Genomic DNA, 72,089 nt, shown 5'->3' with positions numbered 1-72,089 from the left:
GAGAAGGCCATGTTGGTCTGCATTGTTAGTGCACTACTGTCTATTGTAACTACTTACAATCACTCACTTTTTTGTGAATTTACAGTAGTTCCGTGTTTTACCCTTCTAAGTTAGTCCCCTAACAGGCTTTGATTGACATGCCATTCCTTTTTTCATCCATGTCACTCACGAGCCTTATCCTCAGGGATGCAAACTAGTCACCTTTCGTTTTGAATCCAAAATAGGTGACCTACGTGTAGATCCGATGACAAAAGTTTTGGAGGGGAGGGGTTGGATCACTGCTGACTGTAAGCGAACGAGAGATTCGCGTTTGGAGCAGTACTAGTGTCCGTAGGCTCAGCCAATCTTTCACATAACAATAGAATGCAGCGCAGCACGCGACTAACACGGAACCCAGACCGGCTGCGCGCGTGCGCCATCGTGCATAAATTTATTTTGTCCCCCTACACCAAACGCGATCACGACACGCAGGTTAAAATATCAAAACAAACTCTGAACCAATGACATTAATTTAGGGACAGGTTCGAAAAGCATTAAACATGTATGGCAATTTAGCTAGTTAGCTTGCACTTGCTAGCTAATTTGTTCTATTTAGCTAGCTTGCTGTTGCTAGCTAATTTGTCCTGGGATATAAACATTGAGTTGTTATTTTACCTGAAATGCACAAGGTCTTCTACTCCGACAATTCATCCACACATAAAACGGCCAACCGAATCATTTCTAGTCATCTCTCCTTCCAGGCTTTTTCATCTTTGAACTTATATGGTGATTGGCATCTACACTTTTACCACGACAACCGGCAAAACATTTCGTCTTTCAATCACCCACGTATAACCAATGAGGAAATGGCACGTGGGTACCAATGAGGAGATGCGAGAGGCAGGACTTCCAGCTCGACTCAGGTCCTCCGAGAGAGAAAGAGAGAATTAGAGAGAGCATACTTAAATTCACACAGGACACCGGATAAGACAGGAGAAATACTCCAGATATAAGACTAACCCTAGCCCCCCGACACATAAACTACTGCAGCATAAATACTGGAGGTTGAGACAGGAGGGGTCAGGAGACACTGTGGCATGTTTTGTGCTGCTACCATGACCGAGGTAAAGACAGTTTCAGGTTGGATATTCGCCTGTAGTTTTCCTTACGTCCACCAACAGCAGTTAGGGACCGTCAACATGGTGACAAATCAACATTTTCAAATTTCAATAGCTATCTAACCATTACTCCTAAAACTTTCAAAACTGGTTCTAGCTAACCCGATGGCATAGACACACATTGCACACATTTATTTTTTGTTGATTTACATCTCGCACTATTTTAAATTATTTATTTACATTTTTGAATTTCAATAGCTCATTGGTCACATGACCGACTGGACTCAAACAAGGTTCAGCATGTCCACTGACTACCCTTCTATATTGCACACCCTTTAGTTTGTCCATTTTCATCGCACACGTTTTTACATGAATTTTTTTACATTAAAAATTTCAATAGCTCCTTGGTCATGTGACCTAATGACTTAAAACAAGGTTCAGAATGTCCACTGACTATACCTTCTTATCGCACACTCTGTTTGTCTGCTTTCATATCGTGATATTAGACTTAAATCTGTAAGCTTTGCATGCCTTCATTTCACATGGGTGTTTAAAAAAAATATATATATTCCTACGTCTTTTGAGTAAAATCCTTTTTCCAAAATTGATTTAGGTACATTTTTGTGACGAGGTATAAGGGTTGTGATATGGGTCATTTAATAGTAAAATCATTTAAGGGATCAATACATTTCTATATTGCTTCCCCAGTATCTGCATGAACCATCAGGCCAAGTGTTTTTGGTTGACCCTGCTTGACAGAAAGAGAAGGAGGAATCGGAACACGCTGCATTCAAATTCAGGTCTTAGTTATTCCATTGTACTGGATCTAATATGTATTAGCATTTTACATACATTCATAAGTGTAATACTTTTTTATGACATACTGTGAAAAACTCTCTTGGCTGCTGGCTCTGTCACTTTCAGACATGTGCAGAGCAGACTGAAAGGGGAAGGGTAGCTCTTGACTTGAACCACAGGGGTTCTCTGTAAAGAGAGAGTAATCCAAAAGGCACAGAAGCACCCATTGACTTTCAATTGGCACCCTTGACCTGTATGTATTCTCTCCTGATTGGCTCTGTGGTGCACAGTCTGGCAGTTTGACTAAAGTGCCAGAGGTATGAGGAGAGACATCCTCCTTTGTATTTATGGGAACAAATATTTCCTAACACTTTGGACAGTTAGAAGACACAATGCATCAATGCAACAATTCTTCTTTTTTTTTTTTTTTTACAAATTACTGTCCATGAGTAACCTCAACCTTGTGGGTCTGTGGGTGTTTTGGCCAATAAAGTGCCAACTCAATTCTACCAGTGACGAGTCTCTCATGCCCCTTTGAACGGGGACACAGGGCAATAGTTTTTAATCTAAACCAGCCCTTTTTTACTGGAGTACACTAACCCCTAATTGGGGCTCTTTTCTTGACACATAGTAGCAGTTTACCAGATAAGTAAAGAAGATCAAAAAGTAGATTGTTGTAAGGGTGTATTACATCCTGTGCTGGCCACATTGTCATATCCATTCTGGAATCTGAGTGGTAAAATCATAGCTGAAAAATGCCTCTGTATGTGTATACATTTTCTCCCAAGACAGAACTGCCAAAGGGGGTGGAGTTGCAATCTACTGCAGAGTTCTGTCATACTATCCAGGTCTGAGCCCAAACAGTTCAAACTTCTACTTTTAAAAATCCACCTTTCCAGAAATAAGTCTCTCACTGTTGCCGCTTGTTACAGACCCCAGCTGCACCCTGGACACCATATGTGAATTAATTGCCCCCCATTTATCTTCAGAGTTTGTACTGTTAGGTGACCTAAACTGGGATATGCTTAACACCCCGGCCGTCCTACAATCTCAGCTAGATGCCCTCAATCTCACCCAAATTATCATGGAACCTACCAGGTACAACCCCAAATCCGTAAACTCGGGCACCCTCATAGATATCATCCTGACCAACCTGTCCTCTAAATACACCTCTGCTGTCTTCAATAAGGATCTCAGCCATTACTGCCTCATTGCCTGCGTCAGTAATGGGTCCCCGGTCAAACGACCACCCCTCATCATAGTCAAACGCTCCCTAATACACTTCAGCGAGCAGGCCTTTCTAATCGACCTGGCCCGGGTATCCTGGAAAGATATTGACCTCATTCCGTCAGTAGAGGATGCTTGGTTATTCTTTTAAAAGTGCTTTCCTCACCATCTTAAATAAGCATGCCCCGTTCAAAAAATGTAGAACCAGGAACAGATTTTGCCATTGGTTCACTCCAGACCTGACTGCCCTTGACCAGCACAAAAACATCCTGTGGCGTACTGCATTAGCATCGAATAGCCCCCGCGATATGCAACTTTTCAGTTAGGAACTTATCGGCAGACTCAACAGCCTTGGTTTCTCAAATAACTGCCTCGCCTGGTTTACAAACTACTTCTCAGATAGAGTTCAGTGTGTCAAATCAGAGGGCCTGTGTTCTGGACCTCCGGCAGTCTCTATGGGGGTGCCACAGGGTTCAATTCTCGGGCCGACTCTTTTCTCTGTATACATCAATGATGTCCCTCTTGCGTCTGGTGGTTCTCTGATCCACTTCTACGAAAACAACATCATTCTGTATACTTCTGGCCCTTCTTTGGACACTGTGTTAACTAACCATACAACTCTCCTTCCGTGAATTCCAACTGCTCTTATATGCAAGTAAAACTAAATGCATGCTCTTCAACCGATCGCTGCCCGCACTTGCCCGCCCGCCTAGCATCACTACTCTGGACGGTTCTGACTTAGAATATGTGGACAACTACAAATACCTAGGTGTCTGGTTAGATTGTAAACTCTCCTTCCAGACTCATATTAAGCATCTCCAATCCAAAATTAAATCTAGAATCGGCCTCCTATTTCGCAACAAAGCATCCTTCACTCATGCTGCCAAACATACCCTCGTAAAACTGACTATCCTACCGATCCTCGACTTCGACAATGTCATTTACAAAATAGCCTCCAACACTCTACTCAGACTGCATCCAATTTGCTATCACAGTGCCATCCGTTTCGTCACCAAAGCCCCATATCCTACCCACCACTGCGATCTGTATGCTCTCATAGGCTGGCCCTCGCTTCATATTCGTCGCCAAACCCACTGGCTCCAGGTCATCTATAAGTCCTTGCTAGGTATAGCCCCTCCTTATCTCACCTCACTGGTCACCATAGCAGCACCCACCCGTAGCACGCGCTCCAGCAGGTACATTTCACTGGTCAACTCCAAAGCCAATTCCTCCTTTGGCCGCCTTTCCTTCCAGTTCTCTGCTGCCAATGACTGGAACGAATTGCAAAAATCACTGAAGCTGGAGACTCATATCTCCCTCATTATCTTTAAGCATCAGCTATCAGAGCAGCTTACAGATCATTGCACCTGTACATAGCCCATTTGTAAATAGCCCATCCAACTACCTCATCCCCATATTGTTATTTATTTTATTTATATATATTTTTTAAATTGCTCCTTTGCACCCCAGTATCTCTACTTGCACATTCATCTTCTGCACATCTATCACTCCAGTGTTTATTTGCGAAATTGTCATTTTTTCGCCACTATGGCCTATTTATTGCCTTACCTCCCTTATCTTACTTAATTTGCACACACTGTATATAGACTTTTCTATTGTGTTATTGACTGTACATTTGTTTATTCCATGTGTAACTCTGTGTTGTTGTTTGTGTCACACTGCTTTGCTTTATCTTGGCCACATTGCAGTTGTGAATGAGAACTTGTTCTCAACTGGCTTACCTGGTTGAATAAAGGTGAAATAAAAAATTAAATAAAATTTAAAAATACTGTATGTGGGAATGTCTTATGTCCGTCCTACATGTAGTGTTGGTACATGGAATATTCCTCAACTGCATATATCATAAATTGCTATTACAAATAGAAGTATTATGTTCAACAACTGACATTTTCAGATATTATTTTGACAAACACACTTTGGTGCTTACAATTCATTCTCTATTGTCATAGATTTGGTGGGCACTGTCATCTCTGATCTTTGTGATATGACTTTCTTTAAGCACGTACTGATGAAACTGTCACTTCATATTTTTTTCTTAGTCTACAAACGCTCATTTATTCACTCTGTGATAGGGTTGGATCCTATATGCTACGTTTATTATTGTCCTGTAAATGGTTCAGTGCCTATAATTTAGGCTGTGTGTAGAATGGGGCATAAAGGAAATTACCTCTACTACTAAATTACTACTAGATTATAGTGGTTGATATTAACGATGAAAGGAGATTATCTGTCTCCTATTGTGTACTGCTGTTAAATACTGGGGGGGAGGGGGAAATAAGTACTTAGAACTACCAATTATTATAGATAAATATTAAAGAAAAGGGTAAACACAACACTGGACTGAACCCCCTAATTGTCAAACTAATATTAATGTACAACAATATAGAAGAGACATAACTGGAGGTTATGCAATATGGGTGTATATCCACTGCACGCTTCTTAGGTGTGTAATTGACATGACCAAGGAGCTATTGAAATGTAAAACTATGAAAAATGTATGTTACACCGTGTGATTTTACAGTACACAAACAAGTGTGCAATATAGAAGGGTACATTCTGCACCATGTTTGAAGTCACTAGGTCACATGACCAAGGAGCTATTGAAATTTTACATTTTGAAAAATTCATGTAAAATCTTGTGAGATGAAAATGGACAAACTAAAGGGTGTGCAATATAGAAGGGTAGTCAGTGGACATGCTGAACCTTGTTTGAAGTCACTAGGTCACATGACCAAGGAGCTATTGAAATTCGAATGTAAAAAAAGTTTGTACTTTGTTTACGCTCCCTAACTAATTCAACTAGGAATACAAAATGCTGCTCACATTTCCATATGTTTATTAGCTTTGGAAAGCGAATTAATGTCCAAATCGTGAAAATAAGTCCTGTGCAATGTTGTGCGCAATTTTTCCAACATAATGACACGTATTTGGAGTCTGTGGCTCAAGTGGTTTGAAAGCTATTGAGGTTTGAAAGCGCGAATATCCGTCGAATATCCAACTTGAAACTGTCTTTACCTCGGTGCTACCATGTTGTTATGTTGTTGCTACCATGCTGTGTTATGTGTTGCTGCCTTGGTATGTTGTTGTCTTAGGTCTCTCTTTATGTAGTGTTGTCCTATATTTATATAGTATTTATTTATAGATATTTTTATCCTAGTCCCCGCAGGAGGCCTTTTGCCTATTTGTAGACTGTCATTGTAAATAAGAATTTGTTCTTAACTGACTTGCCTAGAAAAATAAATAAATAAAAAGGAACACCACACTTTCCCTCTTTCTCACTTTTTCAATACGGTGGATAAAAAGGGGTATGCCAGGTGTACACTCTGCCTGAAAGAGATCAATTATGCCTACAAAGGGTATCATGCTCTGCTGGCACATTGTGGAACAGATGTCCACAGGCAGAAAGTGTACAATGTAATAATGTGCAGTGTAACCCAAATATATTGTTTTTGTTGTGTTGAACTTGACAGTAATAGATATGTGAGGGTGATTGTCATTATTTTTACTCATTGAATGTTATTTTTGTACACATGTAGCCTTGTGCACTTGATCGATGTCTACTATAGTGGCCACTATAATAGAGCAAAAATAGAATGCCTGTTTGATTAATTCTATTTCTACTTAAAGATGTTTTTTTCCCCCAAGTGCAATATTTATATTTGTGTGGTCACAAGCATTCTATTATAAATGCTGTCATGGCTAACTGCAATATTAGTGGGGGGTTTTCTCAAGATTTGAGTGTAGTAAAGTCTAGTCAACAATTAACATTGGATTGCTTTCTTTACATTTTTTTGCTTTGAGTTAGGTTCACATGAACCACTTTTTATTTTACACACAGAGACTGATCATATAGATCATATTCTTTTGTTGTTTAATTAGTTAACCTGCATTTTCCCCAGCAAGGATTTTCAGTTTGCATCCCTGCTTCCCTACAAAACTCAATTTCCCATGTTTCACTGTCCCTCCTAGACCACCGGGAAGGGAGTAACGGTGCAGAGACGCCCCTGTTCCAGATGGTGGGAGACGGCGGGTCCACGGCTGAAATCACCATCCCTCTGGTTTTCCTGTTCAGCCAGGAGGGGGCGCTGCTCACTTCTGCTCTGGAGGATCACAGCAATGTAGATGTGCTGATGCTGCCCAAGGAGAGACAGCTAGGTAAGAGAGGGGGCCTGTGCAAAGCCTGTGGTCTAGCGGTCAGTCACATATATAATGCTCCCCACCGAAGACCAGGGTTCAATTACCGCATCTATGCTTCCTGCTGTTGTCCCATTTGCTTGTCTCCCCATCTGTTGCCAACAGTCTAAATAAAGTGTAAAATGTAATAAATACATTTTAAAAAGTGGCAGCCTGGCTATGGGGGTTCATTATGAGGATGAAGGGTTCTAAATTTAGCAATGGTCAAATAGCCCAAAAACCTCACTCATGTTTAATTCTGAACTTTAGTATCGTTTTTTTTTTTAGGTTCAATGAAAAAAACACTTCTGTAACTTAAATGCAAGATGTTTGAGGTGTAACAGATTACATGTTTTCCACTTACACTGTCTTCTTCTCTCCCTCTGTCCCCCTGTCTTTCTCTTTCTTGTTCTCTCTCGGTTTCCCTTCTGATCACTACTCCAGACAAAGCAGATAAGCCCCTGGGGAAGATGAACATCAAGTTCCGCCTGGCAGAAGAGGGGGAGCTAGAGGAGGGGGAGGCCAGAGGCCCCACCCTGAAGTTTGTCCTGGAGAAGGGAGAGGTGGTGTTGGAGGAAGAGGAGTACAGACAGCAAGGAGACAGCTGCTTAACACCTGGAGGCGATCATGTGCCGTGTTCTTATGGACAGACTGCTGCCTCGCCCCCCTCCCACAGCCCCAACGACCCCAATACAGACCCCGGATCTCAGGACAGTCAGGTTCCTCAACCCCCTCCCACTGACCACGGGCCCTGGGCTCCCCAGCACTGATCCCTGGTCAGTGTCTACAGGCATGTTGCTGTGCCAAGAGAGAGCCCTTACTGCCTTGCCGCACACTCGGGACTGGACTGAATTGATCATTTTAACCAAGAGGGGGGCTTAGTGTGACATTCAATCCCACTGACTCACTCACTCTCCCTTCTCTTATAGTTAATAGTTATTGGGACTGCAGTATGTATTCATGTATAGGAAGGGATGGGCATTGGGCAGGGGTAGTGCTACACAAACATAGCTCGTTAGTCTTACCTTGCTACTGTAGCCTCATCCCCAGTTGTATTGTGGTGATGACATAGATTTAGTCAGATGCTTGTAAGAGAATTGATGATGTGCACATTTCAGAGAAATAGCTGAGGTAAGCAGGGGGAGGGGATATTAGGCTGATATAGGGCACCTTTGTCTGAAGCCTTGTGTTTGAGTCTCTGTACTGTAGGCTAGATTGTGTTGAGCTACTGCAATGATGAGGGGATTTCTTTACTGTCCCCTGTACCAAGATGGTGTCCTGTGAATACAGTGATGTGTGTTAATTTCCACATTGTGGCAAGTAGTGCTGTTTGAAGGGATGCGTTATCACTCACAAGAATAACAAACTATAATGCTTTTCGATAAGGGGCCAGTTTCGGTGAACTGATGACTTCAGTCTTATTTATTTTGTACTGGTAAATCAGGGAAATTTAAGAGTGAAAAATACTTGAATGTGTGTGATCGTTACTACACTACCGAATCAAGACCTTGTATCGACCTTAGTCTTGCGTATTCCATTTTTCAAATGTCAGTTGGATATTATTAAAGGTAGACTCGGCGATACACGAAGTAACCATCATATCTGGCCGATATCCGTAACAACTAAGACCGTTTAAGTGCCAAACTAAACTTCTCTGCTGTTTTGGACCCGTAGCTACCATGTTGTAGCAGCGTGAAGCGCACCAGTGCATGATATGCAGATACTGTGTGAGAAGAAAGTCTTGCATTGCAGTTAACTCAATATCTGCGAAGCTGCTCGTTGCAACTTTAAAACGCTGAGTCTACCTTTTTAAGTTAACGCCAATGCCTCTTCTAGGTCTTTATCGGATGGTTTTAGCTCTAGGTTTGTACTCTTCCTGTCTTCACCACTGCCACCAGAGTCTTATAATGCCATGCACTTTGGCACATGGGCATCTTCCTACTAGAGCTATTGTCATGGTGGCGCCACACCCAGGGACTGCTCCTCAAACAGCTCACAGTACACTAAACAGTGTCTGTCTGTGTTTTGTCCGTTTGGTGTCTCTCATTGCAAACAGCCTTTGTATGATTGTCTGTGTGTGGACAGTGTAAAAACATCAGACTGTTCCATTGTTTTCTCTTTCTTTCCATTCATCTTTTTGCAGTGTGAGATGACCTAGGCATGAGTGTGTGTGTGTGTACCAAGAACAGCCATAACATTTATATTTGTATGGTCAAATGCAGTCACTCACATCTGCGTATTTTATCATTCATTCCTGAGTCTCAATTTTATCTGCCAGATGTTGAATAATTTTTGCATGGGTTTTGTGTAATATATAATTTTAAGGTGTAAAAGTGGGTTATATTCCAATGATCGCTGTGGGAACATGGGAATGGTTTGTAAAGAAAAGCAGTGTTTTTTTCATGACAGAGTGTATTCCAAACAGTTAACAGTGTAGTAGACCGGTCATTGTTGCTGCTCACATTTTAAATCTTATTCCAACATTGCCACCTATATACATGTGTATACAAGTCAAAGTCAACCTGTATACATCTATGGCATCTATGACCATTACTGTCCACTCAGAGGAAAGCGCCATGAGACATTTAAACATAAGTTGACTTTTTAGATATTTATTCCGCAAATATTATTTGCCTTTTGGAAATGTTGATGATAGGAATAGCTGAAGCTCCAAAAAGTGCCAAAGTGATTATTGCTGGTAACAGAGTATCAGATTCTAATGTACTTTGTATTTTGTGAAGATTCTTTGAGAGCTGAAGCAACTTGATCTTGTCAATAAATTAAGAATCATGATCTCAGTTTTTTGTGACTAGGTTTTTCTTTTAAGTTCAGTAGCCTACTTGTTTTATTGCTTTATTGTGAGGTTTGGAGACGGATAAAATCCTTTTCTTTCAAGGGAGAGTGGTGACAAACCACAGGCTTATAGCCGGGCCCAGTATACAGACCTGGTCACACGCAAGGACACTGGACATACAGTGAGGGAAAAAAGTATTTGATCCCCTGCTGATTTTGTACGTTTGCCCACTGACAAAGAAATGATCAGTCTATAATTTTAATGGTAGGTTTATTTGAACAGTGAGAGACAGAATAACAGCAAAAGAATCCTGAAAAACACGTCAAAAATGTTATACATTTATTTGCATTTTAATGAGGGAAATATGTATTTGACCCCTCTGCAAAACATGACTTAGTACTTGGTGGCAAAACCCTTGCAATCACAGAGGTCAGACGTTTCTTGTAGTTGGCCACCAGGTTTGCACACATCTCAGGAGGGATTTTGTCCCACTCCTCTTTGAAGATCTTCTCCAAGTCATTAAGGTTTCGAGGCTGACGTTTGGCAACTCGAACCTTCAGCTCCCAATGTGCGGGAGCACTGGTTGGTCGGGCCATTTAGGTAGTATGTACATGAATGTATAGTTAAAGTGACTATGCATATAAGATAAACAGAGGACTATGCAAATAGTCCGGGTAACCATTTGGTTACCTGTTCAGGAGTCTTATGGCTTGGGTGTAAAAACTGTTGAGAGGCCTTTTCGTCCTAGACTTGGCACTCCGGTACCGCTTGCCATGCGGTAGTAGAGAGAACAGTCTATGGCTGGGGTCTTTGACAATTTTCAGGGCCTTCCTCTGACACCGCCTGGTGTAGAGGTCCTGGATGGCAGGCAGATTTGCCCCAGTGATGTACTGGGCCGTACGCACTACCCTCTGAAGTGCCTTGCGGTCGGAGGCCGAGCAATTGCCGTACCAGACAGTGATGCAACCAGTCAGGATGCTCTGGCTGTTGCAGCTGTAGAACCTTTTGAGGAACTCAGGACCCATGCCAAATCTTTTTAGTTTCCTGAGGGGGAATAGGCTTTGTCGTGCCCTCTTCACGTCTGTCTTGGTGTGTTTGGACCATTCTAGTTTGTTGTTGATGTGGACACCAAGGAACTTGAAGCTCTCAATCTACTCCACTACAGCCCCGTCGATGAGAATGGGGACGTGCTCGATGCTCCTTTTCCTGCAGTCCACAATCATCTCCTTAGTCTTGGTTACGTTGAGGGATAGATTGTTATTCTGGCACCACCCGGCCAGGTCTCTAACCTCCTCCCTATAGGCTGTCTCGTCGTTGTCGGTGATCAGGCCTACCATTGTTGTGCCGTCAGCAAACGTAATGATGGTGTTGGAGTCGTGCCTGGCCATGCAGTCGTGGGTGAACAGGGAGTACAGGAGAGGACTGAGCACGCACCCCTGGGGAGCTCCAGTGTTGAGGATCAGCGTGGCAGATGTGTTGCTACCTACCCTCACCACCTGGGGGCGGCCTGTCAGGAAGTCCAGGATCCAGTTGCAGAAGGAGGTGTTTAGTCCCAGGATCCTTAGCTTGGTGATGAGCTTTGAGGGTACTATGGTGTTGAATGCTGAGCTGTAGTCAATGAACAGCATTCTCACATAGGTGTTCCTTTTGTCCAGGTGGGAAAGGGCAGTGTGGAGTGCAATAGAGATTGCATCATCTGTGGATCTGTTTGGGGCGGTATGCAAATTGGAGTGGGTCTAGGGTTTCTGGGATAATGGTGTTGATGTGAGCCATTACCAGCCTTTCAAAGCACTTCATGGCTACGGACGTGAGTGCTACAGGTCTGTAGTCATTTAGGCAGGTTGCCTTTGTGTTCTTGGGCACAGGGACTATGGTGGTCTGCTTGAAGCATGTTGGTATTACAGACTCAATCAGGGACATGTTGAAAATGTCAGTGAAGACACCTGCCAGTTGGTCAGCACATGCCCGGCGCACACGTCCTGGTAATCCGTCTGGCCCCGCTGCCTTGTGTATGTTGACCTGTTTAAAGGTCTTACTCACGTCAGCTACGGAGAGCGTAATCACACAGTCGTCCGGAACAGCTGATGCTCTCATGCATGCCTCAGTGTTGCTTGCCTCGAAGCGAGCATAGAGGTGATTTAGCTCGTCTGGTAGGCTCGTGTCACTGGGCAGCTCGCAGCTGTGCTTCCCTTTGTAGTCTGTAATAGTTTGCAAGCCCTGCCACATCCGACAAGCGTCAGAGCTCCTTGAAAGCGGCAGCTCTAGCTCTAGCCTTTAGCTCGGTGCGGATGTTGCCTGTAATCCATGGCTTCTGGTTGGGAAATATATGTACGGTCACTGTGGGGATGATGTCATCGATGCACTTATTGATGAAGCCGGTGACTGAGGTGGTATACTCCTCAATGCCACTGGATGAATCCCGGAACATATTCCAGTCTGTGCTAGCAAAACAGTCCTATAGCGTAGTATCCGCGTCATCTGACCACTTCGAAATTGAGCGAGTCACTGGTACTTCCTGCTTTAGTTTTTGCTTATAAGCAGGAATCAGGAGGATATAATTATGGTCAGATTTGCCAAATGGATGGCGAGGGAGAGCTTTGTATGCGTCTCTGTGTGTGGAGTAAAGGTGGTCTAGAGTCCGCCCCCCCCCCCCCCCCCCGGTTGCACATTAGGTAAAACGGATTTGTTTGCCTGCATTAAAGTCCCCGGCCACTAGGAGCCCCACTTCTGGATAAGATTTTTCTTGTTTGCTTATGGCTCCCGAGTGGCGCAGCAGTCTAACGCACTGCATCTCAGTGCAAGAGGCGTCACTACAGTCCCTGGTTCGAATCCAGGCTGAATCACATCCGGTCGTGATTGGGAGTCCCATAGGGCGGCACACAGTTGGCCCAGCGTCGCCGGGTTAGGCCGTCATTGTAAATAAGAATTTGTTCTTAACTAACTTTCCTAGTTAAATGGCCTTATACAGCTTGTTGAGTGCGGTCTTACTGCCAGCATCGGTTTGTGGTGGTAAATAGACAGCTGCAAGTAATATAGATGATAACTTTCTTGGTACATAGTGTGGTCTACAGCTTATCATAAGGAATTCTACCTCAGGCGAGCAACACCTCGAGACTTCTTTAATATTAGACATTGCGCACCAGCAGTTATTATCAAATAGACACCCCTTAACAGACGTAGTTACTCTGTCCTGCCGAAGCACGGAGAAGCCAGCCAACACTATATTATCCATGTCGTCGTTCAGCAAAGTCTCTGTGAAACATAAGATATTACCGTTTTTAATGTCCCGTTGATAGGACAATCTTAATCGTAGATCGTCCAGTTTGTTTTCCAATGATTGCACGTCGGCCCAGTCTGAGCGTTCCCGTCACTCCCAGAGGAACCCTACTAAGAAGAAAGCACAGAAACAGCAGAACAGTCCTCCAAGCCATGAGGTAGGCCAATGCTCACTCTATGCTATAGAAAAAAAGGTTTGAAAAGAGTTCTACGGCTGTCCCTATAAGATAACCTTTTTTGGTTCCAGGTATAAACCTTTTTGGTTACAGATAGAACTATTTTGGGTTCCATGTAGAACCCTCTGTGGAAAGGGTTCTACCTGGAACCAAAAGTTATTCAAAGGGTTCTCCTTTTTTTCTAAGAGTGTATGGGGCAGTTTCCCAGACACAGGTAAAACGTAGTCCTGGACTAAAAAGTAAGTTCAGTGGAGAATCTCCATTGAAAATGATTTTAGTCGAGGACTAGGCATAATCTGTGTCTGGGAATCTGCCCCTGTATCAGAAAAGTGTTCTGAGATAAGAGGGGTAATGCTTTGGAGGTCATATGTAGCCATGTGATAGGGGTTATTGTAGTGTTTTGGTAATGGTTCTCACACCCTATGATCCATACAGTTACAGAAACTATGTATGGCTGGCTGAAGTAAAAGTATTCCCATTGGCTGCCATCAGATAGAAGGCCTGAAGCCGTTCAGCTGTATCAGCCCTGACAGTGGAGCTCTAGATGTGCTCCAACTGGGACCCTTACGAGACAGATGTCACCTTCCTCACCGACGTGACACTAACATGCACTGGTGCTGTACTCACTTTCTGGGATTTTGGGCAACACTTTTATAGCACAAAAATAGGCTATTGTTAACAATGTTATTTTCTCAGAAAAAAGAGAGGTTGGGTTATATTGATATTGTGATAGCACTTTAATTTACTTATTAAATAAAGGGGTAATACCAGGGTAATAGTGGAAACAAAGGAGCTGCTTAGGCCTACACGTTGTCTCTGGCATAAACATGGACTTTACATTGCATATATTACCAACAAATATGCATCAGGAAGCTTTGTAAATATTTTCCCTCCTTCTAATACCGATAAGGCTATATATCCTCATAGTTTGCTGTATATATGGTTCCCAGAGCAAATAATTTACAGTGTACAGTGATTACATTGGTGATGTGAAACGAAAAGGAAAACATTTGTTAGCCTACGTTTTTGTGTGACTGGTAGTGGTCAAACCAGAGACAAAGGAACACACCGTCTTTGGTTACACCATAGGCTACACAAGACACACACCTGGCGTTCGCCTACCTGCCTGCGCTGTCTATCAAAGTGCCCTAGCCTGTTTTCTAAACGCGTCATGACGCCGACACCAAGATTTGACGTAGCCTACCTCCACGGTTCACCCGTGCCCCTCCATCTAATCTCGCCTCTCTGTGTATGCTGAATTCCCCGCCTCCCCACTTTTCAACGAGCGCACCGCTATTTTTAGCACTGCCACGGATTAATGTAAAGTGGCGCAGAGACCGTGAACCGGACTGTCCACAAGCATTGTAGGACCTCGCTCGATATCGGTGCATTTGGTGTGTTACTTGTCACGGAAACCACTTGGCACGGATTCGGAAATCGAGTGAGGGAATGATGACAAACGCCATGTCCCCGTTTCTGGCTTTCTTTTCCTAAAGAAGCAGTTTCAAGGATGATGCTTTCGAAGCGGATCGAACGACAACCCCGGCCCTCGGTCCTGCCTGTGGTTCTCCTATGTTTCATTCTCACCACTGTCAGTGCCAGCATGCCAGGTAAGCATATAGTTTAATTCTAGGACAAATTAAACCTTTTTTTTTTTTTAAGGCAGAATTATATTTTGTTTTGTCCCGTATAAAATGAAAATGATTAGCCTGTGCCCTTTTAATGTCTTCTTATTTTAAAAACGGCCCGCATCCAATTTAAAAACAACAAACATAACATTAAAAACATGACATTATTTGGTCATTTTATGGAGAAAATTGTTCAAAGGGCACTGAAATGTAAATGTTTATTTCTAATCGTGAGTTGAATCAATGAATTGTGTTTAACGCTCACTGTGCTTTACTACTTAGTGCGTGACGGTAACATTTTGCTTCACTAAGAGTTGTGACATCTGATATGCAACAGGGTGCTGCTGCTCTCTACCAAGACAACAGTCTACTTTTAGTCTGGTTTACTAAGTCTAGATATGCCTCTGCGCAAACTAAGAAAAAGGGATCGAGAAAAATACATTCTCAAGAATTCCCCACTAATTCCCTAACTCGTAATTTAAGTTACTCAAAGCGTTTCCGCTCTACAGTTGCACAGTGTATTCCCTAGCAAGTCTAAGGCACTGCATCTAGAGGCGCTAGAGGCGTCACTACAGACCCTGGTTCGATTCCAGGCTGTGTCACAAACGGCCGTGATTGGGAGTTCCATAGTGCGGTGCACGATTGGCCCAGCTTCGTCCGGGTTTGGCCGGCCATCATTGTAAATAAGAGTTTGTTCTTAACTTAACTGACTTGCCTAGTTAAATAAAAAGCTAAAAAATGGATGTGGTCTATATTATTTGACATTTTAAGTAAATCATTTTGTAGTTTTAGCCTGTATTGCAGATTATAATTGGTGGGGAAAACACTTAATTTAGTAAATATAATCAAATTAATAAAATAAAATGTAATTGTAATTTCCATGAAAATATTGAACATGTAGGCCTTATTTTACTGATTTAAGTAAATCACCTTTTTATAAGAGACAGATGAGGTTGAAAAGGATGAATTGGAGAATGAATATTATCTGATGATGAGAGGAACTGGCTGACTGACTGGTGATGAGAGCTATCCACACTGAGGCCCTATGAGCAACACAAAAGCTCTTTAACTTGCTGGACTAATCACACACATCCCTCCATTAGCAGTGGCACTCTTTAAATCGTATACACTCATGCTGTTCCCCACAATAACTCAAACGCACTCATACACTTTTTAATATAGTGTAACTCCGGCATATACAGTATAATCCCAAAATGGTGGACCTCTATGTGTGCAATGTATATCTCTACAATACATGTGTACACAGACCTCCTGTATGTTGGCCTGTACTGTTTGTTGAAGCTTCAGAGTAAGGCTTCAGGCATTCGGACAATGTTTACCATTAGGTTTTGTTATGGGTGTATCATCTTCCTGATTGACTATAAGCAGGCTGTTGAATTGCTAACATGTTCATGTTATGTAAGCCGAGTACTGTCAAAGAGAATGAAAGCCAGGATGGAAATGCATCATATAAATCAACCTGTATTTGCATTGGCACCACTTTTGTGTTCTGAGAGCTTCTCCACTGTAAAAATGCCCGCTGTCTTATTCAACTGGCTTCTGTTGATGAACAACACCACATTATAAACATATTCTCTCTCGGGCCCTACTTTTAGCTGATTCTCCCTGTTGTCATCAGTGTTTTATTTTCAAATGTCAGGTTTGTCATTGCAAAGGCAGTGCCTTTGTGTGGTTTTCTGGCAATCTTGTCACTATTCAGTGATCAGTCGCCTGGGGGCTTGCTTCTGTTAGAGGGAGAGTTTACAGTTGAACTGTTATTGCTAGTCACAAATAACATGCACGCACGCACACACACTTTTGTGACCCAGATACTGTCCAGATTTTGCAGCACCTATGGGGCCAGGCAGAGAGAGCAGATGGAAATAGTTAAGGGTCTGAACTGACACTGTGACAGAGGCCCACGTAGACCACTGACTCGCACTACTGAAGGGGTGTCTCTCTCTCTTTCTCTCTAACCATGTTTCCATCGAAGGTTTTATGCGAGTAAAGTCATGCTGTATGAAAAAAAGACCATGACAGGTTTGGTGGAAACATGAAGTGTTGGTACAATTTCAGAAATGTCAACAGACAAGTTGTTCATTCGACATGGTAGGATATTTTTGTGTCGGTATAATCAATTATGCAACAATTGCGGTGGGAACTCTTTCATGTTCAAATATTTATATAATAAACCATCATGTCGAAGTAAACTTGGAGTCACGCAATGATATGCTATACATTGTACTACCACGACGTGGAAAAGCATTATGCGTTTATAGGTAGATGAAACAAGTTATGATGAACTTCATGGTGGTTAAGGGATGGACGGTGATGAGCTTAATGCAAATGTTCTATAAATATTGAGGGTTTTATTTGAATGCTGGTGACATGATGATCGACGCTTGGCTGGCAATATCAAATAAAAATGATATTGCTCTTATTTATATTTCATCATACAACCTACCCTGTCCACTTTGTCAGCAAACTGTTGTCTAGAGAACATGTGCCGAAACCAGATAGGGAAAGTTTGCTTTTAATTCGTTTTTTATGTAAATGGCATGTTATAGAAGTGTCCAGACACGTTTTTTTAAACGATTTTACTTGTTTTTGAGAAACTTAACCACAACCAGGCTTGGATAACACTGGAGGCCCCTTCAGTCTCCACACAGTTGGGTAAAGTTGCTTTTAGTTTTTTTGTGCCCATTATGTGGAACAACTTCCAGACCTCTCTGAAATTAGATGTTCTGGTCCCCCTTGATCAGTTAAGAGTCATGATTGGATACCTCTATGTTGATAAATGTATTTTTCTTATTATATTTTGTATATTGTATGTTGTCCATTTCTAAAAGGACAAGTAAGTTTCTCAAAAACAAGTGAAATTGCTAAAAAAATGTCTATAACACTCCATTTACATAAAAAATTGAGATTTGGTTGAAGAAAAGCTAAATTCTCCTTTAAGTCTGTGAGTTTGACCATGCTGTTCGATTTTTAACAGTGAGGCGGAAACAGCAGTTCTTTACTTTTCTTGCCCCAAGTGAGGCTTTTATTAGCAAAAGTGAAGATAGCCAGGGAACTGTACAAATATTTACATAAGAAAATAACAAACTGGATGTTGCAACAGGAATACAAACTGAACCTAATAGAGCGCTTCAAACAAAACCCAGGCCTCAAATGTACTGTAACCCAGCAGCATGCCAACCAGTTCCCTGTCCAATCCCAAACAATGAACAGGGTTTAGATACACATACATTGTGGGTATCAGCCAATAGGATGAACCGTATCACATCATGATCAATTAACATTAACAATGCAGGAAATTCAATACAACATGTTAAGTTCATAAACATACACTATATGTTTTCATACCAGCACACATATCAATAAAGCTGCTCCACTTGCTTTAAGCATAAATACAACCTGGGATATAAACATGTATGTCCCCCGGGATAAGCTACTACCGCATTACACGTACCATACATTAACTATGTGCTCGACCGCGCCCCTTTTGGCCGTCAATTCTCAGACCAGGAAATAACCAGAACCCTCTTCAATAAACGAGGATAACAAGTTAAGAATCTACATTTAAGCTTAACACTCATGATTTAATCTTCAAACATGATTACATCACAGTTGTACTTCCTAGTCATAAATACATGAGCATTAAGTTATATAGTGGGCGATGCACAACTATAGGTTTTACGCGCACAAACCCATTGACAGCATGCGACCACCAACTCTCACAAGTCTCCTCTCATTTGCAGGTGATCAACAATCAAGACGTCGAAATACATCCCAAATCCCACATTATATTCAATAAATACATGTGCTTCTCATAAACAGTTTCATAAACATTGTCTGGTTATTGATAATCGGGCCTAACTTTAGCTTAGGTGACGAGGACATAATCAGTGGTGTAAAGTACTTTAAGTAAAAATACTTTCAAGTACTACTTAAGTAGTTTTGTTTGGTATCTGTACTTTACTTTACTATTTTTCTTTTTGACTACTTTTGCTCCACTACATTCCTAAAGAAAATAATGTACTTTTTACTCCATACATTTCCCCTGACAACTACAAGAACTCGTTACAGTTTGAATGCTTAGCAGGACAGGAAAATGGTCCAATTCAAATCAAATTTTATTAGGCACATGCGCCGAATACAACAGGTGTAGACCTTACAGTGAAATGTTTACTTACGAGCCCCTAACCGACGTATAAGAGATAAAAGTAACAAGTAATTAAAGAGGAGCAGTAAAAAATGACAATATATACAGGGGGGTGCCAGTACAGAGTCAATGTTCGGGGACACCGGTTAGTTGAGGTAGTATGTAGATAGAGTTAAGGTGACTATGCATAGATGACAACAGAGAGTGGAGGGGAAGGGGGGGTGGCAGTGTGAATAGTCTGGGTAGCCATTTGACTAGATGTTCAGGAGTCTTATGGCTTGGGGGTAGAAGCTGTTTAGAAGCCTCTTGGACCTAGACTTGGTGCTACGGTACCGCTTGCCATGTGGTAGCAGAGAGAACAGTCTATGACTAAGGTGGCTGGAGTCTTTGACAATTTTCAGGGCCTTCCTCTGACACCGCCTGGTATAGAGGTCCTGGATGGCAGGAAGCTTGGCCCCACTGATGTACTGGGCCGTTCGCCCTACCCTCTGTAGTGCTTTGCGGTCGGAGGCCGAGCAGTTGCCATACCAGGCAGTGATGGAACCAGTCAGGATGCTCTCGACGTTGCAGCTGTAGAACCTTTTCAGGATCTCAGGACCCATGCCAAATCTTTTCAGTCTCCTGGGGGGGTATAGGTTTTGTCGTGCCCGCTTCACGACTGTCATGGTGTGCTTGGATCATGATAGTTTGTTGGTGATGTGGACACCAAGGAACTTGAAGCTCTCAACCTGCTCCACTGCAGCCCCGTCAATGAGAATGGAGGCGTGCTCGGTCCTCCTTTTTCCTGTAGTCCACAATCATCTCCTTTGTCTTGATCACGTTGAGGGAGAGGTTGTTGTCCTGGCACCACACGGACAGGTCTCTGACCTCCTCCCTATAGGCTGTCTCGTCGTTGTCGGTGATCCGGCCTACCACTGTTGTGTCATCGACAAATGTAATGATGGTGTTGGAGTCGTGCCTGGCCATGCAGTCATGAGTGAACAGGGAGTACAGGAGGGGGCTGAGCACGCACCCCTGAAGGGCCCCTGTGTTGAGGAACAGTGTGGTGGATGTGTTGTACCTACCCTTACCACCTGGTGGCGGCCTGTCAGGAAGTCCAGGATCCAGTTGCAGAGGGAGGTGTTTAGTCCCAGGTTCCTTAGCTTATTGATGAGCTTTGAGGGCACTATGGTTTTGAACACTGAGCTGTAGTCAATGAATAGCATTCTCACATAGGTGTTCACACTGCCCTTTCCCACCTGGACAGAAGGGAGTGCAATAGAGACTGCATCATCTGTGGATCTGTTGGAGCGGTATGCAAATTGGAGTGGGTCTAGGGTTTCTGGGATGATGGTGTTGATGTGAGCCATGACCCGCCTTTCAAAGCACTTCATGGCTACATGCGTGAGTGCTACGGGTTGGTAGTTATTTAGGCAGGTTACCTTAGTGTTCTTGGGCACAGGCACTACCGTGGTCTGCTTGAAACATGTTGATATTACAGACCCGGACAGGGAGAGGTTGAAAATGTCAGTGAAGACGCTTGCTAGTTGGTCAGTGCATGCTCGCAGTACACGTCCTGGTAATTCGTTTGGCCCTGCAGCCTTGTGAATGTTGACCTGTCTAAGGGTCTTACTCACATCGGCTGCGAAGAGCGTGATCACACAGTCTTCCGGTACAGCTGATGCTATCATGCATGTTTCAGTGTTCTTTGCCTCAAAGCGAGCATAGAAGTAGTTTACCTCATCTGGTAGGCTCGTGTCACTGGGCAGCTCTTGGCTGTGCTTCCCTTTGTAGTCTATAATAGTTTGCAGGTCCTGCCACATCCGACGAGCGTCAGAGCCGGTGTAGTACGACTCGATCTTAGTCCTGTATTGAAGCTTTGCCTGTTTGATGGTTCGTCGGAGGGAATAGCCGGATTTCTTATAAGCTTCTCAGTTAGAGTACTGCTCCTTGAAAGTGGCAGCTTTAGCTCCGTGCGGATGCTGCCTGTAATCCATGGTTTCTGGTTGGGGTATGTACTGTCACTGTGGGGACGACGTCATCGATGCACTTATTGATGAAGCCAATGACAGATGTGGTGTACTCCTCAATGCCATTGGCGGAATCCCGGAACATACTCCAGTCTATGCTAGCAAAACAGTCCGGTAGCTTTGCATCTGCTTCATCTGACCACTTTTTTATTGATCTAGTCACTGGTGCTTCCTGCTTTAATTTTTGCTTGTAAGCAGGAATCAGGAGGATAGAATTATGCTCACATTTGCCAAATGGAGAGCTTTGTATGCATCTCTGTGTGTGGAGTATAGGTGGTCTAGAGTTCTTTTCCCTCTAGTTGCACATTTAACATGTTGATAGAAATTTCCCTGCATTAAGTCCCCAGCTACTAGACGTGCTGCCTCTGGGTGAGTGTTTTCTTGTTTGCTTATGGCGGAATACAGCTCATTCAATGCTATCTTGGTGCCAGCCTCTGACTGTGGTGGTATGTAAACAGCTCACAATCTCTCTCTCGGTAGGTAATGTGGTCTGCAGCTTATCATGAGAAACTCTACCTCAAGACTTCCTTAGATATCGTGCACCAGCTGTTGTTTACAAAAATGTATAGACCGCCGCCCCTTGTCTTACCAGACGCCGCTGTTCTATCCTGCCGGTACAGCGTATAACCAGCCAGCTGTATGTTGATATTGTCGTTGTTCAGCCACGACTCTGTGAAGGATAAGATGTTCGTTTTTAATGTCCCGTTGGTAGTTTAATCTTACCAATAACTCATCCATTTTATTGTCCAAAGATAGCATGTTTGCGAGCAGAATTGAGGGGAGTGGGGGTTCATTCGCTCACCTCTTACTCCTCAGAAGGCAGCCTGCCCTCCGGACTCTCTTTCTCCGCCTCTTCACGCAGATCACTGGGGTCGCGGCCTGTTCCCGATGGAGCCCTATATCCTCACGCTCGTCATAGTCGTGAAAGAAGAAAAAGGATTCTGCTAGTCCGTGGTGAGTAATCACAGTCCTGATGTCTAGAAGTTATTTTCGGTCATAAGAGACGGTAGCGGCAACATTTTGTACAAAAATAGTCAAAAACTAAGTTACAAACAACGCAGATAAACTAACAAAAAAACACAATCGGTTGTAGGCACGTAAAACATCTGTCTTCTGCTCCGGCGCCATTTTAGTTTTATTTCACGCACTTATCAAGAGAACATCCCTGGTCATCCCTACTGCCTCTGATCTGGAGGACTCACTAAACACAAATGCTTCGTTCGTAAATTATGTCTGACTGTTGGAGTGTGCCCCTGGCTATCCGTAAATTTAAAAAACAAGAAAATGGGGACGTCTGGTTTGCTTAATATAAGGAATTAGAAATGATTTGTAATTTTACTTTTACTTTTGTTACTTAAGTACATTTCATCAATTACATTTACTTTTGATACTTAAGTATATTTAGAACCAAATAATTTTAGTTTTACTCAAGTAGTATTTTACTGGGTGACTTTTACTTGAGTCATTTTCTATTAATGTATCTTTACTTTTACTCAAGTATAACAATTATGTACTTTTTCCACCACTGAACATAAGGACAATCGTTACAAAGGTTAAACATTTATTTGATGTGCACTACGTCATCACGCACAGCATTTTACCAACAAAAAGTCAGTTTGATGGAAACACACCTCTGGTGGGAAAATGCGCATTATATATATATATATTTTATACGCATGAAAATCTGTTCCCAGTTGGATGGAAACCTAGATAGATATTTAAGAGTATTTTAGAAGAGTACGGACAATGCAATCTTCTCCAGGGGCCCTGCACTGTGGCTTACCCTGGCTTCCAACCTCTTGGGTGTATGTGTGTGTGTCTCAGGAGGTTGGCTTGAAACCAAATAAGACACATATTGGAAAGGAAAATGGACAATAATGTACTCCTCTTCTTCAGGTCTCTTATCCATGTCCGTTTTTTTTAAGTGCGTCTTGGGGCTTTGACTATTTTTATAAGATTCAGTTATGTGTACTCCATACAGGGACTATAAGTGGTCACATGCTGTTATATGCTCTGAGATCAGTTATGGGTTCAGGAAGGGTCAGAAGAATATGTGATTACAGTAAAAAGATGGAATGAGGAACTTGGCAGTGAAATTACACAAATCCTGGTCTTGAACCCACATGGCAGCTGGCAGCAAACCTATAACGCTTAACTTGAGCCAGTTTGCTACAGCAAGGCAGCTGTTTTTTTTGTTTTTTGTTTATTTAATCTCAATATCAAATCATTTCTGGGTAACAATTAAGTACCTTACTGTGATTGCTTTAAATTAAAATGGTCATAAAGAACAAAAATAGCTTCTTAGCAAAGAGCAATTTCTCAAACAATAATTTTCTAGGTCTGTCTGGGAGTGGTCTGAGTTAATTACTGTTATTGGCAGCTTTGCACAGGCTTGGCATTCTCTCAACCAGCTTCATCTGGAATGCTTTTCCAACAGTCTTGAAGGAGTATCCACATACGCTGAGCACTTGTTGGCTGTTTTCCTTCACTCTGCAATCCAACTGAGAGTTTTGGTACTCTTTCTTATTGGTCTATTAACTAATTTACCACCAGGTGATGTCACCAGGCAGGCCAAAACTCAATATCACCCAAACAGGTTGAAATTTTAGGTGGTCTTTTCAAACAGCTCTTAAACTAAATGGGCATTATCATAATTTTCACAATTTCACAGTATTATTCCAACCTCATTATGTGGAAATATATATAAAATTATTAACCTTATTAAGATCATTATTAACCTGGCCAAATGTGAGCTATAAATGTCATACCTTTTTGAGATTAGGTCTATAGATGCAGAGAGAAATTAAAATGGTCTATAGTATTCAGTGGAGGGTGTTGCTCTCAGAAAGATTCCTTAGAAAAAAGTTTTTCAAAATCTCTTAAGTAACAATCAGAAAGTAGTTAATATTGATTCGCTTTCCTGATTCCAATCCTCCTGAACAAGTGTTGTTTGATAGGTGTAAGGGGCAAGGAGGAAGAAAGGACGTTTTTTTTCACAACACAATTGGTCAGGCAGGGACTTGTTGCCATGACAACTCTGAAGCCTCAGATGAAACAAGCCAGTTTCTCCCAGCCAGCCCAAGGGAAAACAGTAGTGTAGCTGGCAATGGGATGCCTAATATTGATCCAGAGACATTTAACCAGACTCAACCCACTGCATCTTAATTCAATGCTGTCTATATTGTACTGTATGTTTTCTGCTAATTTGAGTGAGTGAGTTATGCAGGAAATGTAAAACTTGTGGTGTATTTGAGGTTTAAAGGCCCAGTGCAGTCAAAATCTTGATTTCCCTGTGTTTTACAGTATATACAGAACCAGTCAAAAGTTTGGACACCTACTCATTCCAGGGTTTTTCTAAATTTTTTACTGTTTTCTACATTGTAGAATAATAGTGAAGACATCAAAACTATGAAATAACACATGGAATCATGTAGTAACCAAAAAAGTGTTAAACAAATCAAAATATATTTTATATTTGAGATTCTTCAAAGTAGCCACCCTTTGCCTTGGTGACAGCTTTGCACACTCTTGGCATTCTCTCAACCAGCTTCATGATGTAGTCACCTGGAATGCATTTCAATTAACAGGTGTGCCGTGTTAAAAGTTAATTTGTGGAATTTCTTTGCTTAATGCGTTTGAGCCAATCAGTTGTGTTGTGACAAGGTAGGGGTGGTATACAGAAGGTAGCCCTATTTGGTAAAATACCATATGGCAAGAACAGCTCAAATAAGAAAAGAGAAATAACAGTCCATCATTGCTTTAAGAAATGACGGTCAGTCAATACTGAAAATGTCAAGAACTTTGAAAGTTTCTTCAGGTGCAGTCGCAAAAACCATCAAGCGCTATGATGAAACTGGCTCTCACGAGGACCACCGCAGGAATGGAAGACCCACAGTTACCTTTGCTGCAGAGAATGAGTTCATTAGAGTTACCAGCCTCAGAAATTGCAGCCCAAATAAATTCTTCAGAGTTCAAGTAACAGACACATCTCAACATCAACTGTTAAGAGGAGAATGCGTGAATTAGGCCTTCATGGTCGAATTGCTGCAAAGAAACCACTACTAAAGGACACCAATAATAAGAAGAGACTTGCTTGGCCCAAGAAACACGAGCAATGAACATTAGACCAGTGTACATCTGTCCTTTGGTCCAAATGTGAGATTTTTGGTTCTAACCGCCATGTCTTCGTGAGAGGCAGAGTAGGTGAATGGATGATCTCCGCATGTGTGGTTCCCACCATGAAGCATGGAGGAGGAGGTGTAATGGTTTTGGGGTGCTTTTCTGGTGACCTTGTCAGTTTTTATTTAGAATTCAAGGGACACTTAACCAGCATGGGTACCACAGCATTCTGTAGCGATACACCATCCCATCTGGGTTGTGCTTAGTGGGACTATCATTTGTTTTTAAAAAGGACAATGACCCAACATACCTCCAGGCTGTGTAAGGGCTATTTGACCAAGAAAGAGAGTGATGGAGTACTGCATCAGATGACCTGGCCTCCATAATAACCCAACCTCAACCAATGTGTTATTTCATAAATTCAGCAAAAAAGAAATGTCCTATCACTGTCAACTGAGTTTATTTTCAGCAAACTTAACAGGTTCATACAAATATTTACACATAACAAGATTCAACAACTGAGACATAAACTGATCAAGTTCCACAGACATGTGACTAAAAGAAATGGAATAATGTGTCCCTGAACAAAGGGGGGAGGTCAAGATCAAAAGTAACAGTCAGTATCTGGTGTGGCCACCAGCTGCATCCTCCTCATGGACTGCACCAGATTTGCCAGTTCTTGCTGTGAGATGTTACCCCACTCTTCCACCAAGGCACCTGCAAGTTCCCGGACATTTCTGGGGGAATGGCCTAGCCCTCACCATCCGATCCAAAAAGGTCCCAGGCGTGCTCAATGGGATTGAGATCCAGACTCTTCGCTGGCCATGGCAGAACACTGACATTCCTGTCTTGCAGGAAATGACGCACAGAACGAGCAGCATGGCTGGTGGCATTGTCATGCTGGAGGGTCATGTCAGGATGAGCCTGCAGGAAGGGTAACACATGAGGGAGGAGGATGTCTTCCCTGTAACGCACAGCGTTGAGATTGCCTACAATGACAACAAACTCAGTCCGATGATGCTGTGACACACCGCCCCAGACCATGACGAACCCTCCACCTCCAAATCGATCCCGCTCCAGAGTACATGCCTCGGTGTAACGCTCATTCCTTCGACGATAAACGCGAATCCGACCATCACCCCTGGTGTGACAAAACCGCGACTCGTCAGTGAAGAGCACTTTTTGCCAATCCTGTCTGGTCCAGCAACGGTGGTTTTGTTCCCATAGGCGACGTTGTTACCGGTGATGTCTGGTGAGGACCTGCCTTACAACAGGCCTACAAGCCCTCAGTCCAGCCTCTCTCAGCCTATTGCGGACAGTCTGCGCACTGATGGAGGGATTGTGCATTCCTGGTATAACTCGGGCAGTTGTTGTTGCCATCCTGTACCTCTCCTGCAGGTGTAATGTTCGGATGTACCGATCCAGTGCAGGTGTTACAACTGGTCTGCCACTGCGAGGACGATCAGCTGTCCATCCTGTCTCCCTGTTGCGCTGTCTTAGGTGTCTCACAGTACGGACATTGGAATGTATTGCCCTGGCCACATCTACAATCCTCATTACTCCTTGCAGCATGCCTAAGGCACATTCACACAGATGAGCAGGGACCCTGGGCATCTTTCTTTTGGTGTTTTTCAGAGTCAGTAGAAAGGCCTCTTTAGTGTCCTAAGATTTCATAACTGTGACCTTAATTGCCTACCGTCTATAAGCTGTTAGTGTCTTAACGACCGTTCCACAGGTGCATGTTCATTAATTGTTTATGGGTCATTGAACAAGCATGGAAAACAGTGTTTAAACCCTTTACAATGAAATTTTGATTTTTACGAATTATCTTTGAAAGACAGGGTCCAGAAAAAGGGACGTTTATTTTTTTGATGAGTTTTAGTTTTGATGTCTTTACTATTATTCTACAATGTAAAAAAAATAAAAATAGAAAAAACCTTGAATGAGTAGGTGTGTCCAATCTTCTGACTGGTACTGTATATTTCCACACTGAGGTTGGAATAAAATTGTGAAAAGACCACTATTCAGGAACAAATTCTTTCACTTGTCTGAATTCACTTTCTTGTCGTTTTTTTGTCGTGTTGTGAGGTTATGTGTGACTGTGAGTGTATGTGCTTGCACGTGCTTGCACTGTAAATGTATTTAAACAGGTGCTGTGTGAGCCTCAAGGGCTATCTTTGCTTCTTTGACACATTTGAAGGACTTATTAACAAGAAAGTGCCATTGCTACAGACTCTTGTCAGGCCTTCTCAGGGTCATGGTTGAATCACCAGACTGAACCTGAATCATGAAAATAGGAACAGCTTGGTCTGATAGGGACTTTCTTGCACTGAGTTTTGAAAACCCCCAGTAAACCAAGCGAAATTGTCCGGCCTTCTAGGACTATAATGCGTAATGACGGTCAGCTTTAACAAATACAGTTAGGCCTACCTACATGAAAAAATACTATAGTATGCAAGGGTATAAATACTGTAGTAATAGTATATTTATATACTACAGTATTCATTGTAGTGTTTTGTAGACTTTACTGTAGTATGCTTGTGTAACGGATGTGAAATGGCTAGCTAGTTAGCGGGTACGCGCTAGTAGCGTTTCAATCAGTTACGTCACTTGCTCTGAAACCTATTAGTAGTGTTGCCCCTTGCTCTGCAAGGGCCGCGGCTTTTGTGGAGCGATGGGTAACGACGCTTCGTGGGTGTCAGTTGTTGATGTGTGCAGAGGGTCCCTGGTTCGCGCCCGTGTCGGGGCGAGGGGACGTACTAAAGTTATACTGTTACACTTGGCATGTAGGTTTCTCACTCATAGGTGACACAAATTGAGATATGGGGAGGGGAATGGGCAGTGTTTATGCAAATGTATAAGTACTATAGTATTCTATACTAAACTAGTATTTTTATGTGGGTAGTTCTTATGTTCTATTTCATAGCATTTTTTTTTATCTCTTTGTGGTTGAAACATGTCTTTGTGACATGACCATTGTTATAGAATAAAACCAAATAAATAATACTCTGAGTATTGGCTGTTTGTTACATGGACTATCTATATTTTCTTAATTATTTTTAATTGGGCTGCGATCAATGACTTGATCGTCCTTGCTGTGTAAAATATTTGACACTTCATATACAGACGTAGGCATACAGTGTATATCCAAGAGACTGTCTGAAACAGACATAATCATATCCATTTCAAAGGTATCTTCAGTCCTTCATGATGCTGCTGGCTGTAGCCACTTGACTTGGAGTGCATGGCTCAGTTCCTGTTTAACTAGAGACAGGAAGTCCACACAATGGGACAGCATAACCCTGCTGCCCTTTCAGCTTCCTGCACCCCCCCTCACGCCACTGCACCACTCTATACTCTACCAGTGGAGGGGGGGTTAAGTACATAATAATACGTGCTCTGAGACCAGGTGGGGGAGAAAGTACAGTTACAGTAGGCGTCTGTCCAAAATATGTCCCTGTATAGCGCAATACTTTTGAACAGGGCACATAGAGTTCTGGACATTTCTTACTGGGAAAGGCTATACGGGCACCCCTGGTGCCCAAATTGATGACGTATGTCGCGCAACTGAGAGTCGAGTGGAGACGAATGGATTCGGTTCTGTTAGTCGTCCTGAAGAGCCCTCCCAGCTGCATAGCTAGTTTATGCTTGCTAACTGGCAACAACATTAGCATGGCATTAGTTAAAACGGGTAAAAAAGTTGTTTATTTCAATGGACAAGAGAGAAATAACTTGTAGTTACATGCCAACCGTGACATGTCAATTAGCTAATGTAATGACAAGTGCAACGGTGTTGTATAGAGGTGCTTCCCAATGTTGCGTTCCACTCGGTAGCAGTTGCTTCACCGGGCAGTCGTATGTCGCTGTAGGTAGCTAATGTGGAAATGTTGTTCCATCCCACTTGATTTTATTTCAAGTAAGATTGCAGCCTACAATATAAATAACTTGTAATATTGGTAGTAACCACCTTGGTAGTAACCACAACACGGAACAATGTGCACATCAGTCCCGCTTGCCGGGCACTGCTGCACTGCAGTAACTTACTGTAGAGGGAAGTAGCTAGATATTGTAGATAATATCAGGCCAGGGTGACAGCTAAAGCATATATATTGCTTTTGTAGTCTGAAAAAAACAAAATGATTCTGAACACTCCCAAGTCCCAACAAGTCAAATTCTAGCTGACGTTTATAGAAACAAGCAAAACTACACTGAAAAAAAGATATAATCGCAAAATGCAACAATTTCAAAGATTTGAGTTACAGTTCATATAAGGAAATCAGTCCATTTTAAATTAATTAATTGTGCCCTAATCTATGGATTTCACATGACTGGTAATGCAGATATGTATCTAATTGTCACGAGTACCTTTGAAGAAGAAAAAAAAAGAAGGGGGGTGAATCAGAAAACCAGTCAGTATCTGGTGTGACCACCATTTGCCACTTGCAGCGCCACGCATCTTCTTCACATAGAGTTGATCAGGCTGTTGATTGTGGTCTGTGGAATGTTGTCCCACTCCTCTTCAATGGCTATGCGAAATTGCTGGATATTGACGGGAACTGGAACATGCTGTCATACACGTCGATCCAGAGCATCCCAGACATTCTCAATGGGTGACATGTCTGGTGAGTATGAAGGCCATGGAAGAACTGGAACATTTTCAGCTTCCAGTAATTGTGTACAAATCCATGTGACATGGTGTTGTGAATTATCATGCTGAAACATGCGGTGGATGAATGGCACAACCATGTCCGTAGCTTATGCCTGCCCATACCATAACCCCACCGCCACCATGGGGGCACTCTGTTCACAACGTTGAAGTCAGCAAACATCCAAATGCGCTGTCTGCCATTTGCCCGGTACAGTTCAAACCGGGATTCATCCTTGAAGAGCACACTTCTCTAGCATGCCATCGAATGTGAGCATTTGCCCACCGAAGTTGGTTACGACGTCGAACTGCAGTCAGGTCAAAACCCTGGTGAGGATGACGAGCACGTAGATGAGCTTCCCTGAGACCGTTTCTGACAGTTTGTACAGAAATTCTTCAGTTGTGCAAACCCACAGTTGGTGGCTGGTCTCACACGATCCAGCAGGTGAAGATGCCGGGTGTGGAGGTCCTGGGCTGGCGTGGTTACACTTGTGATGCCGGTTGGACGTACTGCCAAATTCTCTATGGTAGAGAAATTAACATTAAATTCTCTGGCAACAACTCTGGTGGACATTCCTGCAGTCAGCATGCCAATTGCACACTCCCTCAAAACTTGAGACATCTGTGGCATTGTGTTGTGTGACAAACTGCTAATTGTAGTTTCCTTTTATTGTACCCAGCACATGGTGCACCTGTGTAGTGACCATGCAACCCATAAGAGTCTAAGCCCTGTCTAAGTCAGGGGTGTACTACTAAGCTATATGGAATTGTTTTAAGAAGATCATACCAAGGATCATTTTACTATTTGATTTGGAATTGTAAGACCCCTTGAAGTATCAAAAAACATTTTTGGCCTTACAGATAGTAGCCCATACAAATGCATTGAATAACATATTCACTACATGGAACAACAGATGGTCCACCCAAACAATTCTAAGAAAGTTTGTTCAGAAGTGTCTTTCCTATATCTGAGATACAAGAAAGATTAGAATTTTTTATATATATATTTTTTTACATGTATTAAACACCTTATTTTTGTCACTAAACCATCTCCATATATACTGTACTTCCATAATAACATTTATGGGAGTTCTAGTGCAAGCTAACCGACATGTACATGTTTGTGAGAGTCTCACCTTTACGCAGAGGGGTCATATTAGTGTGTAGTCCAAACTGTTCAGACACTACAGACAGAAGTTGGCAGATCGGCTTTACCGACTTCAGACGAGTCCAAGACATTTGTGGGGGTCGTAGAGCAAAACAGAGAACACCATCTTGTTCGTGAGAGTCTCGTCTTTCCTTAGAAGGGTCATAATAGTTTTCTAGGCCAAACCGTGAGAATAACGATTTTTGAGATGTCTCATGGACTGATAAACACCACTGTAGATCTTTCACCGCAGATGTGAAAGTGTGACATAGGCAGATGCGATGGATTGAGATGCATCTTATGCAAAAAAATGGATCACAAATCAAAATCAAACTTATTTGTCACGTGCCGAATACAACAAGTGTAGACCTTACCGTGAAATGCTTACTTACAAGCCCTTAACTAACAGTGCAGTTCAAGAAAGAGTTAAGAAAATGTTTACTTTTTATTATAATTAATAATTTGGTAACACAATAAAATAACAATAAAGAGGCTATAACCGGGTCAATGTGCGGGGGTACAGTTTAGTCGAGGTAAATTGTACATGTAGGTAGGGGTGAAGTGACTATGGATCGATAATAAACAGCAAGTAGCAGCAGTGTACAAAACCAATGGGGGAGGGGTGTCAATGTACAGTGCCTTGCAAAAGTATTCATCCCCCTTGGCGTTTTTCCTATTTTGTTGCATTACAACCTGTAATTTAAATGGATTTCATGTAACTGACTAACAAAATAGTCCAAATTGGTGAAGTGAATTACAAATGGAAAAGTGGTGCATGCATATGTATTCACCCCCTTTGTTATGAAGCCTCTAAATAAGATCTGGTGCAACCAATTACCTTCAGAAGTCACATAATTAGTTATATTGCACACAGGTGGACTTTATTTAAGTGTCACATGATCTCAGTATATATACACCTGTTCTGAAAGGCCCCAGAGTCTGCAACACTACTAAGCAAGGGGCACCATCACGCAAGCGGCACCATGAAGACCAAGGAACTCTCCAAACAGGTCAGGGACAAAGTTGTGGAGAAGTACAGATCAGGGTTGGGTTATAAAAAAATATCAGAAACTTTGAACATCCCACGGAACACCATTTTAAATCCTTTAAAAAAAAAATGGAAATAATATGGCACCACAACTAACCTGCCAAGAGAGGGCCACCCACCAAAATTCACGGACCAGGCAAGGAGGGCATTAATCAGAGAGGCAACAAAAAGACCAAAGATAACCCTGAAGGAGCTGCAAAGTGGAGATTGGAGTATCTGTCCATAGGACCACTTTAAGCCATACACTCCACAGAGTTGTACTTTACAGAAGAGTGGTGACAAAAAAGCCATTGCTTAAAGAAAAAAATAAGCAAACACGCCAAAAGGCATGTGGGAGACTCCCCAAACATATGGAAGAATGTACTCTGGTCAGATGAGACTAAAATTGAGCTTTTTGGCCTTCAAGGAAAACGCTATGTCTGGCGCAAACCCAACACCTCTCATCACCCCGAGAACACCATCATCATGATGATCAGCATCATCATGCTGTGGGGATGTTTTTCATCGGCAGGGACTGGGAAACTGGTCAGCATTGAAAGAATGATGGATAGTGCTAAACATAGGGAAATTCCTGAAGGAAACCTGTTACAGTCTTCCAGATATTTGAGACTGGGACGGAGGTTCACCTCCAGCAGGACAATGTCCCTGAGCATACTGCTAAAGCAACACTCAATTGGTTTAAGGGGAAACATTTAAATGTCTTGGAATAGCCTAGTCAAAGCCCAGACCTCAATCCAATTGAAAATCTGTGGTATGACTAAAAGATTGCTGTACACCAGCGGTACCCATCCAACTTGAAGGAGCTGGAGCAGTTTTGCCTTGAAGAATGGGCAAGAATCCCAGTGGTTAGATGTGCCAAGCTTATAGAGACATACCCCAAGGGGGGGGGGGGGGGGGGGGGGTAATTATGCACGCTCAAGTTTGATGTTTTTTGTCTTATTTCTTGTTTGCTTCACAAGAATAAATATTTTGCATCTTCAAAGTGGTAGGCATGTTGTGTAAATCAAATGATACACACCCCCAAAAAATCTATTTTAATTCCAGGTTGTAAGGCAACAAAATAGGAAAAATGCCAAGGGGGTGAATTCTTTCGCAAGCCACTGTAAATAGTCCAGTGGCCATTAATTGTTCAGCAGTCTTATGGCTTGGGGGTAGAAGCTGTTAAGGAGCCTTTTGGTCCTAGACTTGGCGCTCCGGTACCGCTTGCCGTGCGGTAGCAGAGAAAACAGTCTATGACTTGGGTGACTGGAGTCTCTGACATTTTTTGGGGGGCTTCCTATGACACCGCCTAGTATATAGGTCCTGAATGGCAGGAAGCTTGGCCCCAGTGACGTACTGGGCCGTACGCACTATCCTCTGTAGTGCCTTACGGTCAGATGCACTAGCTTAAACTGACAGATTTGATTATGTTAATTAGATTTCCATGGTGGCGCGGACATTGACTTTTTCAGTTTCTTGATATGCCACACCTGTCAGGTGGATGGATTATCTTGGCAAAGGAGAATTGCTCACTAACAGGATGTAAACAAATCTGTGCACAAAATTTGAGAGAAATATACTTTTTGTGCGTATGAAAAATGTCTGACAATTCTCATGAAGCATGGGTCCAACACTTTACATGTTGCTTTCATATTTTAGTTCAGAATAGTTAGCTGGGGAGTGCTCATTAGAATGACTGACTGAACCGAATCCATTCGTCCCTACTCAACTCTCACTGCGCAACATACATACGTCATCAATTTTGGGCACCAGGCGTGTCCATAGACTCTCCTCTCTCTTACTAGCACTGAGTTTGCCGATAGATAGTTTTTGGAGGAAAATGTGCTTACTATGACTGATACAGTATGTGGTTGTCTTGCTTCATCTGGATAAGAGCTTCTGCTAAATGACTAAAATGTAATTGTATAGGAGGCCCACTCCACTCCTCCTATGCACTGATTGGTGTAATTTGCCAGCGTTTCTCATGACTTCTGATGATACCACCTTAAGTCAATAAACGGTCAACATTGCCACATCAGTGTTTTTCACCATCTGTGGTACACATGTCATGGCACTGTTTGCTGGTCTGCCCTTCTTAGAACTGTTTATGATTGCACAGCCTGGCAGGCAGCAGATGGCTAGAATAGTCATTTTTCATGTCTCATATCGACTTATTCTGGCGTTACATAACTGTATTTACACCTCTCTGGTCCCACCTGACCGAATGGTGCTCTCTCTCTCTCTCTCTCTCTCTCTCTCTCTCAGGAGAAGCTCTCTCTCTCTCCATCCTCCCCTCTCTCGGGGAGATCTTCATGTTTCCTAATTAGTGAGTGGTGTGGGAGGCATGTTGAGGTGACAACCTGACCTATGGTTTATTGACATTCTCTCCTTTTGTAATCACATTGTGTTTGTGGCGATTGACAAGATGAGGACAAAAAGGGAATGTGCGTAGGATGCTGTCTCACAGTGATGATAGTGATGGTGTCATGAAGACCCTATAGACACAGTGCATCTTATTCCCTTACATAGTGCACTTCTTTTGACTAGAGCCTTTAGCCATCCTGTCAGTGTCTCCACATATGCCTCAGTAGTGATGCTCTAGCAATGAGCTCTTCTGTATTAAGCCTCTCCCTCCTCTCTTTCTCTCACCATTCTTTCTTTCCACCCACCTCAGTCGCAGGTTTAATGAAGTGCCTTAGGTGTGACTCAGACTATTCTCCTTTAATTGCTTCATGCTGTGGTACCTTGGGCTGATGATGCACTTATCTCTTAATTCACTACCATTATGACTGCAAAGAGGTGGTGCTTCAGCTGGGGAAGATGCACTTGGATTTTGTGTGTGTGTGTGTTAGTAAAGCTTAAAGATCACAGTCTTCAGGGCTGCAATTTTCTGTGCAACATTAACTTCCCGCTTAAAAAGAAAACTATAGCAGAACTGCAGGCTAATGATACTTACACCACAGAACATAGAGGCAACACCGATATAATGATCTGAACAATGCTTTCAGATATATATTTATTTGGTACTACACTGAGTATACAAAACATTAGGAACACCTTCCTAACATTGAGTTGCACCCCCTGCAACCCCCACCACTTTTTCCTTCAGAACAGCCTCAAATCATCGGGGCATGGACTCAACAAGGTATCGAAAGCGTTCCACAGGGATGCTGGCCCATGTTGATTTCAATGCTTCCCACAGTTGTGTCAAGTTGGCTGGATGTCCTTTGGGGGGTGAACCATTCTTGATACACACCCAGGAAACATTTGAGTGTGAGAACCCAGTAGCGGTGTAGTTTCTTTTGACACAAACCAGTGTGCCTGGCACCTACTACCATACCCGGTTCAATGGCACTTAAATCTTTTGTCTTGCCCATTCACCCTCTGAATGGCACACATACACAATCCAAGTCTCAATTGTTTCAAGGCTTAAAAATTGTTCTTTACCCTGTCCCCTCCCCTTCATCTACACTGAAGTGGATTTAACAATTGACATCAATAAGGGGATCATAGCTTTCACCTGGATCCACTTGATCAGCCTATGTCATGGAAAGAGCAGGTGTTCTTAATATTTGGTACACTCAGTGTATATCTCTATTCTCAGTAGAATCACTACATGCTACCATAATGACATCAGCCAAGCCAGACAGAAAGATGTGATATGGAGCAGTAGAGAGATGGGTGTCATTTTATAAAGTAAACAGTTCCTTGTCTGAAGACGCACTGCATTTTTTTGTCATGATCTGGTCCCCATTATGTGACAATGATCCAGGTGACCTTGGCACAAGTCTTCAGATCAAGGAAGAGCAATCAGTCAGAGAAGAAGAAAAAAATTATCTGGCACAATTTGATGAAAAGAACCATGGATGGAGAGAAGTGGACAGACAGAGATATATACATGAAGGGAAGTTGGGATTAAAATCCTTCAAAGGGCAGGATATGTGGCCTCCAAAGCCACATCACATGTGGGAACAGTCAACAGTGCATGATCCCAGTGTGGCCTGGGTAACATAAGCACTGCCACCTTCAGAAGGACAGGCAAGTGAGTAGGGAAGTCAGGCAAGCTGGAGGTGGGCGGCTTAGTGGTGCACTCCTTAAGTGAAAACACCAATTATTTTATACACACACTTAATACTCAGGCCGTGTCCGAAAACCCGTACTTGCATTCTAAATAGCCTATGCATGAACATGAGCGATCTAAGGGGTGATATGGTTAGATAGGGATGTTGACAATCACAGAATGGCGCAGTGGAGGCTGCTGAGGGAAGGATGGCTCATAAAAATCTTTGGAATGGAGTGATATCAACCATGTCTTTTATGTGTTTGAAACCATTCCATTGACTCCATTCCAGCCATTATTATGAGCCGTCTTCCCCTCAGCAGCCTCCACTGGATTGGAGTATGTGAAATTTATAGGCTTTAAATGCCAGGATGTCGTACACATTTAGCAGAATTCGCTACAATCAGCTGAGGGGACACGCTATACCAAAATTAACGAATGGCAGGAATCAACGCGATTGTGGATTAGATGACACATTCTCAGTAGGATGAGCCTAGTATGCTGATATTTGTTGCTTACTGCATACATTTTTACTAAACAGTATGTTCTAAATAGTATGTTGTAAGATTGGTACACAGTATGCAGTAAGTAGTGGGCAATCCAGATTTTGGACACAGCCTATTACATTTACATTTAAGTCATTTAGCAGACGCTCTTATCCAGAGCGACTTACAAGTACATACATTCATACTTTTTTTGTACTGGCCCCCCGTGGGAATCGAACCCACAACCCTGGCGTTGCAAGCGCCATGCTCTACCAACTGAGCCACACGGGGCCTATGACATACACACATACAGCAGAGGAGGTTGGTGGCACCTTAATTGGGGAGGACGGGCTCATGTTAAAGGCTGGAGCGGTATAAGTGGAACTCATTATATAGCCATTCTAATGAGCTGTCCTCCCCGCAGCAGCCTCCACTGACATACAATACACACTAACGTAAACACTACTGTGACTCACACCTCCTGATGTCAGAGATCCTGTTGCCATGGAGGTCATTATGGCGACAGATGTTGTAGTTCTGCAGCAGCCTAGGGGGCATGAGTTTCTATGAATACCCTCCTCCTGTACTGTGCACTTTTAACAGCCCATGGTTACTGTACCACTCTGGGGCGGCAGGTAGCCTAGTGGTTAGAGCATTGAGGCAGTAACCGAAATGTTTCTGGATCGAATCCCCGAGCTGACAAGGTAAAAATCTGTTCTGCCCATGAACGGCAGTTAACCCACTGTTCCCCGGTAGGCCGTCATTATAAATAAGAATTTGTTCTTGACTTGCCTAGTTAAATAAAGGTTAAAAAAGTTAAAACTCTGGCTCTTTAAGCCCTGATAGGCTGCTAAGTCTATTGCTATGTCCTTGCCTACCCTCTGCAACAAAATACACCTTGTGACCCACTTTCTGTGTGTGTGGTGTGTGTGTGTGTGTGTCTCCCAGCCAATGCTTACACATTAGATATGTACGGCATGGTATGGCTAGATAGGGATGTTGATAATCACAGATTGGAGAATTATTCAAGCATTCATGCTGTCAACCTGGTTTATAATCCTGATCAGCAGAACATCACGATCTAGGCCTTGAAGGTCTAATTGTATATTCTTTCAATCATTTTGATAGATGACACTGCTGGTTGGAAGGACTACTTTTTCTAAGGTCAATTGAGCCAGGGAACAGGTGAAGACGTTTGTGTGTGTCACAGGAGGTTGGTGGCACCCTAGTTGGGGAGGACGGGCTCGTGGTAATGGCTGGACCGCAATAAGTGGAATGGTATGACATACCATTCGCTCCGTTCCAGCCATTATTATGAGCCGTCCTCCCCTCAGCAGCTCTCCTCAGTTCCCTGGTAACTGTTTTTAAATTCAGAACAATGTGATTACAATAGCTTGGGTCTGTGTCTGAAAACAGAGTTCTAACCAATACATGATGTTCATGCAATGAAGACAATAGCACAGTCAGAAGGTTTTGCTATTCGAAATCCCTCTACATTGTACATAATAAAATGTCGTTTGCCACTGGTGCGTCAATTAATCTTTAATTCAATCAGTTGTCATGACTACATGGCATCTTGTCATCTCCAAGCAGCCTCTTTTGTCATGACACCTGGGGGATGATGTGACACACTCATGTTCCTGTCCTCTCACACACACTCCATAAGAATCATGATGACCATGATTCAGTATGTTCTGTTAGAGGAGGTGAGCAAAAGTGTTATCTAACGTCTGGCTCTCTTTTTCTATTTAGCTGGGGGTAAGTGCCCGCACCACATAGACTGTGCCCGTGAGGGGCGGCACTTCTGCAAACCTGGCACCTCCTACTGCGGCCCCTGCCTCACCCCATTGGAAGAGAACGAGGAAGGACAGTGTGTAGCAAGGAAGAGGCGCCATCACCATGGTATGTTGGTCTGGATATTACACACATTATGCACACTCAAACGGCCCCACAATCTCCATTTATAATGTAGGAAAGCAAGGGGATTTGGGTAATTTACGAAAGATGTTGTTGAATTTATTTGATGAAGCTTCTTCAACAGCACAGGGTCATTTTCTACGTATGTTCAATGAACATCAATCATCATCCTTTCCCTGGTTGTGTTTGCATCCCAAATGGCACACTATTCCCTACATAGTAAACTACAAAGGGGTCAAAGTAGTGCACTATGTAGGGAATAGAGTGCCATTTGGGACACAACCTGTGTCAAGCTACAGATCTCTGAGCATCCAGACATGGGTTATGGGCTTAGGTCAAACACAGTTTGGTCACACAAAGTGGTTCATGAGCTGATGCAGAGAGGCTGCTGTTTTAATTGGATGTGTGTGTGTGCCTTTGTTCGCGGTGTAGCCATGAGTAACTAACTCTGTGCTTTAAGAGTGGGCATAGTGAGCCACAGTGACACAGACTGTTTACACCACTGTCCACAGTGAAAAAGACAGGAAACCCTCACTACTCCTCTTTCTCCTCCTCCCTCACTCTCCCAGTCCCCCTCCTTGCTTACCGCTTTCACTCTCAATCTCCCTCTTCTATATTTATTCGATACCCCTTTTTTTCTTTACGCTATCGCCTTCCTTATCAATTCCTCTCCCTCCTTCTCCCTATTGATCTCTCCATTCTTCTCTCTCCCTCGATCTCTTCAGCTCTCTCTTTCGCTCTCTGCATCAATCTGTCCTTATTTCTCCCTCTCTCTGTGCGCTGTAGTTTGATCCTGTGTTTCTCTAATCCCCGCTCCTGCTGCCCACAGACAGATGACCACTGCATTTAATCACCCAGAGTACTGCATGCATCTCTCTTTCCTGCATATCTCCCTTTCTCTCTGTTACTCTCCCCTTCCATCTCTCCCTCTTTCACTCTCTCTGGCTCCTTCATACAATCTAATTTCATTCTGTAAAAGTGTTGCTCCGTGGAAATAAATAACATTTTTCATTTTTATTGTCCGGTGATTTTACAAGGCATGCCATGGTTTGTGAAAGAAATAGAGGGAGAGGAGAAATAGAGAGGAAGTGGGAGATATTCTCTCTTACCCTGCCACCTCTACCTTGCCTCTCTCTCTCTGTCTGTTTGTGTGTCTTTCTCTCTCTGTGTGTGTTTCTCTCCAGGATGAATCATTTAGTTGGGTCTGCAGCAGAGGACATTAGATTAGGGGTCACGGCATCACACAGAGAGATATGAGAGAAAGAAAAATAAGAGCGGATGAAAAGGAGAGCGAGAACTTTGTTTGAGGAGGGAGTTTATCAACCTAGGAGCATCTAATTCGCAGAAATTCTGACAAAGCAGAAGCGGTGTGTGTGTGTGTGTATTGTGAAGGCCAGGTTGTTGTGGTGGTGTGTTATGGTGTGGTTTGAGTGTGTTGTGGTGGTGTGGTATGAGTGCTACAGACCACTGGGCTAGGTTACATAAACCTGTGAGGGCTGGCTAGAACAAACTGCCCCTGTGGGGAGCTTACCATGTGGTCAGAGACTGCTGGCTATGTCTGAAATAGTACCGTATTTCCTATATAGTGCACAGGTTAGCATTTTTTGTCATGAATCTTGTTCTGGAGGCAGCTCTGCAGAGTGGTCACTAGCTGGCACAACCACAAAATCATAAATTCAGATTTTTTACCTTACCCTAAACTTAACCACACTGCTAAGCCTAATGCCTAACCTTAAATTAAGACCACTTTTTCATGAATCTTTAAAATATAGCCAATTTTGACTTTACAGCTGGCCTATCTAAGGGGAAATCGCTCAGTTCTGCATCCAGGGCAACCTGTATATAGCACACTGTTTTTGACCAGGGCCCATATGGTGCCATTTGGGATGCAGCCCCTATGTACAGGATGAGGTGTACATCAATGGAGATGTGCTCCTAATCAGAGCAATCCGGACATGTCACCATCCAAAGCCTTACCTTTTATGTTCCTTTTATGTGCTAAACATATTTGTGCTTATTTTTAGCATGATCTTATCTCTTATCTCCATAGGCTGTGTCTATTGAGGAAGCTTATGGATGTTTTCTCCAGTACACATGTAGACAGAGGCTGTTGTCCATGGAGAGATGACCCCATCCAGACACAGCAGGACCAGAGAGAGGCTTATGTGACCCAGTGGAGCCGAAACGGATACATTATTAAATCTAGCAACTCGGATGTCTTAGATTATGTATGAGAGAGCAGCAGGATGCACATCAGTATACACCACAGGAGGTTGGTGGCATCTTAATTGGGGAGGACGGGCTTGTGATAATGTCTGGAGGGGAATAGGTGGAATGGTATCAAATACATCAAACACATGGTTTGATGCCATTCCATTCACTCCGTTCCAGTCATTAAGAGCCGTTCTCCCCTCAGAAGCCTCCACTGGTGTACACAAAATAAGCAAATACACTCTCCACAGCAACATGTAATACACACATTTACAAATTTACACAAACGCAAACACACTCGCATACATGAGCATACTACCTCTTGTTTTCTCTTTCACACGCGCACACACACATACTAATACACAGATATGTGAGTGTAGGTGCCATGCTTTGTCGGTAAAGTTGTCATGGGTAGGTTCCACAGGAGTCTGGTGAGGGGAGGACGGCTTATAATAATGGCTGAAATTGAGTGAATGGAATGGGTATTAAGCATTTGAAACTGTGTTTGATGTGTTTGATACCATTCAATTAACTCTTCCAGTCATTACTATGAGCCATCCTCCCCAATTAAGGTGCCACCAGCCACCGGTGGTAGGTACAATATGTATCTTCTCAGAAAGGGAAGAGTAGTACTGTTATTCACTGGTTTTACAGTGGCCGCCATGAGGAGCAGAGGTGAGAGGGTAGGTAAATAACAGTAGCTAGGTGAGTACAGTTAGTGAACAGTACTCTTTGTGTGTGTAAGACAAGCCTGTGTTTGACATCAAGGCATACACTTCCATAGGTAAACACTGGAGCTATGGGCCCTGTCTGGTAATAAGGCTGGCAACCAGTCAGGAGAACTGGATATGTATACACACAGTATGTACTGAGGGCAGAGCTCTACCCAGAAACAGGGACAGGTACCTGAGTCCATGTGTACGTGTGGTCATCAACAGCAGGTAAAGCTGTGGTCAAACTGACCCCTCCAGAGTCAGACCTAGGGGCTAATAATCGATCAGAAGCTGGACATGGGGAACAGGGAGACCCTCTAGAGATGGGGAGAGACGGGGTGCGGGGAGGGATGATGCATAGGGGGCTAAGCAAAGCTAATGAAGCTCTCTAATGGAGCCTAATGACAGCTGTTGACAATCCATTAGGAATCAGGGATGTTATTCAATGCCGTGCTGTTAGTTGATTCAGTGTGGAGCGCTGACTATGTTAGTCCTGATGGGAAATGCATTGAGGAGTCAATGAGTTGAGTGGTAGTGATGTTCATTTAAAAATAGTGAAGTCCTTGTGATTTATTTCAATATTCTGTTTAACATGGTGACTACTAGGGTTGATGGAATTTGATAGACACCTGTACAAGGGACAATACTCTTGGGAATTTGGTGTTCAGGAAAAATTCACTTGAAAATGTGTTTTATGCTGTGTTTTACATAGCTATGATGAGTGTCACCATGGAGCGACAAATGGGTTGTTGCAATGTTGAGGATGGAATAGTTAACCAAGACATGTTATGGATGTTGACCAAGTACCTCTGACCCAAATATAGGCTTGGGTCGACAAGCTTTATCATGTGTGGTCAAGAAGATAGCTGCTAACATTCCAGTGACAATGATTGCCCATCTAACCTAATGCACTGTATGGAGGTAGCCTAGTGGTTAGAGCATTGGGCCAGTAACCGAAAGGTTGCTAGATTGAATCCATGAGCTGACAAGGTAGAAATCTGTCATTCTGCCCATGAACAAGGCAGTTAACCCACTGTTCCTAGCCGTCATTGTAAATAAGAATTTGTTCTTGACTGACTGGTCTAGTTAAAATTAAAATGGAAGAGGTCCTATTGAAAATACTCCCCGGCACATTGTTCTCATAGCCACAAGAGGGCAGCAGTAGACCCTAAGAATGAACCCCTGAGAAATTCCCCAAGTCTATTCGATGTAAATATACTAATGCAGACTCTAAAATATTTGCATGAAAATCTGTCGCCAATTGGATGGAAACCTAGCTAGTGAGACTAATATTTTTGTACTATTGGAAGCCATGTATTGATGAAATAATGCATAGTGTTTGGTCATGTGTGGGTCTGAATTCAACTATTCGGTCAGGTATTATACTCATTCAATCTGGTAAACAATTAGAAAAAGTGTCAGTAAGTTTAATTTACACATCCATTAGATACTTTTATTCGCCTTCAAGACCCATTCCTTCAGTTCACAAACAAGAGCAGGGCAGCCCCTTTGACTGTAAAAACAAATGACAGATTCGGTCTTTATGTTGTGATGGGAAACTGAATGCGTTGTCCTGATGTATGACTAACGCCCAGCCAGGGTGGGAAAGGGTGGATGGAAATGATAGGAATAAGAGAGTCTGACTGTTTACTGTTTGTTTTCATAAACTTACATCCCTCTTCTTCTACTTCTATGATACCATGGCAGTCCGCAAACAAACATTTAAGGTGCATGCCGCCACCTACTGTGCTGGAGTGTGCAATCAATCATGGTCTGCCTAATTCTGTACTACTAACCTCCCCCCATCCTTTTTCTCAATTTCCTCAATTTCGTCCACACTAATCGCTGTTATTTCCAAGCCAGCGCGTTGTCAAGCCCTCACTCACCCGTGCTCAAGGCTAGTGCACCTTACATCCCTCTTGGCACCTCTTGAGTTATGGTTAATTATCAACCTGGTGCCAAAACCTCCTCTCTGATGCATGGAGAGGTGTATGCTTAGTCAGTGTGTGAGGGTTTACTGACACACACACACACACATCAATTTCCCCGTTCTTGTTTTCTCTATCTACTACACACTCCCACTCAAACAAACATATATAAATGCATACCCTTATGCTCCCTTTTTTGTGGTTCATGCTCACTGATTCTTCTATGTACCCTCTCACTCAAGTACTCATGCCAACACAATATCTCAGGAATGTTCTCCTTTTCTTTCAAATGTTGACATTTTCCTCAGATGTTTAAGTTAGCTAACAAAGTAGGGTATAAAGTGTTCTTGCTGGCAGGTACACTGGCACACTTGGAGCACTCCACCACCTGCAAAGTACAGATGGCATGACCCACCCCCACTGACACCTGCTGTGGATCACACTAAATGGGATAGAGGGGGGGTGAGAAAGTAACAAAGCACAGACTGAAAGTGCCGTCACATCATATCACGCACATTACCACCGCCAGATGGCCACCCTTCTGTAGAGGACAACACCTTAATCATTAATAGCACGGCGCTCATGCTAATACAAACACAATGAGACATTACTAAGCATATTCAAAGAAGTGGCTTAGTTAGTGATATGGCTCATGATGTCTCACTATAGTAATTAAATATTGAATCTGAATCATATTTAGCTTATCACGTAAACAGTGTAGAACTCCCTGGTCTTTTAGAATAACCTTGGGGAGGGAGAGATTATCATCACCATTAGCACTCAGCTGAGTGAGATTTAGGGACTTGTGTGTGAGAGGGAGCAGGGCCAAGACAGAGGGGCAGGGTGATTGCACAAGCCCCCTGCGGTGCTTCAACCCCTGGCCACACACACACTATGTATACCGGTAACCAGGGAGAACTGTGGCCTAGTCCTGGAATGTGGCCTACTGTCTGGCCAAAAGAGCTGTTAAACAACACCCTGGTTTTGTCTCTCTTTCACTGTTGCCCAAACAAACAACACACCGGCACACTCTCAATCACACAAACACATTTATACACACACACACGCACACACACACTCACTGGCTCTCTCATGGGTTGCTTCATGCGCTTGCAGTCACACAACAGGATGTCCTGTTTCTTCTAATGCTTGCTCTTTCACGCCCACACTCTGTTCTCAGTTATATGGTTACCACCTTAAATGACATTTTGAGCAAAAAGGCAAACTCCCCTCCATCATTCATTGAATCAGGTGACTCATTCATCATAAAACGCACTGATATTGCCAACTACTTTAATGATTTTTTTCGTCGGCAAGATTAGCAAATGTAGGCATGAAATGCCAGCAACAAACACTACTAAATAGGTAAACACTAACTGACCAAATTATGAAAGACAAGCATTGTAACTTTGAATTCCGAAAAGTGAGTGTGGAAGAGGTGAAAATATATTTTTGTTTATCAACAATGACAAGCCACCTGGGTGACAACTTGGATGGAACATTTCTGAGGATAATAGCGGACGATATTGCCACTCCTATTTGCCATATCTTCATTCTAAGCCTACAAGAAAGTGTGTGCCCTCAGGCCTGGAGTGAAGCAAAAGTCATTCCGCTAACCAAGAATAGTAAAGCACCCTTTACTGGCTCAAATAGCAGACCGATCATCCTGTTACCAACCCTTAGTAAACTTTTGGAAAAAATTCTGTTGAACCAGATACAATGTTATTTTCCAGTAAACAAATTGACAACAGACTTTCAGCACGCATATAGGGAAAGGCATTCAACATGCATGGCACTAACACAAATGACTGATGATTGGCTGAGAGAAATTGATGATAAAAGATTGTGTGAGCTGTTTTGTTAGACTTGTGCGGCTTTTGACATTATCGATCATAATCTGCTGCTGGAAAAACTTACGTGTTATGGCTTTACACCCCCTGCTCTATTGTGGATAAAGAGTTACTTGTCTAACAGAACACAAAGGGTGTTCTTTAATTGAAGCCTCTCCAACATAATCCAGGTAGAATAATTAATTCCCCAGGGCAGCTGTCTAGGCCCTTTACTTTTTTCCCCAATCTTTACCAGTGACATACCACTGAAAGCCAGTGTGTCTATGTATGCGGATGACTCAACACTATACACGTCAGCTACTAAAGCGAGTGACAAAGAGTTGCAGTTAGTTTCAGAATGGGTGGCAAGAAATAAGTTAGTCCTAATTATTTCAAAAACTTAGTATTGTATTTGGGACAAATCATTCACTAAATTCTAAACCTCAACTAATCTTGTAATGAATAATGTGGAAGTGGAGCAATTTGAGGTGACTAAACTGCTTGCAGTAACCCTGGGTTGTAAACTGTCATAGTCAAAACATGTTGATGCAACACTAGCTAATATGGGGATAAGTCTGTCAATAATAAAGCACTGCTCTGCCTTCTTAACACTTACAAGGTCCTACAAGCACCTAGTTTTGTTGCACCCGGACTACTGTCCAGTTGTCTGTTCAGGTGCCACAAAGAGGGACTTAGGAAAATTACAATTGGCTCAGAACAGGGCAGCACAGCTGGCCCTTAAATTTACATGGAGAGCTAACATTAATAAGATGCATGTCAATCTCTGTTGGCTCAAAGTAGAGGAGAGATTGACTTCATCACTACTTGTTTTTGTAAGAAGTATTGACATGCTGAATGCACCGAGCTGTCTGTTTTAAACTACTACAACACAGCTCGGACACCCATGCATACCCCACAAGACATGCCACAAGAGGTCTCTTCACAATCCCAAATTCCAGAGTAGACTATGAGAGGTGCACAGTGCTACATAGAGCAATGGAACCCTATTCCACATCAGGTAACTGATCCAAGCAGTAGAATCAGATTAAAAAAACATATAAAAATATACCTTATGGAACAGCGGGGACTGTGAATAGACACACACTCAGGCACAGACACACGCATACACAGACACATGATAACTCACTCCCTCTATACACACGTGCACATGGATTTTGTATTGTGTGGTAGTGGCCTGAGGGCACACACTTAATGTGTTGTGAAAATCATTATGAATGTCATGTAATATTTTTAATTTAGTTAACTGCCTTAATGTTGTTGGACCCCAGGATGAGTACCTGCTGCCTTGGCAGGAACTAATGGGGATCCTTAATAAATACAAATACAAAACTCACAAATGTAGAAGCACAATATACATACATATAAGAAGATATCCTGAACAAAGGCATGATGTTCATATGGACTCTTATCTGCCAATGTCTTTCTCCTCAGGTAAAGTGACAGCCTTCTCTGATCTAGATGAAGAAATTGACTTCCTTCAATCAGTCATTGCCAAACAGGAAGTGTCTGAGGTCAAACAATCAAAACAATCAGGTGAGCCTACATTCCGTATGCATTTCTCTGAATTGTATTACGTTTCAGTTACTTTTCCATAGATGCGTGTCGCTATATATAAAACGTTATCTACACCACAATAATAACAATGTCTCTGTCTCTCTCTTCCGCTCTCTTATTCGCTCTCTCTCCCAGACACCCCCTCCAAGGCAGTTCCTATGACTCAGACAAAGTCTCCCAGACAGAGAGGCAAGGCCCAACCTTCTGCGGAGCAGCCCACTACCGCCCACCCCTCTACCCGGACCCCGCAGCCTGCCCCTGGGGCTCTGGAGAGGGTGGGACCGGGGGGACCTGGAGGCCCCATAGCCATCCCATACCCCTCCAAGGACAGTCTCCTTGTCAGTAAGTGTCTTTATTAGTTGAAAGTAGTGACACGTTTGTGGCGTGAGACCAGGCCAGCTCTACTAAGTGCACTTAGGGTTGTTGTCCTGTTGGAAGGTGAACCTTCGCCTCAGTCTGAGGTCCTGAGCGCTCTGGAGCAGGTTTTCATCAAGAATCTCTCTGTACTTTGCTCCGTTCATCTTTCCCTCGATCCTGACTAGTCTCCCATTCCCTGCCGCTGAAAAACATCCCCACAGCATGATGCTGCCACCACCATGCTTCACCGTAGGGATGGTATTGGCTAGGTGATAAGTGGTGCCTGGTTCTCTCCAGATGTAACGCTTGGCATTCAGTCCAAAGAATTCAATCTTGGTTTCATTAGACCAGAGAATCTTGTTTCTCATGGTCTGAGAGTCCTTTAGGTGCCTTTTGGCAAACTCCAAGCGGGCTGTCATGTGCCGTCACTGAGGAGTGGCTTCCGTCTGGCCACTCTAAAGGCCTGATTGGTGGAGTGCTGCAGAGATGGTTGTCCTTCTGGAAGGTTCTCCCATCTCCACAGAGGAACTCTGGAGCTTTGTCAGAGTGACCATCGGGTTCTTGGTCACCTTCCTGACCAAGGTCCTTCTCCCCCGATTGCTAAGTCTGGCTGGGCGGCCAGCTCTAGGAAGAGTCTTGGTGGTTCGAAACTTCTTGATTGGATGATGGAGGCCACTGTGTTCTTGGGGACCTCCAATGCTGCAGAAATGTTTTGGTACCCTTCCCCAGATCTGTGCCTCGACACAATCCTGTCTCGGAGCTACACGGACAATTCCTTCCTCATGGCATGGTTTTTGCTCTGACATGCACTGTCAACTGTGGGACCTTATATAGACAGGTGTGTGCCTGTCTATATAAGTATTTAGTCAGCCACCAATTGTGCAAGTTCTCCCACTTAAAAAGATGAGAGAGGCCTGTAATTTTCATCATAGGTACACTTCAACTATGACAGACAAAATGAGAAAAAAAATCCAGAAAATCACATTGTAGGATTTTTTATGAATTTATTTTCAAATTATGGTGGAAAATAAGTATTTGGTCAATAACAAAAGTTTCTCAATACTTTGTTATATACCCTTTGTTGGCAATGACAGAGGTCAAACATTTTCTGTAAGTCTTCACAAGGTTTTCACACACTGTTGCTGGTATTTTGGCCCATTCCTCCATGCAGATCTCCTCTAGAGCAGTTATGTTTTGGGGCTGTTGCTGGGCAACACGGACTTTCAACTCCCTCCAAAGATTTTCTATGGGGTTGAGATCTGGAGACTGGCTAGGCCACTCCAGGACCTTGAAATGCTTCTTACGAAGCCACTCCTTCGTTGCCCGGGCGGTGTGTTTGGGATCATTGTCATGCTGAAAGACCCAGCCACGTTTCATCTTCAATGCCCTTGCTGATGGAAGGAGGTTTTCACTCAAAATCTCACGATACATGGCCCCATTCATTCTGTCCTTTACACGGATCAGTCGTCCTGGTCCCTTTGCAGAAAAACAGCCCCAAAGCATGATGTTTCCACCCCCATGCTTCACAGTAGGTATGGTGTTCTTTGGATGCAACTCAGCATTCTTTGTCCTCCAAACACGACGAGTTGAGTTTTTACCAAAAAGTTCTATTTTGGTTTCATCTGACCATATGACATTCTCCCAATCTTCTTCTGGATCATCCAAATGCTCTCTAGCAAACTTCAGACGGGCCTGGACATGTACTGGCTTAAGCAGGGGGACACGTCTGGCACTGCAGGATTTGAGTCCCTGGCGGCGTAGTGTGTTACTGATGGTAGGCTTTGTTCCTTTGGTCCCAGCTCTCTGCAGGTCATTCACTAGGTCCCCCCGTGTGGTTCTGGGATTTTTGCTCACCGTTCTTGTGATCATTTTGACCCCACGGGGTGAGATCTTGCGTGGAGCCCCAGATCGAGGGAGATTATCAGTGGTCTTGTATGTCTTCCATTTCCTAATAATTGCTCCCACAGTTGATTTCTTCAAACCAAGCTGCTTACCTATTGCAGATTCAGTCTTCCCAGCCTGGTGCAGGTCTACAATTTTGTTTCTGGTGTCCTTTGACAGCTCTTTGGTCTTTGCCATAGTGGAGTTTGGAGTGTGACTGTTTGAGGTTGTAGACAGGTGTCTTTTATACTGATAACAAGTTCAAACAGGTGCCATTAATACAGGTAACGAGTGGAGGACAGAGGAGCCTCTTAAAGAATAAGTTACAGGTCTGTGAGAGCCAGAAATCTTGCTTGTTTGTAGGTGACCAAATACTTATTTTCCACCATAATTTGCAAATAAATTCATAAAAAATCCTACAATGTGATTTTCTGGATTTTTTTCTTCTCATTTTGTCTGTCATAGTTGAAGTGTAACTGATGAAAATTACAGGCCTCTCTCATCTTTTTAAGTGGGAGAACTTGCACAATTGGTGGCTGACTAAATACTTTTTTTGCCCCACTGTAGACAGGTGTGTGCCTTTCCAAATCATGTCCAATCAATTGAATTTACCACAGATGGACTCCAATCAAATTGTTGAAACATCTCAAGGATGATCAATGGAAACAGGATGCACCTGAGCTCAATTTCGAGTCTCATAGCAAAGAGTCTGAATACTTATGTAAATAAGGTATTTCAGTTTTTTTTATTTTTAACAAATGTGCAAACATTTCTAAACCTATTTTTGCTTTGCCATTATGGGGTATTGTGTGTAGATAAGGGGAAAAAATAAGTAAGTATTTTTTTTAGTAAGGCTGTAACGTTACAAAATGTGGAAAAAGTGAAGGGGTCTGAGTACTTTCTGAAGGGAATAGATTTGAAAGTGGTTAGATTTCATCTGCAGTCACACACAATTTCATAATTTCTCCTCCTTTTATGGGTATCTTGTCTTCACTCTATCCTCTTCTCTGTTTGTTTCGACCTCTGCAGTTATGATCTCTGTGTGTATCATCTTTGGCACTGTGGCCCTGATCTTGGCTACAGTTGGCTGGGTAAGGTAAGACATCAGACAGTAACAATATCAATATGTTATTATTTAATTTGACAACTAAGATGTGCTAGACTCCCTTCTATTGTTTTACTGTCAAATGTTGTTTTTGTTAGAGCATGTTAAATCATTTTCCAACACATTTTTATAAAGGATCAATTTAAGCACTGCACTGTTATGATGCATTCCAAATGGCACCCTACTGCCTATGGTGCACTTTGGACCAGGGTCCATAAAGCTTTGGTCAAAGTAGTGCACTATATAGGGAATATTGCGCTATTGGGATGTGTCCATAATGCAGATGTTTAAAAAAATATATTTTGCCTACTGTTCCTGCTCCAGTCTCCCTAGTCTCTAATGGCTCAGAATAATGTTGCCCCCTACAGGTTGCAGAAAGAATCACGTCTGGCCCAGAAGGTAGATTACCCTGCATTTGGAAGCAATGGAAATGGAACAGCCAACAGGACTTCAGTAAGTGCATTGTTCCGCATGGGGCACAATACATCCACCTCAGCTAAATACATTAGGAGTCTATTCCATATTACCCAGACCCAGATTAGACCCTTTTCTCTTTGGTCCTCTGTTGTTTCCACAATCAAGTGGGGAGGCTGATGACATCAGAGTAAACTCATCAGACCAGCTCCTTGAATGGCCAACTCTTGAAGTTTGCAATTGTGTCCAAAAACAAAGTTTTGCTCATAACATATTTGTGTACCCATAAGTGTGTGTACATTACTGTATTTATACAGGGGATATTGTTTTTCAACAGGAAACGTTCAAAAATGGCTGAAGTTTGTCTTTAAGCTTAGTCCTGGACGAAGAAGCACTTTGAATATAAGATCCCTATTTTGAACATGCATTTTAGACCAGGATTAGCCTTAATCTATGTCCGGGATACCGGCCCTATATGTGTGTAAATAAGCGACTAGACAATTTTTTGTATGATTAATTTCCTTCTGTCAATGTGATTTGACCACAGGATGTCTGTGACGTAAGCATCCGATTTTCAGGCTTTGCCTCTTCTCTGCTTTTCCTCCCCGCTGAGGGTGGTTTTCATTGGTCTCTCCTCTGCTTCTCGCTTTTCTCCTCAGTCGGGGGATAAGAAGTTGGCCCAGAGTGCTCAGATGTACCACTACCAGCATCAGAAACAGCAGATGCTCTCCATGGAAAAGTGAGCTCTACTCCTCCTCCTGCCCCTTTTGGTCTCGCGTCCTTTCTCTCTCTCTACCTGTCCGACAATTCAGTTTCATTCAAATATGAATACACACACACATATTCATCTTGGTGGATTCTGTTGTTTTTCAGACATAAATCAGAGACGAAAGTCACTGACTCAGAAGTCACATCAGATGAGGAAGAAGTGGGCGGAGACTTCACTGTGTACGAGTGCCCTGGCCTTGCACCGGTGGGTGTGCTAGGACACACACACACATGCACTCGCACTCAGACATGCACACCCACACACACACACACACACACACACACACACACACACACACACTCAGGCACAAACACATAATATATTAACACAAATTCTGTCCTTGTTTTACACACAATATTCATATTGATGATGACTGTGTTTGTTTGGCTTTTAACAACAGTTTTTATTTCATTGCAGACTGGAGAGATGGAAGTGAAAAATCCTTTGTTTGACGACTCTACCCTATACTACCAAGGGAATCCCAAGGGAATTCCATAGGTTTTAATGCATGCTGGCACACGCAGACACCACACACACACACACACACACATACACAAACACACACACACACAGAAACATACACCCAATTAAAACATAATACAAACCTACACACACACACACAATTTCTTGTACTCTGGAAAAGACCACCTTAACTCTCCAATCAGGCTGCTCTGTCAAAACTGGACAGGTTTATACAGATGTCGGATCTTAATTTGACGCATTTCGTTGCAGAAGGAAAATTATCTGCAGCAGGAGGAATTGAATGTCTATTTAATATTGAGAATCAATACCAGGGAGCAGCTGGAAGCAGTGTTTTGTAGGCTATACAATAATTTAGACTGTAGGTCCACTGATTAATTGTTGTATTATATGTTCAAGGCAAACAATAAGCAAAATAAATTGGTGGTTATCGCAGTGCCTGTGTGGTCCAGTGGGTACAGCCGCTGACAACGGTAAACATATGCTAGAGTAGGCATGGGTTTGAATCTGGTCCACTAATGTCCTTTGAGAAACGAGTACATTTCTAGTTAATCTCTGTGGGCTGTACTTTTACTCTTACTCAAGTAATTTCTGAAGGAAGTAACTTATTTTTTACTCCATTACATTTTACCAAATTATTTTAGTTACATAGATTTATATTATAAAATTGTCGCTGTCGGATGACATTTTTTACATGACACGATACTGTACGTCTGTATGAACGTTTCACAACCACTTGACCACTGAAATGTATTCAAAATAGGTTGTCATCAAACTCTTAAGTCCATTGGCTCTCAAAGTTGTCCATCAAACCCAGTTTTATCTCCACCACGGCTCTCGAAGGGAAGCGCACGTTTTCATATTTTTGTTCTTGGGTTCTTAGCCAGACTCGATCAGAGGTAAGTTGCACTTTAATTACCTTCTGCCTTTGTAATATTATATATTTCTGAAGTAAGATAAGTAATTTCTAATATATTATTCTGTTGTTGAAATTGTGTTTTGAGGACAAGTGCAAATCAAATGGCTAAGTAGCTAGCTAGCTAACTAGCTAGCTTTGGCTGACCCAGAATGTGACAGAAAAAGTTTCATCTCATGTTTTTAGCTCCCCATATGACCTCTGGTGGACATTCCTGCAGTCAGCACACTCCCTCAAAACTTGAGACATCTGTGTCATTGTGTTGTGTGACAACTGCACATTTTAGTGGCCTTTTATTGTCCCCAGCACAAGGTGCACCTGTGTAATGAGCATGCTGTTTAATCAGCTTGGTGGTAAAGACACACCTGTCAGGTGGATGGATTATTTTGGCAAAGGAGAAATTATCACTAACAGGGATGTAAATACATTTGTGCAAAAAAATGTAGATTAATACTTTTTTTGTACGTCTGAAAAATTTCTGGGATCTTTTATTTCAGCTCATGAAACATGAGACCAACAGTTTACATGTTGCGTTCATATTTTCGTTCAGTATAGCTTCACATTAGGTTGCCATTACAAGCTGTCTAAGCTAGATGCAGTGTCAACGATGTAGCTAGCTAACATTAGCAAGATCAACAGGTCAGTCCACCGCAGCATCTTCCCACACATTTTTCTCCTTGTGTTTGTGTGTGTCATTCTGTTTTTATGAAAATGCCTACATGCACCTCTTTCGTACAGTCAGTGTATCATCTCAGTAAGCTTTTTGTGCCCTATAGAAATAATATAGATTGTCTTTTTATTTATAGCTTGTAGCGGCAGAACCGAGGCGGTAGGAGAATGAGCCAGCCAAAAAAATAAAATACTCTTGAAAGTGGAAAGGACAAGTTCGGAAGGGATGGAGTATGAATCCGGTTTTGTCTAGAAGGGATAAAGCTTGTGTCAAAAATATACATTTTTCGTAACAGGTTGAGGAGTAAGTTAAGATTAGTAAAAGTGTTAGGATTAGCTAAAATGCAACAATAAAAATATTTTGACATCAATTTAATTCAATAATAAAATGTGTCTGATTTGCATACTAGTAACATGATTTGATAGAGACATTTCAGTATTGATTGTTTTACTGTTGTAACACCTGTCCATTCTGAGTGAAAAATTGAACATCACACTTGGTGTAAATATTTTTGTATGCATTATCACATGTACTTAAAATGATATTGTGAAATACATTTTCATTAATGCTATTGAAATTGTACAATTATTCCAATGTCTCGAGTACCACATACCTTTTTATGAAATTGTGCACATTGCTAAATATTAAGTCAACATTGCATGACCCTAATTGAAACTATACAGCCTACCGACTTTGTTTGATGTTAGTCTTCATTGGAGAGTACCTGTGCTGGGGGACGTCTGCAAGATGGTGCTGGCAGGCTTTAATTATAAATTAATGTTTTCTGACCGGATACTTTTTTACTCATACATGAGTAGTTTCTCAAGAAGGCAAATTTTACTTTGTAATTCATTCATCTAAGTAACAGTACTTATGCTTAAATACAGATTTTCAGTACTCTACCCACCTCTGCAAATTATACATAGCCTAACTAAAAAAACATGGGTGAGCATACACACTGGAGGAAAGTTTATCATTCTAGAGTAGGCCTACATCTGTCAATCAATTGATGCTCCAAATCAGCTCATCAAGTTAGCCAGGGAAACACAAACAGTAGATTGTTGGTTTTTACATCTTTTATTAAGTGACTATTGATTGGCTAACGGCTAGCCTACAAAATGTAGCCTATAGAAATATAATCAAATAACAAGGGGCCTACTGCAACCATCGATGGCACTAGATTATCGCCAACTAAAGCCTTGTTCACACTGCAGGCCTTAATGCGCAAATCAGTTTGGGTTATCAAATCTGTTTTGGGCTACTGACTGTCCAGACAGCAAGCTAAAAATGACCAAATCGGATTGTGTGTTCAGACAGCAGTCATTTGCTGACAAGGCTACGCTAGTTGTCATAGTAACGACAGGTGTGTGAGTAGTAGTGTAGGCTGATTGGTGGTGCTTGTGCTTCCTATCACTCAGACGTTATGTAGCAAGCTAAGGTGACAACAATGCCTGCCATGGACGTGTCCCAGTTGCTTTGAATGTTTAAAATCATTAGGGTAAGAACACTTTTAAACCCTCAAAGGACAAGATGATCCAACTTTCAAAGCGAGTCATTTTTGGCTAGCCACAGCAGTCAACTAGGTAGCTGTTTAGCTTTCTAGTATATTCACTAGTTTGTTTGTTTGTAAACAATGAACAAGCTAGGTAGCTACCACATGTTCTTGTCAAACTGTCAACAGAGTAGCTAGCAAGCCACAATATATGCCAAATAACAGTCTAAAAACCACTTGAGGGCAAATAAATCAGACTTGACAGTTCAGACACAAGTCACATGGCCAGGAAGGTGGTTTGAAATGTGGATTGAAATATCAGACAGCAGGGAAAATAACAGATCGAATTGAAAGTGCAAATAAATAGGATTTGAGTCATTTCAAACTGCCAATGTGAACACGGCTATAGGTCTCGTTAAACTATCAATATGCGCTAAATTTACCCACACAGCTGATCTCAATTCCAACCATTATTGGTCACCTCTAAAGGCCCCCAAAAAGATGATGGCAGTGTTACCTTAGTCTGAGATCTGTATATAATGATGAGATGCTCATGTCTCCGCCCTAACAATGGGAGTCGTCCCAGAGGCAGACGACAAGCTTAGGTCTGCATATTAGGCCCATAGAAACGCTTTGGGCTTATTTTTGTGAGAGTGAGCCCTCTCACTTCACCTCTTCCTCTCTGCCTTAGTCCTGCTTTCAACCAAAGTCTTTCAAAATGGTAAAAAAAAGGTAAAATAAAAAATAAAATGCACTTGTATGTCGTACCCTAGTGGAGATCAATAACTATCTTGTGTTATTAAGCTATATAAAACGAAAGTTGTTGATGTATATGGTTGAATTTCAGATACATTTTTGTACATTTGAATGTTGCAGTGATAGGACCTAGGCCTAAAGCGTTTGAGCGAGCGGGAGAGAATGTTTGTTTAAGATAGCGAGCTCTGATCCCAATAACTCGACTGCCCACGAATGGAGAGAGAAATAACTGCTCATGTTTAGCCAATCACAAGGCTCATTTGAATCATTACTGAATCAGGAAAAAATTCCTCAACAAAAGAGTGATCAAGTTAAGATCCAACATCTGTAGAAGAATAAATTATTTTTTTAAAGAAAATTAAGAGGGATGTTGATTGACAGATTAACTCTGGATCACTCACAGCCATTGTGGACTCTATGGGAACTACAGCCATGTGTAAAACTCAATGTATGTTCCAAATGGCACCCTACACCCTATATAGTGCACTACTTTTGACCAGAGCCCTATGTGTCCTGGTCAAAAGTAGTGCACTATATAGCCCCTTTTGTGTCAACTGGATATTATTACTCCCCCTCTTAGAATCAATGTTTCCTTTGCTTGCCTTTGTAAAGCTCATTATTTTGTGCAGTGATCTCCCAAGCCTCTGTTTGAATGTTACAATGAGCTAACATGTATAGATTGCATACAGAACACAGAGATGTGCAGTTTTTATAATATAATATATAAAAACAGTCCCTTATTGTATTTGTCATGGATAGCTAGTAGCTAAACCCAGTACATATAAAGGGGTTTTCATGAAATGTGCTTGGTATTGGGTTAAGGAGCGAGAGGAACACAAGGGGACACTGTCATGAAATACTGTGATATAATCTTTAAAGTACTATTTTATGCCCACAAATGGTGTAATTCTGACATGTTTGACTTTGATTCAGTTTCATATGTGTAAGGATCCTGTAACTGAAGGAGACATGTAAAGTGATATATATGCACTTGAATATCTATAGGATTGATGATTGGTGGTGGATGTATGGTAAATATCACTATTTAGTATTGTCTCTGTTTTATCCTCTGTTTGGGGCGGCAGGAAGCCTAGTGGTTAGAGCGTTGGGCCAGTAACTGAAAGGTTGCTAGATCGAATCCCCGAGCTGCCAAGGAAAAAACTGTCGTTCTGCCCCTGAACAAGGCACCCACTGTTCCTAGGCCGTCATTGTAAAAAAAAAAAAATGTTCTTAACTGACTTGCCTAGTTAAATAAAGATAAAATATCCCTCTGTTCCAACTCTGGTGTTGCAAAATGTACATACAAAGAGTGAGTGTTCTCTTATATATTTGCACATGCAGGCCATCTGAACTAAATGTTTTTAACTCAAGTGAGATGTGCAAAATGACCATGCACATTTTTGTCGCTCTGTCTCTCTCTCTTTCTCTCTCTAAAGGATTTCACACTGTCTCGAAAGGATGTTGCTCTTTACATGACTTTTGACCCTGAAATGGACTCTGGGTAAATGAAGCTATGTGGGTTGAAGATATAGGAGCGGGTGCTGAGGAGCAGACAACTAAGCGTTCTTAATGGGGAGGTGTGTGTGGTGGGGGGGCTTGGAGTAGGTACTGGAAATATCCATTCCTGACTCTGTTATCCAGCTCTCTATGACTTGCTGTATTGTCGGTTCCGCATCAACAACACCAACTAAAAGAAAGTTTCATTCGTTTTCAACTTTCATCACCTATTGATTCACACTTTCTCTGACACTTCTCAAGTGTCTTTGGTGGACTGGACTGGAGTCATTTTTGCTCTCCTCACTCCTTAACCTTTCTGTTTGTGTGTTTCAAACTACAAGTTTTATTAGTCGTATGTATGGAATACACATGGTATACACCGCCCAAAGAAATGATTACTTGCAGTTTCCATCTGGACAAAGCAACAACATTAAGAAATAATCAAATATATCAACACGAACATAAAGCAAATGGATCAGTAGAATAGAATAATCTGTTTAGCACAAGTATAATACAGGAAGGCACAATTCATTGTCCAATATTTACATGTGTTTAGGGGAAGGGGGGATTGGGGGGCAAGTATTTCAATTGTGCAGTATTTAGCATTCACAAGAGTCTGGTAGCAACCATTAATGCTGCACACCCATCACAATGTGTGTGTGTTGTGTTGTGTGCGTCTGGGTGCTACGGTGTGGAGAATTAGAGCAAGTGGTCAGTCCAGTTCAAGTGTTCAGCAGTCTAAGAGCTTGTAGATACCAACAGGCTCAGAGACTGTTTCTATCAGACCTCCTGCTCCAATACGGTCTGCCAGACAGTAAGGAAGTGAACAGCTTGTGGCTGGGGTGTGTGGGGTCCTTAATAATGCTGTGGGCCTTCCTCAGGCACCGTTTAAAGTAGATGTCCTGGATGGGTGATGTACTGGGCCGTCTGCACCACCCGCTGGAGGGCCTTGCGGTCGTGGACGGAGCAATTCCCATACCAGGCCCTGATGCAACTGGTCGGGGCGCTCTCGATGGTGCAGCAGTAGTATTTGGAGATGACCCGGGGTGGCACGCCAAATTTCTTCAGCGGCCTTAGGAAGTAGAGACGCTGTTGTGCCTTTATTGGCAACAGTGGTGGTGTTGTTGGTCCATGTCAAGTCCTCGGGGATGTGGACGCTGAAGATCTTAAAACTTCTGCTCTCTCGACTGCAGTCCTGTTGATGTGGATCAGGGCATGTTCCCTCCTCTGCTTCCTGAAGTCAACAATCTCCTGTCCTGGCACCACAATGCTAGTTCACTTACCTCCTCCCTACAGGCTGACTCATCATTGTTGGTTATCAGGTCTACAACCGTGTGTATGTGTTTGGTTTTACTATCCTTGTGGGGAACCAAAAGTCATCACAAGGATAGTAAAATAAGGGAACATTTTGCCGGTCCCCACAATGAAAAAGGCTATTTTAGGCTTAGGGGTTAGGTTTAGGGTTACAATCAGGGTTAGGGTTACAATTAGGGTTAGGAGTTAAGTTGAGGGTTTGGGTTAAGGTTAAGGGTTAGGGTAAATAGGATTTTGAATGGGAATCAATTGTTTGGTCCCCACAAGGATAGTAAAACAAACGTATGTGGGGGGTGGGGGCTCTTGTAACTGGCCCCATTGAGCTGCCTGCCTAGGGCCGTTAAGGCCCATTGTCCTTGTGAATGGTGGTAGGGAGGCAGGTATTGGTCTGCTGCTGAAGGTTTGCGATGGGTAGAGGGATGGTGTTGACTGTCAAAGGCAGGGCTGTTAGGGAGAAAATCAAAAAGCCATCAGACTCATTTGTGGGGGAAGGTAGTCAGCGAGAAAAGAGGTGCAGACTGTGAGCCTACGATGGATGCTATGGGGAGAAGGGTCAGAAAAAACTCTGAGCCCTAGGCTATAACTAAGGCCTAAAGTTTTTAGAGTTGGCCTGAATAATCGGGGCGCCAGGTAGCCTAGTGGTTAGAGCGTTGGACTAGTAACCAAAAAGCTTGCAAGTTCAAATCCCCGAGCTGACAAGGTAAAAAAATCTGTCGTTCTGCCCCTGAACAAGGCAGTTAACCCACTGTTCCTAGGCTGTCATTGAAAATAAGAATTTGTTCTTAAATGACTTGCCTAGTTAAATAAAAAATTAAATAAGAAGTTATGGGTATATATATATACATACACACTACATCATGGCCTCTCAAAAATGACAATTGAACAAGTGTTTTTGGGCAAGTCAATCTGTATGAAATCTCTCCACTGACCGAGTGGAGACAAATGTTATTATGGCAATGAAATAAAAAAGGCTTAAATGATTGAAACTCGGCAGTCCTCCTATGCCTATCTCAGTCACCCTGGGTGGGTGAGTGGTGACCGTGTGTCTGAACTACATTGTTTACCCACACAGCTATGTGTGACTTTCCCTCACACCTCCTCATGGCTGATACCACACTACTTTCATATAGAATACACTGTAGTACAGGGAGCTTATTTGGACATGGTGCTAGACAGACTTGATATGTGCGAGTTGTCTCAGTGAGAGTGTTGAATATACCATTAACCATCTTTACAGCTTTGACTTTATTACATAATACAGTATTACATTGTGCTGTGATACCATTACCGTCTCCACTACCTCCACTATTTTATTTAAAGCTCAGCGAAAGGAGGGCAAAGTCCCTCACCCAGTCCGCAGTGAGATCAGATAGATTCTTCTCCTATAGAGAAATACAGAGCTCCCTGGAGGAAGGGGACTATGAACAACGAAGAGGCCACTTAAGAGGTAAAACAAGATCTAAAATAAAAAAGACATCTGGGGGATTTTCAGGCTAATCCCCAAGCACCCTCCCCCCCCCCCCCCCCCCCCCCCCCCCCTGACTGTACCTACTACCCCCTCACTCTCCAGGCCATACAGGTCCCCACCGGATACCTCCTGACCCCGGACCCCTGTCCTCTTGGAATCCCTGCCTGGTTCTACTTTCTCCCTGTGTGTTTAGCATGACAATTCCCTTCCAAGTCCATGGCACAGGACAATGCATGTAGCTTGAGTTTGATGTCTTTTAAGCCTTTGACTGGCTTCTGTGGCCTCCAAGGTCCCCTCTCCCTGGCTTTGTAATAGGGAGAGCGAGAGCACAGCTCTCCTGGTTAAATCTGCTGGGTCATTGCGTTTGAAGTTGGAAAGGCTGGATGGAGAGGGGAAACAGTCATCTGTAAAGGGAGTGTTGAGTGGGATGGGGGTTTTAGAAATGGAAACAAAAATGATTACAAATCAAATTTGTTTTGATTACGTACATATTTACCAGATGTTACTGCGGGTGTAGCGAAATGCTTGTTCCTAGCTCCAACTGTGTGTGTGTGTGTATATATGTGTGTATGTGATGGGATGTATCGACATTATGAAAAGTATGTGGATAAAATATTCAGTATATCTGAATAATACGTAGGATAGAATAGTATATGTACAGCAACAGTTGAATAGGATGGACTTGACTAGAATAAAGTATGTACACTACCGTTCAAACGTTTGGGGTCACTTAGAAATGTCCTTGTTTTTTAATTAAAGAAAAGCACATTTTTGTCCATTAAAATAACATCAAATTGATCAGAAATACAGTGTCGACATTGTTAATGTTGTAAATGACTTGTACCTGGAAACGGCTGATTTAATGGAATATCTAAATAGGCGTACAGAGGCCCATTATCAGCAACCATCACTCCTGTGTTCCAATGGCACATTTTGTTAGCCATTACAAGTTTATCATTTAAAAAGGCTAATTGATCATTAGAAAACTCTTTTGCAATTATGTTAGCACAGCTGAAAACGGTTGTCCTGATTAAAGAAGCAATAAAACTGGCCTTCTTTAGACTAGTTGAGTATCTGGAGCATCTGCATTCGTGGGTTCAATTACAGGCTCAAAATGGCAAGAAACAGAGACTTTCTTCTGAAACTCGTCAGTCTAGGCGGCTCCGGGATGCTGGCCTTCTAGGCAGAGTTGCAAAGAAAAAGCCATATCTCAAACTGGCCAATAAAAATAAAAAATGAAGATGGGCAAAAGAACAGACACTGGACAGAGAAACTCTGCCTAGAAGGCCAGCATCCCAGAGTTGCCTCGTCACTGTTGAGGCTAGTGTTTTGCGGGTATTATTTCATGAAACTGCCAGTTGAAGATTTATGAGGCGTCGGTTTCTCAAACTAGACACTAATGTACTTATCCTCTTGCTCAGTTGTGCACCGTGGCCTCCCACTCTTTCTATTCTGGTTAGAGCCAGTTTGCACTGTTCTGTGAAGGGAGTAGTACAAGATCTTCAGCTTCTTGGCAATTTCTCACATGGAATAGCTTTCATTTCTCAGAACAAGAATAGACTGACGAGTTTCAGAAGAAAGTCTTTGTTTCTAGCCATTTTGCGCCTTTAATCGAACCCACAAATGCTGATGCTCCAGATACTCAACTAGTCTAAAGGCCAGTTTTATTGCTTCTTTAATTAGCACAGCAGTTTTCAGCTGTACTAACATAATTGCAAAATGGTTTTCTAATGATTAAGTCACCTTTTAAAATGATAAACTTGAATTAGCTAACACAATGTGCCATTGGAACACAGGAGTGATGGTTGCTGAGAACCGGCCTTTGTACGCCTATGTACATATTCCATTTTAAAAAGTCTGCCGTTTCCAGCTACAATAGTCATTTAAAACATTAAGAATGTCTACATTGTATTTCTGATCAATGTGATGTTATTTTAATGGACAAAAATGAGCTTTTCTTTAAAAAACAAGAACATTTCTAATTGTCCCCAAACGTTTCGTTTGAACGGTAGTGTACATATGAAATGGGTAAAAGCAGTTTGTAAACATTACTAAAGTGACCAGTGACTAAAGTTCGGGGCAAGGTACTGGGAGAAAAGTTGCTCGCATAGATAAGTGCTGCCGAACATGGAGAGCATCTGAGCAGCTTGGGTGCGGAGCTGAGGCATTGTGTCAGGGATGAACCGTGGAAACTGTGCGGCGCCCACAGCATCATACTTTGACTTCAGCGTGTCGTTGCACTGGAGTTCAATCAGCTCCATTTGGATGTTGGTTGGTGCATTTTCCACATCAACTGCGAAAGGATTACTAAGCAGTTCAAACCTACATTTCTGGACATCGAAGTCGGCAAATCGCCGGCTAAACTCAGCGGCGAGAACACTGAGTTTTTCAGCAAACTGTGCGCATGGGAACACGGCGGTAGAGATCTGCGCTTTTATGGTTTGGCAGCAGGGAAAATGGCAAGGGTTTCCTTGCAGCATCTGATTCTCCCACAGGCACAGTTTAGTTTTAAAGGCCCTCACTGCAGCGTACATGTCTGTGATGATGCGCCCCCGCCCCTGAAGCTGCAGGTTCAGCGCATCGAGATGGCTCGAGATGTCACAGAGAAAGGCCAGCTCACACAGAAACTTTTGCTCCCGGAGCTCTGCTGTATCCTTCCCTTTGGTTTCCAGGAATTGACATATTTCCTCACGCAGCTCGAAACATCTGTTCAGTACTTTTCCTCTGCTTAGCCATCTCACCTCTGTGTGATACGGCACGTCTGCGTATTCCGAACCACACTCCTCTAGAAAAAAATTTAGCTGGCGGTGATTCAGACCTTTGGCTCTTATAAAGTTAACTACCTGTGTTACTGTGGTCATAACATGTTCCATCTTTAGGGCTTTGGCACACAGTGATTCCTGATGTATGATGCAGTGGTAAACAGTTAGCTCACCTGCACAGTTCTCTTCCCGCATCTTCTCCCGAACCATGCCCACTAGTCCACTCTTTTTACCGCACATCGCTGGCGCACCATCTGTCGTTAATCCAACGAGTTTATCCCACGGCAGCTTTATTTCAGTTACACATTTGGAAACCTCCTCAAAGATTTCCTTTCCTGTGGTTGTGCCATGCATTGATTTGAATCCCAATAGCTCCTCCGTAACACACAGATTTGAGTCCACTCCACGGATGAAGACTGACAGCTGAGCAGAATCAGATGCGTCGCAGCTCTCATCCACAGCGAGGGAGAACGTAACGAAATCTTTTCCCTTTTCCATCAGCTGGTCATACAGATTGGTGGCAAGATCACATGTGCGATCAGCTACTGTGTTCCTGCTCAGGCTCACGTTTGAAAATGCTTGCTTTTTCTCTGGGCATACGAGGTCACAAACTTTCATCATGCACTTTTTCACGAACTCTCCCTCATTAAAGGGCCGGGCTGATTTTGCGATCTCTGCTGCCACTATATAACTAGCCTTTACAGCAGCCTCACTTTGTGATGTGGCTTTTTTGAACATATTCTGTTGTGAAACCAAACTTATTTTCATCTCCTCTACTTTCTGGCTCCTTTGAGTCATGTCCAGGTCCTTGTATTTGTCATGGTGTTTCGTTTCATAGTGTCGTCTAATGTTGTACTCCTTACTTACAGCCACGTTGACTCCACAAACAAGACAAACAGGTTTGTCTTTTACATATGTAAACAGATATTCTGCCTCCCACTTGTCCAGAAAGCTCCTGTTTTCTGCCTTTCTTTTCGCCATTTTTGGGAAGGGATAGCGCGCTGACAGTTGTAGCGTCTATGTTGCTATGACTACTGTCACAGAGGAGAGGGCGTTTCTGGGTCCTGTCCTGATTGGCGCGCGAAAACAACAGCAGAGCATTATGGGATTCGTAGTATTAGCGGTGAATGCGCTGTATAATACCGGCGGGCCAGCTCTAGTAGTAATTTGGTATTGTCTCGCGGGCCAAATATAATTACCCCGCGGGCCAAATTTGGCCCGCGGGCCAGAGTTTGACACCCATGTTCTAGATGGTAGCAGGGTGAACAGGCTGTGGCTCGGGTGGCTGAGGTCCTTGATGATTTTCTTGGTCTTCTTGTGACACCAGGTGCTGTAGATGTCCTGGAGGGCAGACAGTGTACCCTGCGGTTGCGGAGGGGGCGGTTGCTGTACCAGGTGGTGATACAGCCTGACAGGATGCTCTCAATGGGGCATCTGTAAAAGTTTGTGGGTCGTAGGGGCCAAGACAAATGTTTTCAGCCTCCTGAGGTTGAAGAGGCGCTGTTGCGCTTTCGTCACTACACTGTCTGTGTAGTTGGACCATTTCAGATTGCCACTGATGTGTACTGCAAGGAAATTGAAGCTTTTCACCTTCTCTGGATGGGGCGTGCTCCCTCTGCTCTCTGCTGAAGTCCACGATCAGCTCCTTCGGCAAGCAGTACCAGAGCACCAAGTCTAGGTCCAAGAGGCTTCTAAACAGCTTCTACCCCCAAGCCATAAGACTCCTGAACATCTAATCAAATGGCTACCCAGACTATTTGCATTGCCCCTCCCCCCTATTTTACGCTGCTGCTAGTCTGTTTATTATCTATGCATTGTCACTTTAATAACTCTACCTACATGTACATATTACCTCAATTATTTACTGCTGCTCTTTAATATTTGATACTTTTATTTGTTATATTTTGTAGGTATTTTTCTTAACTGCATTGTTGGTTATGGGCTTGTAAGTAAGCATTTCACTGTAAGGTCTACACCTGTTGTATTCGGTGCAAGTGACAAATACGATTTGATTTAGTTGACTTTGAGGAAGAGGTTATTTTCCTGGCACCACTCTGCCAGGGCTTTAACCTGCTCACTGTAGGCTCTCTCATTGTTGTTGGTAATCAGGCCTACCACTGTTGTGTATTCTGCAAATTTGGAGATTGAGTTGGAGTTCTGCGTGGCCGTGCAGTCATGGGTGAGCACACACCCTGGCGGGCCCCTGTGTTGAGGATCAGTGTAGTGGAGGTGTTGTTTCCTACCTTCGCCACCTGGGAGCGGACCATCAGGAAGTCCAGGACCCAGAAGCAAAGGGTGGGGTTCAGACCCAGGGCCCTGAGCTTAATGATGAGCTTGAAGGGTACTATGGTGTTGAAGGCTGAGCTGTAGTCAATGAACAACATTCCTACATAGGTATTCCTTTTGTCCAGATGGGATAGGGCAGTGCGATGGCGATTGTGTCATCCGTGGATCTATTAGGGCGGTATGCAAATTGCAGTAGGTCTAGGGCAGGGGTGGGGTGGGCAATTCCAGTCCTCGAGGGCCTGATTGGTGTCAGTTTTGCCCCAGCTAACACACCTTAATCCAATAATCACCTAATCATGATCTTCAGTTTAGAATGCAATTAAATTAATCAGCTGTGTTTGCTAGGGATGGAGAAAAAGTGTGACACCAATCAGGCCATCAAGGACTGGAGTTGCCCACCCCTGGTCTAGGGTGTCTGGTAAGTTGAAGGTGATATGATCCTTAACTAACCTCTCAAAGCACTTCATGACAGAAGTGAGTGCTAAGGGGGTGAAAGTAATTTAGTTCAGTTACCTCCGCTTTCTTGGGTACAGGAACAATGGTGGACATCTTGAAGCAAGAGGGTACACAAGACTGGGATAGGGAAAGATTGAATATGTCTTTAAACACTCCAGCCACCTGGTCTGCACATGCTCTGAGGGGGTGGCTAGAGATGCCCCTACACCATGTTCATTCATCTCCTATTCACACTGCACATAGCAATGTACAAATGCTATAACTTTCATAATAACATCAACCACCCACCCCATCAAATAAGTCACTCTCTGGACATGAGTGTTTGTTTCATTCAGGGTAGGTGTGTGGGCCGGAATCAAAGGGTTGCGACTTATTGTTCGTGTCTGAAAAGGAGCTAATGGTCGGCCATCGCTACTCAACGACTAAAAGCCGCGGGGTGCCCCCGGGCCAAGTCGCACAATGACACCCCCACTCCTCCCGCGGCGCGTCTTCCTGCCACAATCTGAAGCCAACGACTCGCTATGGGGGTGCGTATCTGTATCGGTGTGACGGCCATCCACTCTTTTCAATACACCCATCAAGGCTAGTATAAATTCGACTGGATGCTTTTAGTTGTTTTAGTAATTTCCTCTGCGTTGTCCTGATTTTACATGGGCAAAAATTGGTTTCTGTATGTAAATTGAGCGTAAAGTTGTCACTTCAGAAAAGTTCAACCATTATGTGCATCATTCGTTGAGTTAATTGTCTATTTTGAAATGTCATAAGACTGCTTTTAATTTCTAGACTTACTGACCTTTTTCACATGTATTTCTGAAACAGTTTAGTGATATCCATGTAATTAGGCTACAGCGCCATCACATTCTAGGCCTTGTCTCTCGGACCAAAAGGATGGTCTATACATTGAAATATGACAAAACATTAACCTAATTCTTTATTGGTTAACTTCACTAATGCTTGTGGGTCACATAAGGCCAATGTGTTTTGTGTATAAGTCTAAACCTCAATGAAAATGCATTGAGTCGGTTATAATTTCCATTTAACAAATTTATTTTCCCCACAAACATTTGTTTTACATTTTAAATTCTAACAATTAGCCAAAAAAAATCAGCAAGTGAAAATAGATGGGTCTATGCTATTACATTTTTTATTTTGATCGAATGGGATCCCTCACTTAGACTCGATAATTATTTTTGCACATAATGTGCTTTTTAGGCTATGAAAAAGATATATACTAATCTTTATATAGCCTATTGTTTTATAGTGTAATATAAAATTGATATAAGTTGAGCATGATCAGCAAGGTTGCCCAAATGTTGTTAAATTAAATGTTATTGTTGATTTGAAACCAATTTTGCGTATACTTTCTTGGCCTATATGCCAACATTTATAATGAGTGATAGTCAAAATATGTAGGCTATCCCAAATCCCTTTTAATATCAAGGAAAGCTAGTTAAGGTAAATGATTTAAACAATGTCCACACAACGCTACATGCATATTAGATACTTACGTCACTGAATATGTATTTACTACTTAGTCATGTAGGCTAAATATATTAAATGGATCAACATTGAAGTCGTGAATTAGATAACTTTTTACTAGATAATTTCCTTTAATTGCTTACAGGATTTTTGCATACACACCTGAGCTTGTGTTATTTAAATGTTATCTCAGGAAAACGAATAGCCTATATATATATATATATATATATATATATATATATAGTAACATTTTTTTTCAGTCTCAAGTTTCCAGTGGGAAAGCACTACCTTACCTGTTATCTCACGGTCAGTGTTATCAGGGATCTTTGGGACGTCCCGACACTAAACTTTAACCCCTACCTTTAACCTAACCTTAAACATAACCCATACCTAACTAACCATTTACATTTCAACTTCAATGGGGGGTAGGGACGTCCCAATGATACCGGATAGCATGGACCGTTATCTCACCGTGAAGGGAAAAAAATCAAGTTCGTTCGCAAATTCACAATCAGCTGTGTATGATTGTCTCTCGCGGCCAATGGGATGCGAGGCAATTAACATCCCAACACCGATTGATAAAAAAAAAACTGTGGAGCTGGGGTGTTGTGAGACGACCATTTGAAGGTGAAGTAGGTGGTGAACTCGAGACTCAATGGACTACAGTTGATAAGGTATCTCGCACACAGGCTTCTATTTCTGTACAGGTTTGTTTCCACACAGCGTGAAGAGGAACTTTCGGGATTGATTTTCACCCTTTAAGGAATTGCTCAAAGAACGCTGGCGTTTGGACATTTTCTTGCCACCCTCAAGTGTTCAGGGCAGGCCGTTCAGAAACGATTTTCTATCTTGCGTAATGGGTATATAGACGGTATAGACTGCAAGCGTGTCATTGACTATAACCAAGTGCTTGAACCACATTGTCTGAGATTAAAATCAAGGAGAATGTCGGAGCGATCTCAGAGCCCTATTTCGGATTGCAACAGCCGGGCGGATGACTTCAGCCGACCCATGTACGCCCAGGCCTTGGGTCAAGAGGCGTTTGGCGGCACGTCGCTCCAGATCCCTCACGGCGTTCTACAGCACCACAGTCTTCTATTCAACAAGACTGCATACAATGGGTTGCCTCCAACACCTCAAACCTTTTTTCAATTCCCACCGTCCGGTGGTGACTATAGGGCCTCCGATTTACAAGCCGGTGACTTTTGCCAACCCAAACACTGGTATCCCATCGCCGCTCCCGAATACACCGGCCAAGTACCGAGGGTTGCAGTGACTACGCAGGCCACAAACCTGAGCCCACCCATTGCCGAAGCCAGGGAACAAATCAAAATGTCTGATATAAAGATTGAGAAGGATGTCAATGACGAGTATGAGGTAAAGAGTCAACAGTATCCAACTCCGTCGTCCGCTGTGGCTCATGGGGTTTACTACTCGACCCCATGGAACCCCTCGTTTTGGCCCGGCCTTCCCCACATCACTGCTGCGAGTTCCAATATTCAAAACCTCAACTCCATACCCTCAACATCGTCTTCAACATCCCCATCGCTCTCGCCGTCACCCCCCAGCAATGGGTTACCCGGGATCACGTTCAACGGGAGCGCAAGCCAAGGTGCTCAAGCGCAAACCCAGAGCAATGGATCCTCCAGCGGTGGGTGCAGCGACTCCGAGGAAGAGGTGAGTCTGAAAATAGGCCTATGTACCGTTATCCCCACGATGTCCTATTAGCTTGTGTTTACCCTGGAGCCTGCCTATTAATTAAAAAAAGTTAAGAGATGGAAAATGTTTCCTGAAGTCTTTAGTAAGTGTGCCTCTTTTTAACAGGAGAACCCTTCAACTGAGGAGCTGGAACAGTTCGCCAAGGAGCTGAAGCACACGCGTATAACACTGGGTTTCACACAAGCAGATGTAGGAATGGCTCTAGGCAATCTTTATGGTGAGTTTGGATTAGGCGTACACTAAAACTACCATTAACCTATGTCACAGCCTAACCTTGCCAATGTGAGCTGGTGAATATTAATGCATGTTTGGTCTTTGGACTTACTGAGTGTTCCGTTAAATTGGCGTAGGAAACCATAGAATACTATGGTTCTTGTGTTTGATATCTACTGTAGTTGTTGCAGTGTCAACTAGGGATTAACATGGGTAACTGGGATCCCGGGACCACTCTACATTTCCCGAAAAAATTAAGTACAAGATCCGGCAAATGACCCAATATCGCACTAATGCAATTCTCCCAAAATACACGATGTGCAGCATATTGTGCCATTTAAAAATATATATATTTCCATTCTCCAACCAGGCTGTCCCATGGACGCATAGTGTATTTACTTCACACAATCGCCATATTCAAAGCACACGCATAATTGACACTGCTGTACTGCACACCAGATCCGAATGCACTTTAGACCTCTCACCAGAATTGAAAATTCGATCCCGTTCTGAACCAAGACCAGTGAGGTGAAGCCCAGGACTGGTTCAACATCACATAAATGAGCCCTAACCGGACAACCGTACACTATATTGATTTGAACTGATGTTGAGAACAATGTGGCGGGCGGCAGCTGAGTGAGGAGACAGGAAACAGCTACTGGGCCGAGAAAAAGTGCAGAGGAAAGCTCGCCGTATGTTCAGCTGAATGATGGAAATATTGGAATTAAGTAGGCTAATGCAATTGAAGGCATTTATCAAATTCTTGCTTATACTGAAACTCCCAAAGTGATATAAAACCGTTATACACATTTTTAAAGCATTAGTCGTGTGGTCAACTAGATTATAATTTCAGCACCGTTTTCATTGGGACAACGCCATGTCGCTGATTTGAGGCAAGAGTGGGGGACTAGTCTGGATAATTCAATGTCAGATCTTTGTTTTCACTGAATCTCCGTTTAGATATTTGGTAACAATTTAAACTGGGGAAATGTTAGCTAAATTGGAGTCTGTGTTAATGAACATATTTGATAGCTTGCTCATATATTAGCTGATCAGAACATTTTGCTAGCATGTTATACAAGTGGATTTTGCGCTTCACTCGCGTAGTAGCCTGTCCTACTCCGACCAAAAGCCAAGGTCTGTATATTTGGTTGATTGATCTCTGGCTGGACAAGTGGAAGTGGTAGCTCATTTATTCGTTTGCTCACAATCGCTGCAGAAACATTTAGCATGCAATAACGTAGCCTAAATCTAGTGTAGTATTTATCTATTAACTCACGTAGTAGCCTTATATAGAGTTTAGGGTATTTTCCTATCGTCCCAATCCCACTGAAACCCAACATCCGGATCCTGTCTAGCATTAACATTCCTAACTTTATTCTGTAATAGGTGCCATTATCAAATCACGTTTCGCATATGCATGTAAAAAAAAAAATATATAATAATCCCCCTCTTCTCTGCGCTGTCTCGTATTGCTGCCTGTATGAGAGCTTCGGTAGAGTGTGTAAACAACACAAAGTTGGTCCCGGTTAAGATGCCTTGATGTTTCAACAAGTTCCTCTTCATCTCCCGTTATTCATGAGCTGATCTGCTATCTGTATAATCCACTCGATTTTGCCAAACAAAGTTTTGGTATTCGTTGGTTATCTACCAAGATTAATCACTTTGGTCATTGACTTTGTTTGCCTGCTGTTAGTGCATGTCTGTGTCGAGATAACCTAGGCCTACTGATGAAATGCGTTGAATTAATTGAGGAACATGATAACGCTCTGAATTGATCAACTAGCTGTTTCGCAATTCACAATAGTGTTATTGGGGAGCAGTTACTCTATCATTACTAAATATTAGTTTATCTTGTGAAATCTTTCCATAGTGTCGCAGCCTAGACACCAATTTGGCTCAGCGACAATCTTATTTAGGGAGAATCTTGAGCGACTATATCTTAGTTTTAAACGCTCCGATTTTTGCGTATTCCCCAGGATGCATATTAATTATTCCCGGTATTGCGACTTGGTAGATTTTTTGGAAAATATTAATCCCTAGTGTCAACTGCTGACAATGACTCGTTCTCTGTTTAGGCAAGATGTTCAGCCAGACTACAATCTGTCGTTTCGAAGCCCTCCAGCTCAGCTTCAAGAATATGTGCAAGCTGAAGCCCCTGCTTCGGAGATGGCTGAATGAGGCTGAGACCTCTGACAACCCCCAGGATGTGAGTATTCTTCTAATCGAACTCTTTATCAGATACCTTTGTTTTGTTTAGAATCACAGCTCATACAGAGCAGCATCAGGTTTGCACAATGTGTCTAGGATTCCATCTTGTTGGCCATGAACTTCCCATGGCCAACCAGAGTAATATTTATTAGAAAATGTTCACCATTAAATGTTATCTATTCAACTTTTGCATTTGGTATTTGAGGGGGACCAATAGTTATGTCCTCTGCAATGGACCAAAGCACACTAATGTCCCAGTCTGAATGTGAGTATGCTTGTATCCCCAGATGTACAAGATCGAGCGGGTGTTTGTGGACACCAGGAAGAGGAAGCGGCGGACCAGTCTGGAGGGTTCGGTGCGCACGGCTCTAGAGTCCTACTTTGTCAAGTGCCCCAAGCCCAACACCCAGGAGATCACACACATTGCAGACGACCTGTGTCTGGAGAGAGATGTGAGTCCCACACTGATACAGCCTTCCCTCACTTCCTTTCGGTCACCTACTGGCCTTTATTTCCCCAACCCTGCATGGCTGTTTAGTCTAAGTTGCTGTTAAATGAAATGGACCCTAAATTAATTTATGGTAAATATGCTTTTCCTGTGTTTCCATGGTTTGAATCTTAGTGCTGTATGTGATGACTCATCTGACACTGTCAGGTTCTATATTTTTTAAATTAAGGAAGCGGGGAAATGTGCTGTGTTTGACAGGTGGTGCGTGTGTGGTTCTGTAACCGCAGACAGAAGGGCAAGCGCCTGGCCCTCCCTTTCGATGAGGAGTGTGAAGGACAGTACTACGAGCAGAGCCCACCTCCCCCGCACATGACCC

General features: G+C 42.8%; 3 protein-coding genes across 4 annotated transcripts in view; all 3 read left to right on the top strand.

The window, feature by feature from the left end:
• The window catches only part of LOC120025696 (ER degradation-enhancing alpha-mannosidase-like protein 3), a 22,602-nt gene extending 12,488 nt beyond the window's left edge, over positions 1–10,114 (top strand). For both annotated transcript variants that reach the window (XM_038970268.1, XM_038970267.1), the window contains 2 exons: positions 7,113–7,298; positions 7,761–10,114. In XM_038970268.1, the coding sequence (XP_038826196.1) occupies positions 7,113–7,298; positions 7,761–8,086 (512 nt within the window). In that variant the 3' untranslated portion in view covers positions 8,087–10,114. The remainder of the gene's footprint in view (positions 1–7,112; positions 7,299–7,760) is intronic.
• Positions 10,115–14,812: 4,698 nt separating this feature from the next.
• On the top strand, positions 14,813–52,461 carry LOC120025843 (neural proliferation differentiation and control protein 1-like). The gene is made up of 9 exons (XM_038970540.1): positions 14,813–15,172; positions 38,600–38,749; positions 46,898–46,999; positions 47,156–47,362; positions 50,288–50,354; positions 50,732–50,816; positions 51,437–51,516; positions 51,651–51,750; positions 51,964–52,461. Exons 1-9 carry the CDS (start codon positions 15,073–15,075, stop codon positions 52,042–52,044), a joined length of 972 nt encoding a protein of 323 aa, XP_038826468.1. The 5' UTR covers positions 14,813–15,072; the 3' UTR covers positions 52,045–52,461.
• Positions 52,462–68,067: 15,606 nt separating this feature from the next.
• LOC120026415 (POU domain, class 5, transcription factor 1-like) overlaps positions 68,068–72,089 on the top strand; it is a 4,159-nt gene continuing 137 nt past the window's right edge. The window contains exons 1-5 of the mRNA XM_038971274.1: positions 68,068–68,799; positions 68,947–69,058; positions 71,133–71,263; positions 71,553–71,717; positions 71,972–72,089. The exon at positions 71,972–72,089 is cut by the window's right edge and continues 137 nt beyond it. Coding sequence (XP_038827202.1) covers positions 68,068–68,799; positions 68,947–69,058; positions 71,133–71,263; positions 71,553–71,717; positions 71,972–72,089 — 1,258 coding nt within the window. The remainder of the gene's footprint in view (positions 68,800–68,946; positions 69,059–71,132; positions 71,264–71,552; positions 71,718–71,971) is intronic.

The sequence above is a fragment of the Salvelinus namaycush genome, chromosome 31, assembly GCF_016432855.1.
Source record: "Salvelinus namaycush isolate Seneca chromosome 31, SaNama_1.0, whole genome shotgun sequence".
NCBI lineage: Eukaryota > Metazoa > Chordata > Actinopteri > Salmoniformes > Salmonidae > Salvelinus > Salvelinus namaycush.
This window is presented reverse-complemented; position numbering and strand designations above follow the sequence as displayed.

Coding starts and splice junctions, on each gene's coding strand:
- LOC120025843 (XM_038970540.1), top strand. CDS start 15,073: ATGATGCTTTCGAAGCGGATCGAACGACAACCCCGGCCCTCGGTCCTG. Junction 47,000..47,155: donor CAAACAATCAAAACAATCAG/GTGAGCCTACAT, acceptor TCTCTCTCCCAG/ACACCCCCTCCAAGGCAGTT. Junction 50,355..50,731: donor GCTACAGTTGGCTGGGTAAG/GTAAGACATCAG, acceptor TGCCCCCTACAG/GTTGCAGAAAGAATCACGTC.